At 50.8% G+C, this 59,978-nt stretch overlaps 4 protein-coding genes across 17 annotated transcripts; 2 read left to right on the top strand and 2 right to left on the bottom strand.

Moving 5' to 3' along the window:
* The first annotated feature begins 1,912 nt into the window (after positions 1–1,912).
* LOC119710210 (thyrotropin-releasing hormone receptor-like) lies at positions 1,913–6,252 on the top strand. The gene is made up of 2 exons (XM_038158969.1): positions 1,913–2,674; positions 5,754–6,252. Exons 1-2 carry the CDS (start codon positions 1,913–1,915, stop codon positions 6,132–6,134), a joined length of 1,143 nt encoding a protein of 380 aa, XP_038014897.1. The 3' UTR covers positions 6,135–6,252.
* A 6,413-nt stretch (positions 6,253–12,665) lies between these two features.
* On the bottom strand, positions 12,666–44,265 carry JPH2 (junctophilin 2). The gene is made up of 6 exons (XM_038159155.1): positions 43,470–44,265; positions 35,598–36,381; positions 21,439–21,557; positions 17,295–18,085; positions 16,100–16,197; positions 12,666–15,189 (listed from the first exon to the last, which is right to left on the bottom strand). The coding sequence occupies exons 1-5, from the start codon at positions 43,846–43,848 to the stop codon at positions 16,117–16,119; spliced, it is 2,154 nt and encodes a 717-aa protein (XP_038015083.1). The 5' UTR covers positions 43,849–44,265; the 3' UTR covers positions 12,666–15,189; positions 16,100–16,116.
* A 3,222-nt stretch (positions 44,266–47,487) lies between these two features.
* LOC119710304 (oxidative stress-responsive serine-rich protein 1-like) lies at positions 47,488–53,401 on the bottom strand. 9 transcript variants are annotated; one of them, XM_038159221.1, is made up of 4 exons: positions 53,336–53,401; positions 50,953–51,069; positions 49,031–49,144; positions 47,488–48,297 (listed from the first exon to the last, which is right to left on the bottom strand). In XM_038159221.1, the coding sequence occupies exons 2-4, from the start codon at positions 51,030–51,032 to the stop codon at positions 47,610–47,612; spliced, it is 882 nt and encodes a 293-aa protein (XP_038015149.1). In that variant the 5' UTR covers positions 51,033–51,069; positions 53,336–53,401; the 3' UTR covers positions 47,488–47,609. The 9 variants fall into 9 exon arrangements, with proteins under 9 accessions (XP_038015149.1, XP_038015151.1, XP_038015157.1 ...); XM_038159223.1 differs by having other exon boundaries at positions 50,953–51,066; positions 53,336–53,383; XM_038159229.1 differs by lacking the exons at positions 49,031–49,144; positions 53,336–53,401 and adding exons at positions 52,353–52,453; positions 52,832–53,326.
* On the top strand, positions 53,392–58,489 carry LOC119710305 (oxidative stress-responsive serine-rich protein 1-like). 6 transcript variants are annotated; one of them, XM_038159231.1, is made up of 4 exons: positions 53,392–53,519; positions 54,405–54,522; positions 56,139–56,249; positions 56,869–58,489. In XM_038159231.1, the coding sequence occupies exons 2-4, from the start codon at positions 54,446–54,448 to the stop codon at positions 57,542–57,544; spliced, it is 864 nt and encodes a 287-aa protein (XP_038015159.1). In that variant the 5' UTR covers positions 53,392–53,519; positions 54,405–54,445; the 3' UTR covers positions 57,545–58,489. The 6 variants fall into 6 exon arrangements, with proteins under 6 accessions (XP_038015159.1, XP_038015164.1, XP_038015160.1 ...); XM_038159232.1 differs by having other exon boundaries at positions 53,432–53,502; XM_038159233.1 differs by lacking the exon at positions 53,392–53,519 and adding an exon at positions 53,653–54,278.
* Positions 58,490–59,978: the final 1,489 nt, after the last annotated feature.

Below are 59,978 nucleotides of genomic sequence, written 5' to 3'. Positions count from 1 at the left end.
ACAAAGCTTTTTCCAGTGTTTGTAAGAGTCTGTCTTGATTTTGTTTCCTGATCACACAAAGCCAATTTCTGGAATGGGTTTGAGGAAGCAAATGAACCCCAACCCCCCTCTCAGGACACGTGCGCCAGATTTGTCCCTTCTCCTCTCCCACACACAGTTCTATGACACAGTCCCCATCCTGAGGACTTGCAGCATCACTGTGAGGCAGCAGCAGTGGGATGAAGTGCTGCAATTGTGTCTGTGTAAGAGTCACTCCAGAGCACCAAAATACACAACCCCTTGGCTTATGTGAGCAAACACAATGCCCACACTGCCAGTCCTTCCCCCAGGAGTGCAGTCAGGGACAGGAGCTGCCATGCCTCCCACCCTGGGGCCCTAGAGGGTGTGAGAGGTGTGAGGCTGCCTGGGACACAGGGGACCTGGTACACGCTGCCAGTGGAGCCCTAAGGAAACCAAATGGAAAGAGAAGAAAAGAACAATTCTCCTTTAAAACTAACCCAAAGGTGAATGAAATATCATGGGAAGTAGTGAAAAACTATATGGATTGTTGTCTGCCAAAGAGCAGCATAAGGTTTCCCAGAGCAAAGGGGAAAATGCTATTTGCCACAGCAAGTCAAAGCCTGGGGACAGAGTGCTGCTTCTTGGGCTGAGGCAAAAGGCATTTTATCCACCCAGGTTTGTGCAGCCCAGGTTTAAAAATTTGCCTGTGAAATGCTGGACTTGAATCCCTCAGCATCAGAATGATCCTTCACACTTTGGTTATGCACCTCAGTGTCTGGGATTAACAGCACACCTCTGCCTTTAATTGAAATCTAATCTAATAAAAAAAGAGAGTTCTTCCCTTGTTCTTTCCTCCACTCCAAAAGTTAGGGGGCCCTTAGCACAATTGCTCTTTCAATCTGAAAATGCATTTTCTGACAGATTGCAGAGATGTCAGGAGCAAGCATGGACCTGGCAGCAAATTGAGTCTCCTGCTGACCATCAGGGAGACACCGGATCTCCCAGCCTGACCACCAGGGTGATAGCAGATACCCCAGCCTCATTGCTGGAAAGATTTGGAATCTCCCAGTGCAGGACTGGTTAAGCCTTCACCCTCAAAGTGGCACTGTGCTTGTTTGGGACAGGGATGGCTACAGGAAAGACAGCACGAGGAGGTCACTGCCCCATGTTCAGGGCTGCCATTCCTCTGCCCCAGTCCAAGGCAAACGGGAAAGGCTGTGCATCTCACTGGCATCGCTCTGCTCCCACCCTCCTGAGGATGAGGATTAAGGACTCCTCACCCCCAGCTCCCCTCGCCCTGGGGGAACAGTGAAGCCTCGGCTGGGGACAAAGGCACCCACAGTCTGGGGTCCCACTCGCTGCTGGCCTGCTTTCAGCCTCGGCGCCTCCCCACCCTGGGATCTCTCACCTGCACCCTCCTCCTCCTCCTCCTCCTCCTCCTCCTCCTCCTCCTCCTCCTCCTCCTCCTCCTCCTCCTCCCGGCGCGGCTCCGCGGTGCGCTAGGACCCGGCAGGCGCAGGCGGGGGATGCCGGCGGGAGGCGATGCGGGGTCCCGGGCACCGAGGTACCCCTGGGGGAGGCTTGGTGCTTCCCGGGGGTCCCGGCGGCTAAGGGGGGTGCTGGACACCCCCGGGAGCCTGGGCGGTCCGGACAGTCCCGGCTGGTTCACGGGAGCTCCTGGAGGGTCCCGGGGACTGGGGGGATCCCGGCGCTCGCTGCCCCTCCAGGAGGAGAGTTTGCAGGGGAGGGGGATGCAAGGAGCAGGGCGGCTGCAAGACCGGGGGTGAATCGTGGGAAAAAAGGGGAGGGAGGAGCCGGGGAGGGCGGGAAGGCGGGAGGGGGCTCGGGGGCAGCCCCGGCTCCCCGCTGCCGCCGCAGGGTGCGCGGGGCTCCGCCGGTGGCTGCGGGCACGATGGAGAACGGCTCGGCCAGCGGCAACCAGAGCCTGGGCAGGATGCCCCGGCAGCCCCTGGAGCTGCAGGTGGTCACCATCCTGCTGGTGCTGCTCATCTGCGGCGTGGGCATCGCGGGCAACGCCATGGTGGTGCTGGTGGTGCTGCGCACCAAGCACATGGTGACCCCCACCAACTGCTACCTGGTGAGCCTGGCCGTGGCCGACCTCATCGTGCTGCTGGCGGCCGGGCTGCCCAACATCTCCGAAGTGGTGGCTTCTTGGGTGTACGGCTACGCCGGCTGCCTCTGCATCACCTACTTGCAGTACCTGGGCATCAACATCTCCGCCTGGTCCATCGCCGCCTTCACGGTGGAGCGGTACATCGCCATCTGCCACGCCATCAAGGCGCAGCTCCTGTGCACCGTGTCCCGCGCCAGGCGCATCATCGCCTCGCTGTGGCTCTTCACCTCCCTCTATTGCCTCATGTGGTTCTTCCTGGTGGACACCACCCAGGTCACCTTCTCGGATGGGGCGCAGGTCATCTGTGGCTACCGGGTCTCCAGAAGCCTTTACATGCCCATTTACTTCTTGGATTTTGCCGTCTTCTATGTCATCCCGCTGGGGCTGGCAGCTGTCCTCTACGGCCTCATTGCCCGCATCCTGTTCGTGAGCCCGCTGCCCGGCAGCCCGCAGCATCCCTTCCTGGGCTCCGTGCAGCAGGGCAGCTCCCTCCGGCTGTCCTGCCGGGGCAGCAGGGCCGCCCTGAGCTCCCGCAAGCAGGTAGGGGCTGTCCTCGGTCTGGGCGTGCCGGGCTGCAGGCAGCTCTGCGGGGCTCAGGGCTTTGAGGGGCGTTCTGGCAGGGGGCGAGGTGCTGCAGCACTTTGTTTGCCTTGGTGGAGGGAGTGGGGAGTGTTGGTTTGCTGCAAAGGAGCCCCTCAAACCCAGCCGGGGTCCGGCAGCACAGGTGGGCTCCCCCTGCTTTGGTTGGGCTTGGTAGAGCAGGACAGGGCTTCAGCTGGGGAGGGGCAGGAGTGCAGGCATTTCTGCTGGCTACTGACTGCCTCCCCGAGGAGGAGAGGGCCGGGTCACCTCTCAGACAGTGTCCTGTGCACCTGAACTCAGTTTTAAAGGAGCAAAGAGAATGGAGAACTGTCTTCCCTTGGAGCCCAGCCCTGGCTGCAGCCTCCCAGCTGGGTGAGTCACCGCGGTGTCACAGCGGTGTGTTTGCATTTTGGTGATTCCTGTGTCTCTCAGCTGCCTGCTGTCTCCCCACATCCTTCTCCTCCCACCTCCTTCTGTCCTCGTTGCTCTGTTCACACGGACAATCTCTGCCTCGTGTCCCATCCCTTTGGACAGGCCAGTACCTAGACAAGGGACAGTCCCATTTTGAATAGGCAGGGCCCATTCAGATTTCCTTCTAAAGGAAAGGGTTGAATCTGGGAGTTTGCCTTGAGTCCTTGAAATCACTAGTTCTGTTGTGATTTCCAGATAGCCCAACGTAGGCTTCAGCCTGCCCTAAAGTCCTCCTGTTTCCAGCTCAGTAGCTTGTTGCCTGCCTTGCACAGGAACCTCCATCCCCCAGGAGAAACGAGTCAGGGTAACAGAGGGGAAGCAGACAGCTCAGAGGACGTGTGTTTCTTCATGAACTTCTAAATCTTTCCAGTCCAGCTTTTCCTTCCTTTTTTTTTTTTTTTTTTTTTTTCTTCTGAAAGACTTAAAGCAAGTGCTGACTTCTTCAGAAGTATTTGCCTGCTCTCCCACGGCCACTGGCTGCTGCAGGAGCCTCAGGCAGGGTGTTTGGCAGCGAGGATTTCTCTCTGGATTTCTCCTTCCAGAGCAGCTGCTGGAGGGGCTGTGCTGCTCCCCCTGCAGTGCTGTGCCGTGGAGTGGCACAGCATGCTCCAGCACCATTAGGACAAGTGGCTGCTGAGGCATTCCAGCTCCTGGAAACATCTTGTGCTCTCTTCACTGTTACACCAGGAGTTTACTGGAAATTATCATTACCTCCCAAAATATCCTTGCGTGCAAAGACTTCCCCTGAACAGCCTGACATCACAGTGCTGCCATCATAAGGAATAAAGATGGCACTAAGTTTTTAAACTGTGAAACAGTTTTCCAGGGCTTCCAGTTGGTGTGTGTGTAACTCTGGAGGTGCCTCTGAACAGAGGACAGGCACTCACATCAGCATTCCTGCTCTGGCCTCTCTTTACAGGGGAACTGGCTCTTCCAGGCCCCATGCCCAGAGCTCCCTGGGAAAGGTCCTAAAGGGGCTCTCTCAGAGGTGCCCATTTTCTCCCCTGCCTGGATGGCTGAGGGAGATTTTCAGTGGCTGTGCTCCTACACAGCCCCAGAACTGCTCTGCTTTTGGGGCATGAAGATGCTGCTGTTCTCTCACTGGGGCTTCAAAAGCACCAAAATCCTGAGCAGGACAACACAAGGCATGAGCTTTGCTGTATTTATCACTTCTATGAACACCTCCAAGTCTGTATTTCCCCTACCGGAGAGGAACCACTAGAGGGAGTGGGATTCCTTAAAAAAGGATGTACAGCTCAGAATGATGGAGCAGGAGCAAGGAGGGAGGATACTGGCTGGGGAGAAGCATCTGTGGCTTCCTGGACAGGGGCAGAGGCTGGACAGAGCTTTGTGAGACACCACTTGTACATTCTCTCATATCTTTCCCAAAAGGCAACAAACTGTGGCAGCAAACAAGCTTCAGTCTTAGCAACAGCCACTCACTGTATCACTGTGAGATCTTATTTTTGGAAGTGTCCTCACATTTCCATTAAACCACACACAGCAAACCCTTCTATTTCAGCCACAGCTTGGTAGTAGCTCCTTTCTTCTAGGAAAAGTTTTGTTGCCACAAGCAATGACTCCCAGTTTCTACTCATGGCATAACAGAAAGGCATAGTTTTTTTGATGAAGTAAAAATGCACTCCAAGAAAAGCTGAGAAACTCTAAATGTGATCCCAGGGCTTATGTCCGTACTAAGAACCGGATTATTGCACAACTCCCCTTCTGATGTTTGAAACACCACTGCCTAGATATGCATGTGGCATCAGTGTTTAGTCATACTTTCCTCTTTGGGAATGTGTGTATTTTGTTAGTAATTTGTTTGAGGAAGATTGTCACTTACCAGAAATAGCTGTTAAAATTATTAGGATGATTGGTGTTTCAGTGCAAAACCCCAACATCCTAAACAAGCTTATGCTGAGCTGCAGGCAATTACTGCTCACTTCTGAGTTCTCAGTTTCTTTTTGTTCCCAATACGATTATGTAGTACTCCCCTAGTGTGCTGAAAATTAAAGCAAACCATGGTAAGTAGCTAAGTAAGCCCTATATTAGCACAAGTAACACATTCCTTACAGTCTCCTCTGCTTCCAGGGTTGCTCTGTACCAGCAGCCTATTCCTGGGAACAAGATAGGTGGTGTAGGAAACCAGGAAACCCTAGGGAAGGAGATGAAGTGTATCCCAGGACACCTCTAAAATCGAGGTCCCCACCTTTAGACAAATATTTTCCCCATTCATTTACTGTTATGTATAATTTTCAAATTTGCTTTCTTGTACAGACATTCCCATGGTTATCCCAGCCCATTTCCAAGATGGTGAATAATATTTTTAGAGAGATTTAGAGGCTCTTCAATGGTAGATGAAAACCTATCATTCCTCATTTTATTTATGCAAGATTATTCCCTGATTAAAATGGTTCCAGCAAGAAGCAGCCCCATGGCTTGGGTGTTTCATTTAAATGCTTAGAGAGAGAAACTAGCCCTCTGCACCAGTGCTCCAGGCGGGAAAGCTCTGCTGGAGGTTTAGCCCCATCAGGCTGTTTCTCTTTTTGCCTCTCCCCCCACCAAGGTGACCAAGATGCTGGCTGTGGTGGTGGCCCTCTTCGCCGTGCTGTGGCTGCCTTACCGCACGCTGGTGGTGGTGAACTCCTTCGTGGACCCCCCGTACCTGAACACCTGGTTCCTGCTCTTCTGCCGCCTGTGCATCTACCTGAACAGCGCCATCAACCCCATCATCTACAACCTCATGTCACAGAAGTTCAGGGCTGCCTTTAGGAAGTTGTACAAGTGCCAGGAGAAGAGCGCAGAGCCCCCTGCCCCATCCAGCACCCCGGTGTACTACAGCGCTGGGAGGGATTGTTCTCACGACAGCTCTGACCGCAACCTCACCGAGCACGAGGATCTGAGCAGGCTCCCTGCACCTGCAAAGAAGAATAAACAAATCCTGTGAGCCTGAAACAATGCAGGCAGTGGGAGCTGTGTGGCTGTACGCACTGTGCTGGGAGAGTGCCAAGAGGAATTGTTTTGGCATTGCAGTAAGCTTCGTTCAATACTTCTTCAGGGCATTAAACAAAACATATTGTTAGCAAATTAATTCGCTTTTCCTTAGTGCTGATTTATTCTTGTTTGGTGAAGTGTTAGGCACGTGTCAAGATTTAGCATCTCTAAAGCATCTGTTGTTAAATAAGCAGTGCCACCCCATTTTGTGTTAGGTGCAAGTGCTGAGCTGGGCCAAAGCATTGAAAGGAATCCCAGGAACAGAAGGGCATTCAAGGAAAAAATACACCTCTTTTTAGAGTGAGTCTCTCCTACCCAAACTGACATGCCTGTAACACAGACACCCCATGGAAGCTGCTGCTCTGGAGTCCTTCTGAAGTTAATGGGAACAATTAGGCACTTTCATGTGCCTCCTCTCATCTCAACACTCTCCTGTGAGGAATACACATCCCTACAGAGGAGATAAATGCCTCCAAGATATGAGGCTATTGGCTGTGAAGGGACTCTCAGAGGGAGACTCCTGCATTAGGAATAACCGAAGTTGAGTGTCATGAGCCTCGTGTCATGTTTCTGGAAACACTGCAGTGCTGGTAGCACAGAAACCCAAGGCCCAGAGCAGATGGATTTGCTACAATGAACAAACTAATAATGAACAAACTAATAATGAGCGTTCCCCAGTGTAACAGAAGTACTTCCAATGTTGTGGACCGAGTTTCTTTTGGATAACTTTACCTTTCCTGTCCAAATTCCTCTGGTTGTTTCAGCTGGAAACTGTCCTCTTGTCCTGGAAGCCCCAGCGTGGTGTAGTCATCACCAAGAGCAGTGTTCTCTCTGCTCCAGCTGCAGGTGCATTTCAATAGCAGGTGGAAAAATTCTCTTATTTCCTGGGAATAACTTGTGAAGTCCATTAAGTGTTTTGTGATTAGTGACACAAATACTTACTGCTGCTGTCGTCTTGTGAGCAAAGTAGATATTCATACCCTGCAGCATCCAGGAGCCCAGTCCATCCAGACTTGCAAGAGACTATCTGGACTATGAGTAAAATCAAAAAGATTGCACATGAGCCAAACATTTGGCTCTTGCCAAATAAAACAAGTGTCTGCCACCAGTAAACCTCAAGTGACTGTGAAGTACCACTATAACAGCCAATGCAGCCTCATAGTCAACACTGGCTTTCACCAAACTATAGTGTTAAAAGAGCCTAAAATTTACATTCACTCGGGAAAATTAGTGTATGATATTTTCAAGGGCTCAAGATGTTAATTAACCAATCTGCATCTACAGGAAATCACTGGGTGAGTCAGGACAAGACCTCAAGTCTCCTCAGTGTGTTGGAACTGTCCAGGACCTATTTTTTTGTGTGTAGGGAGGTTTTGCATGCATGATTATTATACTGCATGTTATTAAACTATGTTGCCCCTATTTATTTAGATATAGATATTTATATATAGAATATAGATATTAGATTTAGAATATAGATATTTATTTTGCCCCTATCTATTTAGATATAGGATGAGGGAAGAGAATGTTGGCTTTTTGCAATGATTTTAAACATAATGCATTTGGAATTTAAGGACTCATGCTATTTTTGCACTGTTTTGTGTATATTGTATAATGTGAATTTAGGAACAGAGTTCCTATTTATTGTTGTTAAGAAAATTTTGCACAGAGATTTGGGATTTACTTCTTGAAGAAAATGGAGGAGTTTTTGCTAACGTGTGAGGATTGGCTTGTAACAATCTTTTTTATAGTACAGACCATTTTTCCCTCCTTAGAAGAGATTTTTCCTTGGCATCTCAGAAGAAGCCATTGACAAAAGCATGTGCAGACAAACCAGAGCAGTAAGGAGCAGGGTAAGGTGGAGCAGGGGGAAGGGGAGCCCTGGGTGACTGCTGGTGCCTCCCTGGGTCCTTGAGCACAGGCAGCAACTTCTCAGGGATGTCCTGTGTCCTCCAGCCCTCCACCCCGAAGCTGCCAGTGCAGAGAGCTGGATGTGGGAAGAGGATTTACTGCCAGAGCTTGGAAACCCACCTGCATCCTGAGCTAAGGCATTTCTCAGGCATGGGCTTGCAGTTTGACAGACAGCCTTGATCTCTGCAAACACAAGGAGCAGCTGAATTCTGAAGTATCCCCAGCAGGATGTTTTCCACCTCCTCATCACATTTCCTATCTTCACTCTCCCACTTTCTGCATCTCCCCCCCGATGGAGACACCCTAAAAGCATTATTTTCTTAATTCAATTTCAGCCTCAGGCCAACAGCTAATTGAAAGTTCTGAAATATTTGTTCAGCATACTTGAGATTCAATTAAAACGTGGTTCTCTACTCCCTTCTCTGCTCTTAGCTGCCAAGTACTGCATGACCCTTCGCTATTTTTTGAGAAGTAATTGGCAGATAAATTCTCCTGGAACCACGAGATCTCCAACAAGTGCACCAGAGCGTTAAACTCTGTAGATGAGGAATGAACTCCTGGTCCTTCCCCCTGCATGTATTCTAACACTTTAGGAGGAGCTGAGAGACTTTTGGGTGGAATTGGAGGCAGAAGGTCACCACTCATCTTGCTAAGGAGATGCTGCTTGAGAGATGCATGCTGCTGGGAAATAAATCACTAGCAGAAAGGAATTAAAATAAATAACTCATCACAGTTAACTTCCTTTGGATATTCAGGGTCTGAATAAAAACCTTAATTCCTCATAAGAAATCAGAGAGCTCCCTTGAAGCTGCAGCCTGCATTACCTTGTACCTTGCAACATCTCACCCTGCTCATAAAGTCTCAAGCTGTATTTTACCCTCAGCATTTATTTGTCTCAACAGCATGACTGTGGGCTGTGAGTTTATAAACATGCCAGCAAATAAAGAATCTATTGCTCCTAAGTAATTTATCGCATTGAAGCGCAACTCAACATGATCTAACCTGTTACTCTCCTAATAAAGCTCATTATTTCTAACCCCTGCCCTTTCAGGGCTTGTTAACCTGGTAAAACACCATCTGGTTTCTTCAATTACAAACAAATAAATCCCTGGCAGGAGAGGAGGGATCTGGCAGTGCTGCAGAGCCCTGGGGTGAGGGGAAGAATTTGTGAACAGTGCAGAGAGGGGGTGGAGGAGACAGAGGCTTGAGGAAGAGCTGATGGCAGAGTGGTGAGAGAGGTTTCTGTGCCTGAAGAACCACAGGTTGGCTGGAGCTCCTGGTATTCATCAGGGAGTTTCAGTTTAGGAGACACCACATCCAGCACATTTACTTGAATTTGGCTGGTGCCAGTGATAGAGGCCACACAGTGATTGCCTGTATGCAGGGCATGGGTGGGACCTCAGCAAGGGGAATTTACCCTGGCAAAACACACAAGTTTAAGTAATTTACCAAAATCTGTAGTTCAAGCTCCTATCAGGTCGTCTTCTTACTTTGTCTCTAGATTTGGGTGGTAGGAAATTGGGGAAATAGGGCATCTATCCGGGTGGATTTTTGGGAGAGCCTCTCACCTATGATGCTGACCAGCACTCTGAAAGCCAGCCTGCTCCAGGGCAAAATTACAGAGTAACCAACAAAATATCAGCAGTCCCCTAAAAAAGGGATGTAAAGACCGTGAGGGCATCCAGCACCTCCCTGCAACCAGAACAGGCTTCCACTCTGTGGTACCCAACCATGTTTCTAAGATAAAATAGTGGTACCTTTAAATGAATAATGCTCAGATCACCAAAAAGGATGCTGGGCAATTGCTTACATTTTTAAGAGTCACAAGAAAGGGTGCACCACACATTAGGGAAAGATTGGGATGCAGCCCTTTTTCAATCAGGCCTGGCCCCAGCTGCTTCTTTGAACTAATTAGTTCAAGCAGATCACAATTAAAGAGCTGCTAATAAAACCTGGGGATAGTCCTACAGCAATATTAATGTAATCACTCACAGTTACATGTTTATTTTGCAACTCCTGTTTCCCAAGGCTTCTGGAGAGCTCTTGGGCCAGTGCTGTCTCCAGACTTGCACTCACTCAGGGCTTGCTCCTCGGGACTCTTCAAACCAACCAGAACTGCCCTGGGACACGCAGCAGATCAAAGCTTGCCAGTCCTGTGGGACTGACTTTCATTTACTAAAACACCCTCAGTTTAGCTGTTAGCCAGCCCTACACATTTCTGTCCTGCCAGGGTCTCAATGAAGACTTCAGGGGGAGGGCATTGCCCGTGCCCCAAATCCGGGCTGCTTTCCCAGGTACTGCCTGAGGGAGGGAACACGATGGCAACACCACAGGTCCCTGTGCCATGGGTGATGGGCAGAAGTAATAAGGACAATTTGTGCTTTATAATTGATGAATTTTCTTTAATAACTACCCTATGAATTGGGCTCTGAGTGTGCTGTTTCTATAGAGACGGGATGCTGTGAGTGCACCACAGGCTGCTCTGCCAACAGGGGATTAATGCCTGAAAACACAAGCTGTGAAGCCTATAAAAACTTTACCCTTTCAAGGAGAAGGCCCTGGGGTGGTCCTGGTACTAACATGGTTTTGAGGTCCTCAGCAAGGGCCCACTGGGCTCCCAAGCTTGGCCGATCCTGTCCTTGCAGGCACAGTGTGGGTGGTTGCTCAGAAGTAGTAAATTAAAAGCAACTTTTTCCAGTAGTGCAGTGCCAGCATTTCGGAGAGGAGAGGAGAGGAGAGGAGAGGAGAGGAGAGGAGAGGAGAGGAGAGGAGAGGAGAGGAGAGGAGAGGAGAGGAGAGGAGAGGAGAGGAGAGGAGAGAGAGGAGAGGAGAGGAGAGGAGAGGAGAGGAGAGGAGAGGAGAGGAGAGGAGAGGAGAGGAGAGGAGAGGAGAGGAGAGGAGAGGGTTCCACAGGCCCCTCGCTGCCAGCCCCAAGCTGGGCATGGGATGCCCTTGCTGGTGGTGCCTGCTGCTGGTTCCCTGATGTATTAGTGCTGCAGGGGCTCAAGCTAGCTTCCTCCAGGAAGGGTCCTGAAACAAAGGCAGTGGTGTGGAGCCAGACCCATTCCTGGCTCCTGGGCCAGAGAGGACCACAGGAACCCTTCTGCACATTTCAGCACCTTCTCAGGGCCAGGATCACCTTCACCCCAGCTCTGACCCTTCCTCTTGTGCAAAGATGAAGACCAAAAGAGAGGGGGGCTCCTGAGAGCCCCCACGTCCCACACGGATGGTGGAGTACAGCATGGCTGTCCCCAGGATGCCTGGGCAGGTCACTGTCAGAGGACACTGAGGCTCAGATTGCACCTTCCCTCCCACCAGTGGAGGGTAAGGCTCCTGCCCTTCGACACAAGATCAGGCCAGTGCCTTTAGCCTGCTTCTCACATGTCAGACACCTCCCTGCCTGCCCTTGGGGACACTTGGCTGGACACTGTGGGGACATTATCCCTGAAACCAGCAGCTATTGAGGCAGAGAGCCCAGCACTGTCCCCCATACCCTGGGGAAGCTGCAGACTTTTTGTTCTGCCTTTGTGAATACCTTAAAAGCAATGCGTCATTGCTTTAGCAGCAGACCCACCTCCCTCCCTACTGCCTCAGTAACACATGAGCCAAGGACCTGCTCCATTCATCAGCCTGAGATTTATGAGGTGCACAAGGCTCCAGTTACCCTGCTGCCCCTGACTGATGAATGATGTGTAGCTGGTTCCTTCCATACCAGAAGCAAAGCAAGCCCAGAGGAGAGGAAAGCCATCATTTCATCAAACTCAGCTCCTTCAGTCTCTACCAGGGCATGAAATCTTCTGCCATGAGACCCCTCACACCCACAGATCCAGGGGCAGCACTCCAGCCCACAAAGGCTGAGCCTGTGTCCCCCCAGCCTCTCTGCACAGCCCAGCTTTGCTCATGTGAGATGCTCCAGAAATAGAAAAAGGATTGGAGGTTTTGGCTACTCTGGATTCCTCAGGCCCCAGGGCCCTGCTGCCCCAGGCTGGTGCTGGGCTCTGCTCATCCATCCTCCACCATAAATCACCCAGCTGCCATTTCCCTCCACCTCGTGCCTGGCTTTCCTCTCAGCCGGGTGTCTCCAGAGGATGAGTGAGAGGATGGGGCACAGGCAGCGGAGAATCACGAATCACTCCTCCCCAAACCCAGGAGGAGCAGCCAGTGTTGCACAGCTCAGAATGAGCCTGGCAGCAGCCCTGGGGTCAGGAGGCAGCAAAGGGACCTGTCAGCAGCCATCTGCATGGCCTGGGCAGGCTCTGGGCCAGCAAGCTGCCTTTCCTCCTGGCCCTGTGCAAGCCCTGCCAGAGGCCAGCACGATGGGAGCACATGGAGTGTGCTCAGAGTTGCAGGCTGCTTAAAGGCTGCCTAAAAGCATTTAGTGAAAACAACTCTCTTTGCAAAGTACCCCCATCAATTAAAAACTGCAAATTTTTGAAACAGATAATTAAGAAAAAGCTAAAAAGCATCCAGATGCCACCAGTGAAATTCTGCATTACTCTCTGCTTTAAAACTGGAGTGAAATGTGTCACCACGGAAAGAAACCTGGAGATTCCCCTGCAAAAATCCACATGGATAGAGTGAGCAGATAACTGTTTATTATTGCACATAATCCAGCAGAACAACCGACAGAAAACTCTGGACAGCAGTACACAGATTGTAGTAAACAGCTAGCAAAATCTGTGATGAAGGTATTTTTGTGTGAAGAGTGAAAGGTATCTGCATCTTTGTAAGACCTGAAAAGTATAACACAAAATCCTAGTCAGTTTTGAAAGCATGCAGTTTGAGGTAAATCTGGTATTTTGCATCTAAGAAAATGAAATCCCTAAGGGGCTCTCTCTCTATGTATGTATATCCATAGCTCAGTGCAATATGGATAGTTACACATCACATAAAAGCAAATCTACTAACTTTTCTCAGAAGGTTACTAGGAGGAAAGCACATTACTGAGTGCATATCACATGCATAAAAAATAGGGGGGGAAAGGAATTACCTCAGCACTGTTGAAAAAGATCCATTTTTGTGCTTAGTGATAAATAAAAGCCCCTCAGGTCTCTCAATGGAAGTTGTCTTGGTGGTGAATAAAAGCAGTTGGGATATTGAAACTGCAGAGTTGGCAAGTGAATGCCAACAAATGGAGACAAAACGTTGAAGGCAGCAGAGCCTGGGGTTTGCAATACACTTATATTTAAGGAAAGAAAAAAAAACAAAACAAAATAAGCAAACTGCTACTAAACTATGCTCTGTGGAAGTGTAGATGATGCTGCACAGCTTTCTCAGGACTGGTACAGCCACATGGCTTTTAGGAAAGGATCACATCCACTTCTCCCACACTTAATACCACATATTTGCTACTGTGGCAATGTTCCTGAGCTCAAGAAGGTTAAAAAATAGACTTGGTTCACTAAGAAAAGTACTGAATTATTCTCACTCTCTTATGCCATAACTAGAGTAGATAAATTAGGTAGGTTTTGCCCCATGTCTCCAGTGAGTGTAAATCCCTGTGTGTCTGCCACTCCATCTCTGAAATCCTTTCAGATTGACCTTTGAAGCAGACCGGGCATCTCTTTTATTCCTTAACTATCATTTCCCCATTCTTTCCAGTCCAACAAAGTTTTCCCACCCAGTCCTGTGCTGTGGGACTTCAGGATACACAGAGGTGCACAACCAACTATAAATAACATCTCTGATTATCTTAAAAAGGGATAGAAAATGCACATTGCTCTTAAAAGAAGGAAGAAACATGTCCAAGCACTCAGCCTCACACTAAAACTGTAACTTCATCTGTGCCGACTTTCTAAGCTCGCACTGCTAAGGATCAGAGCAGATCATGGTGGAAAAATCTCCTTCCAAAGGTCACTCCCTGTCACAGCTTTGGGAAAATGGGTGCAAATCGCCCAGGCCTCTCAGCCTCGCACACACGAGCAACAGCTACACTGCCCCACTGCACTCTGCCACTGCTGACAGCCTGGCTGCTGCAGATTTCTGAGCCCAACACCCAAACACCCTTCAGTCACTCACATCTCTGCACCTTTTTTCTTTCAGGAATAAGGTAACCTCTCCCACGATAGCCACCCTGCATCCTCTGCTGGAAAGTCTGTTTGTTGGGTGCAATGAGAGGCCAGGACCCCCCCTGCAGCCCGGCACACCAAGGGGAGGAACCTGCAGGTGTACAGAGGCATTTTCAGCAAGACCCTCATTTTCACTGTAACTCACAACATTTTCATAGAAAAAACGGGTGAAGGCACAAATTCAGCACACCTACTGCTTTTCCCGTTCCAGTGGGAAGCCACCCATTGCAAGCTGCTTCTTTGCAGAGCATTGCTGGTGGCAGAAGAGTGCTTGGATGGTGCCTGGTCCCAAAAGAGGCCCCATCTCCACCCAGAGCACCCCCACAGGCACCGACAGCCTTGGATCCACCAGTCCCTCACAGCCCACCCTGCGGCCCCGTCCGTGGTGCATCGGCCGCCATGGGCAGGACTCGGGTCACACTTCAACAAGCCCAATTTCAACTTGCTCCCCCTCTCAGTCCTCCATACGTGGAAAATGATGCCAGGTGACAGGGGAAAGGAAAGACTTTTTGTTCATCCCTTTGGATGACTTCCAAGCACGGAGAGCAGCGCCGTCCACCCCGAGCCACGGCGCGGCTCCCATGAGTCATTCTGGTTGCTGTATTGCTTCATCTCCGTGCCACGGATGACAATCTCTGGAAAATCTCTGACACTGAGTCAACCAAGGGAGTTACAAAACGCACCAGTGTGCACATATCAGACCTTCTCACTCATTTTCCTACAGCTACAGATAAATCCCTCATCCCTGGCATGGCAGGACAGTTGATGGCTTTGGTGAGAATAATTAAGGCAACTGCTATTTTATACAAAGAAGAGGAGACCACAGTGCAGAAAGCCTGGCTTTTCCTTGGTAGATTGCAGAGGCCAGCCACAGCCTGGGAGCAGGAAACTGAATTGATCTTCAGACATTCTCATGTAAGGTTGATGTTTGCAGCGCAACCTCGGGATCTCAAGTTCTCCTCTTAGGTGTTTCCAGGTGGCTGAGCTTTAATCCCCGCCAAGGTCTGAGGTCTCCACCAGCAGCAACGCCTGTCCCGGACACAGATAAATGGGAAAGTCAAGGGAGAGCAAAACACATGACCAACACATTGTCACAGCTGTCTGCAAGGCTCTCACCTGTGCAGGCTGGGTGAGACTAAAAACATGACAGAAAGCAGCGCTCAGCAGAGCAGGTTTGTCCCCCAGGAGGTCCTGGGAATGCAGCCCAATATCCTCACAGAGGCTTAGAGGTGTCTCTTGTGTTACATTCACATGAGGCTCAAGGGCCAGGTTCAGCCTTCATGGCAGATTTTGTCTGAAATATTTGAGCCCAAGACAAGTCTTGTGCAAGCTTAGGACATTTTTCTGTCTGTAGGAGTACCACAGGCATGAGAAACCTCACAAGATTTTATTGCCACCAAATCCAAATGTAAACCCTAATCCCAATTCAAGTGGAAGACCTGAGCAAGCTCCAGTCTTACAGACATCTTGATTCATATTTATCTTTAGTAAAACAATTAAGTAACAACCACTGCAGAACTGGTATTGGTGCAATTAGAGATGCAGTTTTCACAGTTTCACATTTTTTATGTGTTCTTGCATATGGCTGCTCTGAGCACCAAGAAATACTGTAATGCACAAGTTACCTGGGAGCAGCCACGTTGAAACAGCAAATTTAAAGTTTCTAGAAGCATTTGCAGCATTTGCAGAAATTTAAAACCTAACATCACACTCTCTTGCAATGGAATTCTCACTCCATGAAACATGCCCATGGTACTGGGAAGGCAAAACTAGATGGTGGGACTGTATCCCATCCACACAGTTCTTAATTTTGAGAAAATCTATGAAATTATTAGATAATTTCATGCAATAATTTTATCACATTTTTGAAAAGTGAGTCAACCTTAAAACATCCAGTGACATCTACAAATTGAGGATAAAATCTCGTTCTGCTTCTTACCTTGTTCAAGAGGCTCATCATGTCAAAAAATGTACAAATAGGATGGCCAGACCAATGTTCAGTAAGATGACCATGCAGATCACAATTGTGTTAGGTCCCTGAAGGAAAAACCCAAAACAGAGCATTACACACCACAGATCCATATAGACATAGCTTGATTCTGCTGCTCAAAAATACCACCATCACCCCCTCCCAATGCACTGAAATCTGGCACTTAACAACCAGCCTGGATTTCAAACTAGTGGAATGTTTGTCCTATCCTATTCCTACTTCTTCCCTGCAAATTCATTTCAAGGAGGTTAAGTCAGGCTTCTTTTGCAGCTAAATTAGATTAAAGGAGACCCTGACCACAGGAACATGAACTCCTAATCCCCTGTCAGGCTGCTCCTTTCAACTCCCTTCTGCATCCACATTGCCTGTGTTTGTAAACTTGCCATTTTTAATATCATAGAATGCTTTGGTTTGGAAGGGGACCTTGAAGATCATCTATTTCCAAACCCCAACAAATGAAACCATGTGACATTACTGTAATTTCAGACCAAAGTATTTCCAAGCTGTGCTTTTCTAAAGTCACATCGGAATCATTCATGTCCAAAGGGCTGCAAGATGGGACTCAGAGGCCTAATAAAATGTCTGGGTTTCCAGCTGTATTTGCTAAGAGCAAAATTAAGTTTCAGTGACTATATTTTAAACCTGGGAAATTGGCTGGTGATTCAACACCACAGTTCAGCTCATGAGGTACCCCTACAGAAAAAAAAGTAATGGGTAAAAGAGAAACACACTTGAGCTCTTCCAGGCTTTTTCCCCCCAACTTTCACAAGTTGGTTGGTAATGGGGTGGGAAAAGAAGGTGAGAGAAGTGGATAAAATAATTTGGAAGGTGCCTGGTTTTGCATAAATTTCGAAAAACATCGTGTCTGAAAGCATCTCTGCCCAGGTAAAGAGAGGAGGTCGAAACAGGAGGGTTATGAATGTCAGGGGAAGAATCCAGGCAGGGCAGGCTGGGAAGGCGGCAGGAGAGGGGGATGCCAACACTCCTCCAGTGGGCTCTAGGATCCCCAAAAGAGTCTCCGGGCACCACTTGGCACCCACTGCAGCCCCAGGGCCTGGGGGTCTGCATCCCTCTGGTCCTGCCAGACCTCATGGGGAACAGCAAAGGAAAGGCAAAGGTGGCTCCCAGGGATGCCCCACGTCACCTCTTCACACTCCTCCGCCTTCTGCGCTGCCACCACTGCCGCCGCCGGGGCCGGGCCGCGCTTGGCCCCCGCCTTGGGCTCCACCCGGCCCGCTGCCCTGGCCTCAGTCTTCCTGTCGGCCGCGGGCTCAGCGCGGCCCGGGGCCCTGCGCTCAGGGCTGGGGCGCTGCTGCGGCTCCTTGGGGCGAGGCGGCTCCGCCTTGGCCTCCGCCGCAGCCGATGGCTTCTCCTCGCGGCCCTGCGGCGGGCCAGGGGTGCCCCCCCGGCGCTGGGGCTCCCCCCGGGGCTCCGGGGAGGGCGGCTCGTTCTCGGGGAACTGCTCCTCCTCATAGTCCGTGGCGGGGGTGACCGGCGACGTCCGCACGGCGTAGCTGTGGTAGCCCTTGAAGAGCTCGACGTCGGGCTCGCGCGCCATGCGCTGCAGCGGCCCGATCTCCATCTGCTCGGCGCCGCGGCCGCGGCCCCGCGACGCCGGGCGCCCCTCGCCCTCGGAGGGTGCCGGGCTCCCGTCGCCCGCCCGCCCGCCCGCCTCGGCCCAGCTGCCCGGGCGGAGGGCCTTGTCCTGCCGGGGGGCCGCCTTGGCCCGCTTGGCCTCGGGAGGGGTGGCGGCGGGGCTGGGGGCCGGGCTGGCGCGGGGCCGCGGCTCCTCCTGCTCGTGGAGCTGCGGGCTCTCGGGCGGCGTGGGGGGCGGCGGGGCGGCCTCGGGCCGCGGCGCCTCCTCCTCCATGTTGACCGCGTGCTCCGCGTTCTCGATGATCTCCTGCAGCAGCTTCCGCTTCTGGTACTCGGGGCCTGCGGAGAGAAGGGCTGGTGTGAGGAGTCACTCTGGGACGGGGGACAGCGGGGTACTCCAGTGCCGTGGCACCATCGCGGCTTCGGCAGCTGTGCCCCCCGCAGCAGTGGGTTTGGGGACCGTGGTGCAAGGGTCCAGGCTGGAGTCTGGGAGAGGAGGAACTCCCAGATCAGACCCTGCTGCCAGGAGGAATTTCCTCCAGGAACTCCCGAAGGCTCCAAGCCTTATTGCGGGCTGTCCTGTTGGGAAGAGCTGAAGGAGCAGGCAGGAGCTGCAGGTAAATTAAATAAAACAATGAAAAAATGCAGGCCAGCTTCTTATAGTCATACAGATGGGTCATGCTGGGGTTCAGGAGGATACAGCTCCAAATAAACATTGTTTATTTTGTTATTTAATGTCTCGGAAACTATTCCATGTGGCTTCCTTGGTGTCAAATAGCATGGTAACTTCACAGTATATGCAGGATGACCAGTGTCATCAGGAAAGGCAGGGTCTCCAAATTATCTATGTGCCATCCATCATGATAGGAAAAACATGTTTCTTATATATGGAACAGGGTTGGAAGTTATACAGCCCTCTTGTCTGCCCTGAGCTCCACAACAGCAGCAAAATTACCTGGCACCATCACGAAAGGTGACTCAGAGCTTCAGATTTCATTTTGGCCTCATCTCACACACTGACTTGTGAGATCCTAGCAACATTGCCTCACTTCAATTTTTCACCTATCATTAAATCTTTACTTCTTATTAACCCTACTGCAAATTGCAGCCCAGCCTGGGCCAGGGGAATTCAGACAGAGCCTGACACTGAAGATATCCACCAAATTGCATCACTAAAGAACTGGGAATATTTTGTGGAATAACAACCCTCCACAGTGCTCCACATGCTGAGATGTGCTGGGAGAAGGGTCCCCACGCTGTGATGCTCGCAGCAAGTGAGAACAAGAAGAGCATCATGCTCCTCCTGTGCAGTGTGAGGTTGCAGAGCAGCTTCTTTGAAAGCAAAGCACCTGCTCTGGCCTCATTCTGCTGATCCCAAGTGGTGCTGACAAAGGTTTGCTCTGTGCTCCTGAATGACACAGATCCTGGAGCCACACTGCCTCTGGATGCCCTAAGGTCCCTCCCCTCATCTCCTCCATCTCAAGGACTGATGCAGACCTGAGTCTGGTTGGGAAATTTGGCTTGGTGCTCCTTTTGCTCTCGTAAGTCAGTGGTATGATTTGCACACTGCTCCCTCCTGTCCATTCAGGCAATGCCTCCGCTCAGAGGAGCAGTGGGGAAAAGGAGGGCACTGATTTCAGCTGCTCTGCTCTGCCTGCACACTCCTGTCAATCAGCAGATGACCCATTCAGGGCCATTTATTTCTGGCTGCAACTGAGTTATTTGGAAGTCATTTCAACAGTTGTTCAGACTCCTCAAAATAGGCTGCCTGCAGCTCCAGGCTCCTTGCTCTCTCCTGCTGCTTTCTTCTCTTCCTGAATAATTTACAACACAAAAACCCCCAACTGCCTGGAGGGCACACACTCGGCTCCCCACCTTCATCTTCCAGCACATTTCAGCAAGGGTTTTGGCTTACATCCTTCTCTAAGTTACCAGGGATGATACCCTGAAATTCAGGGCTCAACGGTAATTTAGGGATATGGGGCTTGCTGAGCAGCATTGCCTGTGCCAGACACAGCATGGTCAACCTGCCAGGATAGCAGGGAGAAATACAGCTACCAAACACAGCTGGGCTCTCCTGGCTGTGTCAGCAGCAGCTCTCAGTCCTAGCAGAATCCAAGGCTGGACTGCTGTCTGTTTGTTCCTGGATGGTGCAACTGTGCGAGAAGAGATATATCCTTGTGCACCTTGGGAATTTAGAGGTTTAATAGAATCACAGAAGGATAACATATATCAGGAGCTTGAGAGAGGCCAGGACCCAAGTGAGGCCCTACGTAACAGCAGCAAGAGGATCCAGCACCTGAGGAGCCAGGAGTGGAGGTCAGGCTGCCCCAAGTGTTTTACAGAGACTGTTTCAATTGTCTCATTCAATCGCCACGGGTGGAAGGAATAATCTAGCTCGATGTCCAAAACCTCCCCACAGGGATTCCAGTTTCCTTTGTTTCTGTTCTATAAATACCCCAGTGTGCAAAGGGTGAATGTAGAGCTGTGAGTGGCAGCTGGGGGGCTTATGTGAGGATCAAGCAACATTTTACCATTGTTAAATGAAGTGCCATGGGCTGGCTCATGCCCATGCCCGGGTGCTCTGGTGTTTCCCCCCTCAAAGCCAGCTCCAACAGGCCTTGCTGGGTGCTGGGGAGGAAGAGGCAGCTCTCCAGCATGGTGTTTCCCCAGCATAGGTGCAGGACAAGGCAAGAGTACAGGGAATTTAGGAAAATCTGTCAGCATGACTCGCCCCAACCAGGCACCAGCTCTGATCTGCTCCCATTTCCCACTGTGTGCCCTGTGCTGGGAGTGGTACAGGAGATGCAGAGACACCGAAATCAGAGCAGGGGCAGGTGTCAGGTTTTGCTGAGCACAAGTCAACCTTTGGCTTCTACCCCCAGTTTTACCCCTGTGATAGTCCCTTGTGATCCTGCCTCAGTAACCATGGGACACTCACTCCAGGCAATAAATCCAGATAATAAGAAAGACAGGATGAAAATTTAGGCACTTGGAATTTTATTTTCTGCTCTGTTATTACCTTTCCTTTCTGTAAAGGAAAGCTTTCCAGGAAGAACATATCTCTAGCTAACTCAGTCCAGGGAAAAGTAATGTAATGACATTCACAATGCTGATTCTAATATTACACTTCTCATCTACTAATCCTCAGTGCTTGGTCTCACAGGAGGAACCTCCCAAGTGTTTACCCAGCCAAATAATTAGCAGTGATACTAAAAAATTAATAGAGAATCAGGAAAATAGTATTTTGTATTAGCTGCTTTCTTATAGGATATTACAGCCCGTAATTAGCAGAGTGATTGTTCTGAAGCCCCACAGGATATGGGTTTGTGAGTCTATGTGCAACACTGTTCCAAGAAAAAGCCACAAGGGATGTATCTACAGGAGAGCTGCAGATAGCCCCGAGCTTGCTGCCTGCCCTGCCTGGTGTTCTGAGGGCTTCAGTGCGTGAAAAAACATGAGAAGCTCAGAAACTGTGGGGTTTTCCTCCGGGCTGTGGTAACACAGTGAGTAAAACAGCAGTGTCAGGAGGACAGCAAATAAGCCAGGACAAGGGGCTGGCTGCAATTGAGCAAAAGAGGATTTAGGATAGACAGGAGAGCATTTTGTGGAGTTATTAAGTGGGTGAAGCACTTGAACAGATTCCTCGTGGAAATTACAAGACCCCTCTTGGAAGATGCCTCTGGTCCTACCTGGCTGGTAGAAGTCTGGGGAGAGCTCCCTGGCCATCATTCTGGCTATGCCTGATTCGTTGTTGGCTGCCTGAGCTGCCTGCTCAGACCCTTCAGCCTTGGCTTTGGCGTGAGCCGTCCTGCAGAGAGAAGAGGGGAGAGCAGTGAGCACCCTCTGAGCCAAGGTCATCCCACTCACACAGCAAACCCTGGCTGCCACCAACACCGAATCAGCCCAGCTGGCATCACAGCACTCGGAATTTGCCCACATGACCCAAAACTCTACACTCAGGCAGAGAAGAGCAGATTTTCAACATGGAAGGGGCCCAGATTCTCAAGGGTAAGTGGAAAGGCTGCGTGTAGGGAACAGGGCAGGTGTATTTGCAAACGTAGCATGTTCACATGTTGCAGTGAGGCAGCAGGCACTGCAGCATGGGCTCAGTGCTGTGCTGCTCAGAGGAAGGGCCAAGGCATCACACAGGCATCGTTGGTGGCTGAACTCTGTGTGTCACCAGCCCTGAGCTGCTGCACCTTGCCAGAGGCAGTGTGCCCCTGCTCAGCACACAGGATGGGTTTTTCCAGAAACTTCTCTCTTGTAGCTCTCCAGCAAACAACATGCCTTGTCTAGGGCTCCTGTACTCGCTGCAGCCTGACAGGCTGATCTCACCAGAGCTATTGTCTCCCTCTCAGCTTGGCTCTCTGAGTCCTTTCCACTCCTTCCCAGCACATCTCCTCCTTGCTCCACAGGGCTGCAGGCTATGGGAGTTATTTTACTGGCCGGCTGTCATATACCTCACATGCCTCATGCTTGGAGCCCTGTGATCTTCTTGCTAAAAGCAGGGATGGCTTTACAGGCCAGCTGCTCACAGTCTGGGAAGGAGCTGACTTCAAACAGCAACGTTGCACCTTAAAAATAAGGGCGGGTGAAGAGCAGTATATTCAGCTGCTTTGTTGCACTTGGGTCTTACTGAGAGCTGCCTTCCCCGTGCTCTCACTGTCAGATTTTCCAAGGCTCCCCATATTCCCTGTTTCATGTACAAATCCACATATTTTTGTGTGATAAGCAGTTAGCATTCCTCAGACTCCAATTCACCCTAATTACAACCTTTAATGTGGTCTTAGGGTATCTGATGAGCCCTTTTCAGATGCAGGTTGGTATCTGGTCATGTTTTAGGACAAAAAAGGAGGAAAGATGCAGTTCTCATTCCTGCAGTGAAAACACTCCAGAGGAATTTTTGGGCTGCTAGTCATGAAATGAGGATTGATTCCTTGCCATTAAACTGAGATGCAGTAGGCAGACAAGACAAGCTGAAGTCTGAACACTCAACAGGTGCAATGAATAGATGATAGAAATGCTGTTTTGAGACCCTTTCAAGGGAGAAGATACACACATATGCCATTCTGAGTAGCTGCAGGGAAAGAACTGAAAGTAGGGCATCAATCCCAACTGATACAGGCAATAGTGTGACTTGACCAGGGGCCAAAACCACTACTCAGGGCCCTGTGATAGAGAAGAGGGTGCAGAGCTCCTGTGGCTCAGCCTGTCCCTCTCTGGGATGGCATCCCATGCTGCTGGAGCCATGATTCACCTCCCTGCGCACACTCACACGCTATCTCCCTGCTTTCTCTGCAGGTTGAGCTGCCTGGGATTGCAGTCATTCTTGGTCTTTTTATCCAAAATTATTACAGCTCCTGAAAAACCCAGAGACATGATGAGGCAGAAACCAGCATTTTTAGGCTGCTTCTTGCAAGCAGGGGGTCTGAGCCAGTTCTGAACAGAGAAAGCACCTCCTTTTTTGGTAGCATATAATCAGCGTGATTAATTCCACTATAATCTGGCAGGGGCCAAGGGGAATGTGTCTGTGCTCTCCATGCCTGGGGGATCAGAGTGGGCTGGGTGTGCTGTGCCTGGGGCACACAGCCTGCCTGGCACCGGCCCCAGGGAAGAGGCTTTCCAAGGGAGGATCCAGCTCTTGATCCTGGCAGGACGTGCTCCAGGCCCTGCCTTTGTCCTGCTGCTCCTGGAGGATGAGATTCACCATCAAGAGATAAAATTCTCCCTTTCAGTTGCTCTCTGAGCCAGGCAGATGCTATCCTGACCAATTCCCAGTCAGACAACCCCACAGCTGGCCCCAGCTGGGGGAGCAGCAGCCAGCTCCTGGCAAGTGCTTTCCTCAAAGTAGCTCCCAAAGAAGTAATCTGGAAGTGCACTAGATGTGGGGTTTGCTGTCACTAGTAAGGACAGAGCTGGACATGTCACCAAGTGGGTGCAGATGGCTCCTGCATGCTCAGCTCTCTCCCAGCACCTGGGGACAACACAAGAGAACAGGGCTCTCTTGTGGAGGGCTGCAAGCAGCACTGCATCCCTTGGTGCCTGGGGATGCTGGAGGTTGAGGTAGCTCCCGGTTATGCTCTTCTTCTGCAGGAGTTTTGCTTTCCTCCAGAGAAGCTGCTGGATGCTATTTGACTGCAACTCCTGCAGAAGGAGAGGTGGCAAGACTAAGAAGATCCAGCCTGGGCTGCAGAGGCTGCAGTGAGGATGCTGTGGGTGGTGGGGAGCTGAGCCATTGCTGTGAGACACCACAGCCCCAAGGGTAGCAGGGCTCTAGAATGAGGGGTGTGAGGGCAGGGACACTCTGGGGCAGCTCCCAGGATGCACACATGGAGCAGTGACAAGAAGCTGAGCAGCACAGCTTTGGCATCCTGCACTGCCCCACGACAGCTCTCACTCTGTGGGACACAGCTGATCTCTGCTCCTGTCCCCCTGCTTGCAAAGTCATCCAGAGGTGTTTGATTTGGCGGGATTATTGTCAACACCGCTGCCCTCTCAAATCTGGCAGCTCCAGCAGAGCACACATCGGCCCAGTTGGCATCCCAGGAGAGCACTGCTCTGCCAGCCAGCCTGGCCCCAGCAGGGATGCTGATGCCCTGTGCTGGGTCCCTCTGTTGCTGAGATCATTTATCTGGCAGTAGCCAGGTGAGGAACGTTTGGCTTTCAGAGACATGGCATGGTGTCTGAAGTTCATCTTCCCTGGCTGAGCTGCCCATGCCCAGGGCACCAAGGGATGCAGTGCTGCTCGCAGCCCTCCAAAAAACCCACACTGAGGGTGTAGTAGCACTGTGACAAAGCCCAGCCTAGAGGAAAAGGTCCAGCCATAACACTAACATCTAGCTGGCCTCGAGTATCCCTGAATTTATTATTTATCTGTGTGGCTGGCAGAGCCTGCGAGCTCAGCACAGAAGAAAACTTGGCTCTGGCAGGAAAGCAGGAGACAAACACCAGTCACCCTGGGAGAGCCCAGTGCATGCAGCACAACAGCCTGTCCCATCCCACAGCCTGGGGTCTGCCAGGAGCGGGAGCTGAGGAAAGAAAAAGCCCAGGGCGGTTTGAGGGTGTCAGGAAGGTGATTTTCAAACCCCAGAAGTGAAATGTGCAAGAAGAAAAATTTCTTCCAAGGTTAAGATCTCAAAAAGCAAAATGAGCTTTCGCAAAAAGGAAATACCAGCCTTGATAAATTTGATGCTATTCAGGCACACTTTGATCAGGGCCACACTTTTTTATTTATTGCTGTTATGTTGTCAGATCCCAGTAACTCTGCAGTAAACGGCCCCTGCAAAAACAAGGTTTGGAGATAGTCTGGAGATAGAGGAGCTCAGCAGGAACTGAAACACAGACCCAGGGGCTTTAGAGCAGCCAGCAGCAGAATCCAAAAGACCCTTTTCAAGGCAGCACTGGAAAATGAGCCACAAACAATAAACATCCAGCTGGAGGAAATAAACACAAAGAGGGACCTTTACAAACCCACACCGGTGCTCCCTGTCCCAAAAGGCAGCGCTGCCAGGATGAGTGCTTCCCAACTGCTCCCTGAGCCATCTCCCTGGGCAGTGCTGTTAAAAATAGCTCCAGTGAATTCTTTGCAAGGAGGAGCAGCAGCTCGGAGCCGAGCTGAGGGGAGGCATGTGGGCAATGTCTGCAGCCCCTGTCCCAGCCCTGCTGCCACTGCCTCCCGGCTGGACCACAGCAGCTGCCGGGCTTCACACCCCAGCAGGACGGGAGGGTTAAATGCATCTGCTGCTTTATTTGCTCCTCTGGCATGGCTCTAATGCTCTAATCGTTTTTGTACTAGTGCAGGACAGAGCACCACTCCTGTCCTTCCTGGCCATCTCCCAGAAACGCTGCCTGAATCATTCCTCCAACTGCTGCTAAAATCCCCCAGGGACACACGAGCCGCAGCTGAGCACCGCGCTAACAGGTGAGGCCCAGCCCCAGCCAGCACCCCGTCTCTTTGGACAGTTTATGTGGTTTTGCACATCCACACCGGATTAGACTGCAAATGAAATTGGAATTAGCAGGGAATACTGCAAATACCAGACAGGGCTGGGGTGCCTGAAGATGCAGCAATGACCTTGCAGCTAGAAACAGGGGAAGAGTTCAGCTCTCTGCCCTCACATTTGCTTATTGGGGGAATGTCAGACCTGTCCAGTGCTGTCCTTCCTTCTCCAGGGTCCCCCTTCTCCCATTGATTCAGCAAACCCTGAGCAAGGACCAACTGAACACCCCTCCAGCCCAACCCATTCTATGATTCTATGATTCTAAGATTCTTACCATTCTTGATATCAGGAGCTGTCTAGAAGACCATTAAACAAAAGTAATTCATCAGCCCGTTCCAGGAAGAGTCTTCTGCTGAACTCCCCTCTCCTGGAAACTGGCTTTTCCACTCCCAGCCAAATCCCTGCTCCAGCATCCAGCAGGAATCATTTTGTCCCTCTGAAGAAACTTAAAATAATTGTTTGTCTTGGCAGGAATGTTTGCAGCACTCAGAAGGGATCAAGGGAAAGCTCAAGAGTGTTTTTTTAAATGGCAACATGGTCCCTTCTGTGCTCACATCATGAAGGGCAAGGGGACACAGACCTGACCAGCACACACCTGGGCTGGGCTTTGGACTGGGACTGGATGACATTTAAAGGCCCCTTCCAGAATTCTATGATTCTACATCCTGACTAGGACAGAACTTTTTGGCTTCTCCATTTGACCCACCGTCTTCATATTTGTGTCACCTCTCTAGCTGGAGCATCCCTTTCTTTCTGCTCAGTCCCAATCCACCCCCTTTGTGTCTCTCCCTCTGCCTCCACATGCACACAGATATCAGCAAAACTCTGCTACCCTCATGTGCCTGTAACCAGCCCACTGAACATCCCTCCTCAGTCCACCTCTCATGCCACTTTCCCTGCCCTCAGTCAAACCCATCCATCCCATCCCACGGCTGTCCTGCCCTGACAGACAGCTGTACCATTCATGTTCCTTTTGCTCTTTTTGCTTCATCACTACATCACACGGAGTACATGTACCCACTCCACTTCCACTCTGACACCCCTGGGGTGCATGAGCCTTTGCTGCTTTATACTATGGGCTCTGCACCTTCAAGGTGTGATCTAAATTGTGAAATAACCATAAATCAGCACAATTTGCATCCTAAAGGAAACACCTCCACACTACTGAAGCAGAAAGCCAAAAAGAGAAACCATCCTGAGTTTGCAGAGCAGCTCAAGAGATGCCCCAGGCTTTTCCCTCTCAATACCAGCACTTAACACAGAAGTGGTAGCACTTTGTACATGCCCAGGATACTTGGCTGGATAAATCAGACCTTTTCTCCTTCCTTCCACAGAAAGGGCATGACCAGGCCATGCAGCCCAGAGAAAAGCATCCTTTTCTGTGCAGTGCTTTAGGAGCACAGGCCTGGCAGAACTCCCTGCCACCTAACAAGCTCAGCCTTTATGATTACTTGGTGAATTTTTAAAATACCGAAATGTTATCCTTAGCTCTAAATAGCTCTGAGCCACTTGCATCTTTCACTGAGGGATACTTCCCTTTGGAACAGTTAAAGTGATATTAATCTTTCAGCAGACAGATCTGCAGCTGTCTTCAGTAAGAGGACAGCCTACTCACCCCAGCCCCACGGACAGGAGGATCTGCCCCATCAGTCTCTGCCAGCCCTGGGAGCCACGCGGGACTGAGTGACCAGCGGTCAGCAGGGCCTGGCTGTGCCACCTGCACAGGAGCCCATGGGCTGTGAGGAGCCCTTGGGGCTGGCACAGCCCACAGCTGCTCTCTGTTTCCCCCACAGCCCCAGGATGCAGCCAGCAGCTGCCCAGAGCTGGCTACAAAGGGAGCAGAGCAAGCCAGAGGCTGCCAGCTCAAAGAGCTGCTGGCACCGGGATGACACCGTGACCCAGGGACAGCGCAGCACGGGCAGGACAGGCAGCTCCTGACTCTGCTGGAGCCTGTCCTGACAGCGCAGCCAGGCTAGGAGCAGCTTGTCAGAGCATCCACAGAGATATTTTTAGGAAAAGGGGGATTTGCAGCTGCCAGCTGGACCCTCTCCTTCTCCCCCGGGTTTTCAGGGCCACTCTGCCGCTCTGGGTGCAGATTGAGTGGAGCCCTGAGGAGCAGGAGCAGGGCCCTCAGAGCAGCTCAGCCTTGGGGCTATGCCCTAATGCCAGTGATTTATTCCAGCTTCCAGGACACCATTACCAAAGGGGCTCAGCAAATGCCCTGGGGACCCTCATTTAATTAGGTACTACTGCAAGATGAAAGCAGCTGGGTTATCCCACTGACTAGTGCATCAAAACATCTTTACAGCACATATGCAGTCAGGGTGCTTCAGCCTTTCCATCCATAAAAAGAATGTGCTTTCCCAGATTGCTGGATCCACCAGCATTAAAATGGGTGAAAAAGTCTGTGTTTTTACTCTAAGAATGTTGGTTTTTTTAACCAAAAGTTTTAGCACCTTCTAAATCAAATGTTTTTCAGATTTCAGTAATCCAAACCAAAAGAGTGAGGAACTGCTGTATCTGTTTTGTGGGGTCTTTTTCCCAGTCAAAAAAAGAAAAGCAGTTTTGTTTTTGTTTTTGTTTTTTTTTAGGAAATTAGGGCATATTTCTTTAAATATTGCATTTGCCCAAAGCCCCAATTACTTATCAAAATCTGAAGTAGGAGCCTTTTTCTCCAAGTCCTGTAGGTCTCTTGAGTTGATGTTAACAGATCTGAGGTCCAGGAAAAAGAGCTGGAGCTGGGAGCTGGGAGGGCACCAGCCCACGTCCCAGTGCCTGCAGCTCCCATGCACCTGTACCCAAGGCTGCTGAGAGCCCAGGCAGATGGGACACCAGGTCCCTGCCAGCCCTCAGTGAAGAATCATCAGGCTTTGCAGGAGAAAAATGAAAAAAACTTGGACTGAGAGAGCCAAAGGGCACAGGCTCAGCACCAGGATAAGCTGAAAAAGATGCCCCTCCTCCAGAAGGGAGGGTTTCTGCAACGCAGGCTTTCTATTTAAATTGGACGTTTTACTTAAATATTATTTCTTTTTCAAGATAAGCCTATTTCACATTCCACTGAAATGAGAATAATCTCTGAGCAAAGGATGGTTGAACTCAATGATTTCAAAGCCCAGCTCCCTGCTGGCTGATTGCAAGCATTTGGATGGGAGTCAGAGCCCTCTCGTTCCACGCAGCAGCAGATCAATTGAACGAGATGCTATCATTTCCCACAGTCATTTTTGCAGATTAAAGTCACACTTCATTTTTCCCTTCATTTTCCCTTTCTGTGTTTGTAAGCTGTTGAGATAAGGAATTCCCACAAGGTCAGAATGAACAGCCCATTAATTCCACTTTCCCTGCCTGGCTGGCTATCTGAATTGTACCCATCCCTAGGGCTGACACCCTGCCATCCCATCTCTGCTGCTCTTGAGGGGATCCCTGCACAACAGAGCCTCACTTGCCTCAACCCTGATAACCCAGGAAGCCCTGGAGAAAGCTGTGTGCTGTCCAGCAGATGCCTCCTCCTTGGGGGAGCTACTGAAAATGCATGTTCCCTCTTACCCTAATAAGGCATGAAAGTGCCTGAGGAAATTCATGTGAGGTGGGTGGAAAGCAGATAAAGCCGTGCAGCCTCCTCTGGAGTCAGAGCACATCCCGTGTAAGGAGCACCGCGGGCCAAAAATGTGTCAGTGCTGGAGCTGCAGCCAGCCTGGATGAGGCTGTTCTGGGAGGGGGCAGGAAGGGGGTGAGGGCATCACACCATCACTCACCCACTGAATCCCTCCAGCCCACAAAGCCTCACACACAGCCCCCCTTTGTGGGGGGACACACTGTGGGTGTCCTGCAGCTGGGGTGGGTGTCCGATCCTGGCTCTGCACCCCAGCACTGGGGCTTGCTGTCCCCATGACAGCAAGCATCACTCACCCACTGAATCCCTCCAGCCCACAAAGCCTCACACACAGCCCCCCTTTGTGGGGGGACACACTGTGGGTGTCCTGCAGCTGGGGTGGGTGTCCGATCCTGGCTCTGCACCCCAGCACTGGGGCTTGCTGTCCCCATGGCCACACCAGATCAGGAGCAGAGAAGAGCTCAGCCAAACCCTAGAGCCTGCACTGCTCCAGTGGATGGCTGGAATGAGGATTAGGCAGAGGTTTGAAAGCAGCAATATTTCTGCAGAGCTGGAGACTGCTGTGCCACCCAGAAAGTGGGAGAGCCCCAGCCCTGGGCTTCAGCTGGTGCAGAAATAGATGCCAGGACAGCAACTGGGTTTCTATTAAGCAAGGGTGATGAAACAGGATTATCCTCTTTATAAACACACCGAGCTCTGTGAAAAACATCTTTACTGGGACAGCAGGACTGAGGAGCATCCCCTCAATGCTGTGTCCTGGCACCCAGCTATAGCAGGGAGCCACGTGGCTGCCCTTGTTTCTCCCTGTCCACTGACTCTCTGAACCCTGTCCACGGAAGTTCCAAGCTGCAGATTCCCATTATGTGGGCTGTGAGCAGCCAGAATGCCCAGCACCAAGGAGCTGTGCTCAGCTCAGGCCACTCCACTGCCTTCAGGTGTGGCTGTACCCTGCTAGAAGTGACCCTTCCACTGCCCCCCATGGGGACATGAGGGGTAGTCCTTGGTCCCCCTGCACCTCCATGCACTTGTCATTTAAGCCCCAGGAGAGCTCAGGCTGTGACATCTGTCATCTTTGGTGTCTGCAGAAATGCTGCTCATAACTCTTGTGTCCCTCCCTGGCAAACAGCAGCCAGTAACCCACCCAGGGCTGGCAAAAGCTCTGCCCGTCTCCTGCCTGCTTCTGCTTCCTAATTACACACCCGTCCCTCACACTCTCACAGGGTGGCCATGAGCATCCTGCCTTCCTCTGGCTTTAGACCTAAAGGTCTGGGAATGTGCTGAACTCCTGCAGTGTCTAATGCCTGTGCCTCTAGCTAAAAGCACATTTTAAAAAAATCCTTTTGCTTCTTTAGAGCAAACCCCAAGTCTGATTCAACAAACCTAAAATCCCAGGTCTGAAATCTGGCCTTGGGGGAAGCTGAGCTGTGCTGTCAGCCCCAGGAGCGCCAAGGCCACCATGGCCACCAGCCCAGCACTGCACTGGACACAAACCATACCTCACCAAAGAGGTGCCTCAGGAAGATACCCCTTTGGCTGCCCACTCTCCCCACCAGCAGCCTAAACCCCCAAGAGCAGTGGGGACGAGGGCAGAGCTGTGCCAAATAAAGCACCTTCCCAGCGGGAGCGCGCAGCCCAGCCCTAGCGGCGTGGGCTGCCCCAGCCCCGGCTCCCAGCTGTCACACTCAGGCCACGCTGATAAAGCCCTGCTCTGCCTGCCCTTATTTAGTCAGGAGCCTCTGCTGACTGCAGCGATTTTGGGACGTCATTTGCACCACGGAGCCGCGTTCCCCAAGGAGACGCTCGCTGCTGCCCGGCCACGCAGCCTGGAAATGCTGAGCGCAGGGAGACAGCGGCGACGCTGCTGGGCACGCAGCCAGCCACAAGAGCCTTGGAAAGTGATACAGGAGCTGCCAAGTGCTCTTGTTATTTGAAGGGAGAGCGAAGATGTGCCCCAAAGTCACGGGTATGGATGGAAAACCAACTTAGGCTCCAAAACCAGGCCACGGCTCACACTGAACAATACCCATGTGTTGGTGGCAGGGAAGCCACATCAATTTAATGCCTGACACTGGAGCTCTGCTGTGCTTCTACACAGCCCGGGCTCACCCTAATGAGCAAACCCCACTGAATCAGGAATTGATGCCCCACACTTCAGAACAGAATACAGAAATTCCTACAGATATCTACTGATATTACATTAAAACAAAAATAAACCCAAAATGTATTCACTCATAGTTGTACTCTCCAGGTATAAACCACACAGGGGCTACAGGGCCAGCCCACGAGTACAAACTGGTGAAGCACAGCAGCCATTATAGCCTCAAATATCTAGCTTTCCTACTGGTCCCATGACATCCAGCAGATGTATCTGAGGTGTTCCTGCCAGGGCATGCACCCTTCAAAGGATCTCAGAGCTTGGCCAGACCCGTGCCTTGCAGGACACATGGCCAAGTCCCTCCATTGATTTTGGTCCAAGTCACTGGGAAGCACAAGCATGTGCAGAAGCAGACCACGTCAGATACTGCTGCAACGGCACAGAGGTGGGATTTGCAGTACTTACACTCATTTTGTCCTTAAAAAGCACCAGAGAGAAGGAAAACCCCTGTAAAAGCTGCCCAGCTACTGAGCACACGGGTTTCAAAAAATCAAAGGTTCCCCCTGCAGACAGTCCTGCCCTTCCTCTTACTTTATTTTATTTAGTTTTATTTTCATCTGTTCTGAAGAGATGAAAGCTGACCATTTTCACACTTCTTCTCCCTGTATTCTGTGGAACCATCCTCCCCACTTGACAGGCAAACACACGCTGCTCCCCAGGCACAAGGAGCATCAAGTACCCGGGGTACTGAGCAGCCTATTCCGTACCAGCCCATGTGCCCAGAAAGCTGCAGGGCAGCTGTGTCACACCTCAGCACAGCTTTGAACCAGCTCACTCATGGCCTGGTGGCAGCTGTCCCCTCCTCACAGTCCTCCAGCTTACTTCAGCTCTGGGAGGTGAAGCCCCAGCTGTGATCCCAGGCTCTCCCCGTGCTTCCCATCCACCCCAACTTTTTTCCAAAGGAGTCCCCAGTCAGGATGGAGGGCAGGAAAGGGGAGGGTGGAGGGACACAGCAGGTGCCTTCACCTGGCGCTGCAGGAACAGCCAGGTCCCAGCTCTGACAGGAATCCCTTGGGATCACTGCAGGACAGGTCCTGGAGCACCAGCAGTACAGGGCAGGGCTGATGAACACCTCATGGTGTGTGTTAAGTGTGTTAACCCCACATCCACCCGTGGCTACCCCTGGGCAGGAGTACAGCTGTGTCTGCCAGCTGCCACAGAGGCTGCATTCCAAGATGACTTTTCTCCTGAGTGAGAGCAGCCTGGGTGAGGAATCACACTCCAGCTTCCATCAACTCCATCCCTCCAGCTGATCCCCAGAGCTGCTGAGGGACGTGCCCAGGGTTTTTTACCCAACATCTGAGCAGCACCAAAGGGCTTTGCATGGGGTGCAGCTGGCTGACCTGGACGGGCTGCTACAGAGAGCATGGCCCCATGCCAAATGATTTCCACTGAAATAATGAAAAACAGAGCTGTTCTCTCAGCTGACAGTGAGATGATGTCCTCAGCTTCTTGCACAACTGGGAAAGCAGCTGGATTGCCAGCCCAGGAGGATTCAGAAGGGAGCTGAGGAGGCCAGGGCAGTGCTGAGGGGGCAGCAGAGGCAGCAGGACAGGCAGTAGCTGGCACTGCCCACAGCTCTGGCTGGAACACCCAAAGTGAAACAGCACTGTTTCACTGGGACAGGAGCTGTGAAGCAGCCTGGTGCCTCAGACACCCTTAGAGAAGAGCATGGGGCAGGGGAGCTTTGGTGACTGCACTGACCATTGTCCCTGGCTGTCACTGCTCTGCTGCCCACAGCTCCCAGGCAGGGCACCCGTCAGTGCTGCTGCCAGCCCCCAGCCGTGCACCCCAGGGCTCGGCACGTGCCTGGGATTCCTGCGGTGCAACTGGCCCGGGCAGCTTCCAGTGCTTGGGCTCGTTTTCCTCGGAATTTCTATCCCTAAAGAGCCTTTTATGGTGCAAAAGGGAGAAATCTGGCCTTCTCCTGGCATTTCACCTCCAGACAGCAGGAGGCTGGATGCTACAGCAGTTTAGTTCTGCAAGGGGCTCCCCCGAGTCCCACAAGCAAATGAAACTCAAACATCCATGTACAACAGCACAGGTGTGCAGAGGAAGCTGGGAATTCGCACAGCCCACCTGCTGTGTCCTGATAATTAGTGCCTAGTAATAATTTTACATACAGAAATATCGTATCTTCCCCAGGAAATGATGGGTGTAGCCTCAAAGACATTTTTTGGGGGTAAGGGACACACTGCCATCTGAGGAGAAATGTAAATGCTCCATCTAGAAAGCTCCACCTCACAGTTATGAGCTCAGGCAATGCTAATGATAGTGCAGACCTTCTATAAACTGTAATAATCCATTTTCACAATCTGTCTGCAATTCTCTGCCCTGGGTGAGGAAATTGAGGCAAGGTTCAAGGCCAAAGCAAAAGCTGTGGCAGAGCTGGGGTTTAAACTAAGGACCTTCTTCAGGAAAAATGATGTAGATTTACTCTCTACCCCAAATCTGACGTGAAAGGAGAAGGGAGGAGAGCACAAGCCAGATTTACAGAAGGCATCAGGTAGAGAGAGCAGCTCTGCCCTGAGCAAGACACACCAGGAATAAACACTGGTGGCAACGCTGAGTTACTGTTTACAGCCTGAATTCCCCTCTCCCAGCGGGTCCAGCTCAGCTGGAAGCTGTGCTGCAGGAACAGGACGGGGGTTCCACACTGCCAGCGAGCACAGCCATCCCCTCCCTGCCCAGCAGCCACACCACTGCAGGGTCTGCTGGCTGAGGGCTCCCTGGAGGAAACCAGCTTCCACATCTTATTTCCTCCAGCTCCAAGGTTTCCTTAATAGGAAATTATTCCCTGGCTGCACTGGGGAGGGATGCAGTCCCCCGCCAGGGCAGCGGGCGCATTCCAGCCCCTGACTGAAAACACTGCAGAGCCGCTTTTGATCCAAAGTGTAAATAGTGTATAATAAAAAGAGGTTTGTGTAAACCAGCCAAGCTCTTGGGGAGCAGTGTTTGCAGCTCCAGCCTCCTTATTCACGCCGTAACCACACGCTCTTCCCAGGCACGGCAAAGCTGGTGTTGGGCTGAGCCTGCCCTGCCAGAAGGATCCAGGGCCCCACGCCACCCCAGCCTGTTATTTTTATCCTAGCTGGCCCTGCATGGAGCTTCACTTGCAATCCTGCTGGGTTTTCTCCACCAGTCCCTGAAGCAACTGGGTTTTGATTAAAAAAAAAAAAAAATCAATCGTGCTCCCCACAAAAGTTTGGAGAAGAAATGTCTGCCAGGAGAGTAAAGTGGGGGTTTCTCCAAGCAGTGGAATGGGCTTTGGGAATATGTGTCCTCCTTGCTTATTTCCCTCCTCTAGTTGATAATGAAGTAACTGATAATTAAACAGGAATGAAAGGAGTGAGACAGGACAGCCATGGAGTCACAGCCACTGCCCAGCAGCTGAGCAAAGCCTGTGCAGGGTGAGGTTTTCTTGGTGAGGTCAGGTGAAACATCAAGGACTGTTACGACCACATTTCCCCAAGGAAGAGGAGTGAAGGCTCCCAGATCTCTGTTCTCTGCCAGGTCAGCTCTGAGACTGGCAGGAATGCTGCAGGAGGAGTGTGCTGCCAACACAGCTCGGACGCAGGCAGGGATGTGAGCTGGAGGAGGAGAATTTCCCATGCCCTTTCCAGGCAGACCCTGAAGCCACTCTTATTTCCTCTCTCCTCCATCCCAGGAGGGACAGTGGAGCAATTACACTCAGCTGCTAAAATTGACAACCCTAACGCATCCCACAGACTTCCCCCAGAGCCACACTGGGGGCTCCAGGGCCAAACTGTGTTCTGCTGCAGCCCCAGTTTGTCTGGGACACGTCTGGCTGCTCATGAGCCCGTTGGAGTTATCACCACCAAGCCCTCTGTTTCTCAGGCTGCCCCATCAGTGCCCAGCAGCTCTGACAGCCTGGCACAGCACCAGGATGCTCCCCATCCTGCTGAGAGCCAGGGCTGGTAACAATTCCCGCTGTTCAGCACCTCCCCTCTGGACCAGGGCTGCAGGGGGACAGGAGAGGGGACGAGAAAAAGGACAGCTCCCGAACACATGGGAGGGCACCATCCCCACGGGAACCTGCGCGCTGGAGCTCCAAGCACCCACCTGGATGCCGCAATCTCCGACTTCTGCCGGGCAATGGCCGCGGCCCTCTGAGCCCCCTCCACGCTCCTGTCCACCTTCTGCCGGATCTTGGCGCTCTTGAGCGGTATCACCCGCTTCTTCATGCCCTTGACCAGGACATTGTGGCGGTACTTGCCCTCCTCCTTCTTGCCGTCGGGCAGCGTGGTGCAGCCGTAGCCGTGCCGCAGGTTGTCCAGCCACTCTCCCTCGTACTTGAGCCCGCTGGAGCGCTCGCTGACGCCGAAGCCGGCGCGTTTGTCGTTCTTCCACTCGCCCATGTAGGTCTCCGTGGTGGTGGCGTCGATGTCGGACTCGAAGGGGGTGTACTCCTCGCCCTCGGCGCCCTCGCCCAGGCTGACGGTGGAGGTGGCGTCGCTGGCGGCCGAGCTGATCCCGCTCTCGCTCTTGAGGAAGCTGACGCGGCTCTTCTGGCTGGCCAGGGATGACTTGGACTCGGACTTCTTCAGCTTGCCCAGCAAGGAGCCCCTGCGGAAGAGCCCCCCTTTCTTGGCCTTGCCGGCCTCCGCGTCGGCGTAGAGGCTGAGCGCGAAGCCGCCGCGGGTGATGGTGGGCGAGAGGGGCAGGCTCTCGGCGTTGGCGGCGGGCGAGTCCTGCTGCGGCAGGGTGCCGTTGCTGTGCTCGCTGCGCAGGGAGGACAGCGAGGTGCGCAGCGGGGAGCGCACCACGGAGGCCATGCCGTAGGGCACGCTCTGGCGCACGCCGTAGCCGTGCCGCATGCCGTTGGTGAACTGGCCCTGGTACGTGCCTGCGGAGACAAGACGGGCGCCGTGAGAAAGCGGCTGGCTCCTGGCGCGGCGAAGGGAGCCGAGCTGAGGGGCTGCTCACCCGCGGGCAAAAGCATCGGTGCCCAGGGAGCCGGGGACGCCAGCCCAAGAGCCGCTGCTGGCGGGTGACAGCCGGTTGAAAAGGGACTGAGGCACCGGGGGACACTTTGCAGACCCAAAGCCACCTACTGTACGGGATCTGGATTTTCATCCAGAGAAGGGAGCGAAGGCAGCCCCCAGGGCTGGAGTTGGGGCTGTGCAGAGGGTGGCAGCAGCCCCAGCGGGCAGGTGAGCTGCAGGGGCACATCTGCCCTTGGCTTGGTGGCAGTCCATTTCAGCCTGTTCTGCAGTCTGTCCCTTGCAGGCTGCCAGGACCACCTCTAGACCCCTGAGTCAGGATCCCACATGTCCATGAACTGCCCTGGTGCCTGAAGCCCCATCTCCTTGGCGCTGACTTACGGCTTCTCCGAGTTCCCAAGATCAAGGCCTGTGCCACACTGCACAAAGCAAGAGATGGGCAAAAAAGGGAGGAGAGAAGCAGCTCTGTGTGGGGTTCCTTCAGCTCTGCCCCAGAAAGCAGCACCCCACCCCACGCCTCCAGACCCAGCTCGAGTGGGCAGATGGTGTCATATGATGGGAGACACAGAAAGGATCGTGTTCACCATGGCCAGGGCTGCTCCTTGGGTACAGGACCCTGCTAAGAACCAGCAGGACTGGGGCACTTCTCCTTTCCACATCCCCTGATCCCAAAGGTGAGCACATTTGCAGGTCCAGCAGAGTGGAGACCCGCATTCTGACTTTTCTCACCAGGATGTCAAAAGACTTAAATTAGCTGCATCAGAGGCCTCACAAAAAGAGCTCCTAGGAAGGGCAGGAGACTGGTGGGGCAGCAGGCAGCCTTCACCCACAGCTCCCGCCATGCCAGCACAGGGAAGGTCAGAGCATCCCTGAGCCCTGTGGATTGGGATGGGATGGGATGAGCCTGTGATGGGCCATCTTCCCAGCCTGGCTCTCATCAGTCTATAGATGCAGTTGCCTCAGAAACCAGCAAACCACCCAAAACAAAGGCAGCATTCCGCTCTGCTCCTGGCATTACAGGACCTGGAGTGGGCCACCCCAGAGCAGCACCCTGTGGAGCAGAGGCTGCCAGCAGCTCCCTCAGCCTGGGGCACAGGCAGAGGGTGATGGGGGAGCACAAATGCCTTTGGAAAGGCCCCTCTATTCCTTTACTCTCCCAGGTGCTGCTTCATGTAAGCAAAGGGTCAGCTGTGCTGGGGGCATTTTCACAAACATCTGTCCTAAACCTGGTTTGCAAAAAGCAGTGACCCACCAGAAGACACATGATTTTGGGAGAACAGGCACTCCCAGGGTCCTGGGGAGGCTCAGCCAGGCCTGGGCTGAGATGGAAGGGGGTGACCCATCTTCAAGGCATTAATCTCCCCCCCAGACACTATTACTGAGCCCAGGGATGACCCCGCTCCCCAAGGAGCAAATCCAGTTCCTTCTTTGGCGATCGTGGGAGTGCATATTTTACAGTCTCCCAGGCCACTTCTGCAGCATAATCTCTCCTCCCAAGCTTCAGGTTTCGTTGAAATCCTCTTTGGACCTGCCTGTGGAGTGTTAACTTACAGTGCTGAGGGCCAGGAAAGACAAGAAGTGCCCGAGTGAGCAGCAGCTGCTGCCCTGGGTGAGCTGCTCCCAGCCAGCCCCTGCCCACCCTGTGACACAGGGGATTATGGGGTCCTTGTAAACAGTTGGTCTCCCCTACAGAAATGTAGGGGTTCAGGTAGTACATGGCATCTGCAGACTGCAGCCAGCCATGGGGAGCCATCTGCCAGAGCAAGGGGCCATTTTCCATTTTCTTGGATGAGTTTGAAGCTCTTCTAGGGAAAAATAAGGAAAAATAAGTCTGGAGTCAAGGACCAACACTGAAGATGCCAGGAATCTGGGCACATTCCTCACCATGCTCCCAAATCCCTCTCCATAAAGGGGTGATGAGTCTTTCTAGTGCAAACTGAAGTTATAGAGACCCCTCAGTGCCCCCATGTCCCTCCCTGGTGAGGTCAGTGCTCCATCCCAGCCGCCCAGCCAGCGAGCAGGGCTGACACATGATCAGGGTGACACTGGAGACCTTCTCCTAGGATGGGAACAACTTCACACGTATCAGGCTGCAGCTGGTAATGCCGCCATGTTAATTCCCTGGAAAAGGAACTCTGGAAAATCTTGCAGGTTAAGGGGGTTCGCTCACCCCTCAGGGGTCGGCTCAGAGCAGCTGCTGCACTCCAGCACATCCCCCTCTGTCCCCCTCGACTGCACCAGAGCCAGCTGGGTGGGAAAGCCACGGGGCGCAATGGGTCTCCAGGGAGCAGGGATGGAGTGCCACCCTCCACGCAGGGTTCAGCTCTGCAGGCTGCTCTCTGCTCCCCGATTTCAGCCCGGACCACGCCAACATCTCCCCTGTGACCAGAGCTGCCAGCCCTGCCTGGATGAGCGCAGGGCACCGACACAGCGCTGCCCACGGCTGCCCAGCCAAGGCAGGGTGAGCAGGCACTGCCGTGTCCCTGTCATGCTGCCATTCCCTGCCCAGCTGAGGCTCTGTGCCAGGGCAGGGCCATAAACCAGCCCTGGAGCAGAGCCAGAGGCTGCAGGGAGCGGCTGGAGGCGCCGGCGGCCGTGCGTCAGGGCACGCAGGGGTTGAGCAGAGCCAAGCCCTGCCTCACCAACACGGCCCAGTGCGGGCACTTCACAGAACGTGGGGCTCTGCAAAATCCCTCTGCAGCAGGGCTGCACGTCCCCAGGCCACCACCACACCCCAGATCCAACACAGCCTGGGCAAGGGGGCACAGGCAGCACGCAGAGCCGGCAGCCAGGCTGCCACAGGCTCACACATGTCTGAGGGTCTGTAAAAATAATTAAAAAGCAATGGATGTGGAACAAATAAATCTCTAGTTCGGATAGGGAGCCCACTTCCCTGCCTCCCCCAGCCCTGGTGATTCATCAGGGCAGTGGGACAGAGACACCTCATCTCATCAGGGTGTGATTCGTGGGGACAGAGCCCCAATAACCCTTTGTTGGCTGCATTTTTACTTGTCCTAATACAAAAGGCTGGCTCCTCTGCAATATACAATACCACTGGCTCCTCTGCAACCCTCAGGAATACAATTCACCACCTCTGCACAGCCCCAGCCAGAAGCAGGTGATGCTGCCTGGGTAACTTCATAGGATGGGAGGGATTAAATTGTGGGATCAGTGGAAATTACATCCCTGCAGCCTTCACCTCCAAACACTTCCAGGGGTGGGAGCACCCTCTGCTTCACCCCAGCAGCAGGATGGGATGGTGCATGGCTGCATCCAGTGCAAAAGCTTCAGCTCCCAGTGCCCTCCAGCCCAGCAGCAAGATGCAATCACCAGCAGTGACACACTTCCCCTTCCCAGCCTGTCTCAAGGCTCCCATGTAATTAGTGATGAATGTAAATAATACAACCAACCACGTAAATAATGCAAACAGCTCAAATCTCTTCCCTGCCCTACACTCCCCTGCTGTCACCCAGATACTGCGGTGACAGGCAGGGCAGAGCTCAGTGAGAGTGGCCAGGGACATTTAAATGATGCACAGCACCATGTGCAGGACAGGCCAGCAAAAACAGAGCGCTGCCTTTTGCTGCCAGCAGTAGTGTCTGATGGGTTCTGCTGGAAAAGAAAACCACACAGAGGGGTAAAAAAGTTCACTATATTAATTCATGGGTCACACTCTGCCAGGCAGAAGCTTTGCTACAGAGGCGGCAGACAAAAGCCAGCACCATAGTGGCTCTCCCAGGCCCCTTTCCTCCTTTCCCAGCCACAATCCCATGGATGTTCCTTCTGTCCTGGTCCAGGCCCCTTTCCACCGCGCTTGCCCTGCCACAGGGAAGAGTTGTGCTGCTCCTTGTCACCCATTTCATCTCCCCAGTAAAGCACTTCTGCATTTCTTTTCCCTCTTTCGTGGTCTTGTGATCACTGACTGGTCTAATTGTTTCCTCGTGGTTAATTGACACCACTGTTTTCCTTAGCACCCTAGAGAACAAACTGCAGTATCAAAAATAAGTTGGTTTTGGGCTGCGCTGATTGCAAGTGATGTTTTTTCCCCTCCCTACATATAAGCAGTTACTTATGCAGCAAAGACAGGCTTTGGGGTGGACCACGGGTATGCAGCATGATGCAGTGAGCATTTTTTCTGCAGTAAGACTTGACTCAGGGTTTTGACTCACAGTCAAATGCACAAAAGCATCCAAAAAATGAGGCCTTCCTTACAGCATGGACAAAACTCACCGGGCAAAGCCAAATAACTACATGTTTACTCATAGCTTATGTTGGCAGAACAGTGAGTTCCTGCATGCTATGCCTTCCACAACCCCACTCACTGCTTCAGCCAGAGCATTCTGCCCCTCTAAAGGGCTCTGAGCTCTCCCCTGGTGACAGCAGCACACACATCCAGCTTGGGTACACAGAGACTTATCAGAATGTCACTGTATCTGCACAGCCACACCAGGAGCTCTGAACCCCTTGGCTGATTTAAATCTCCTTAAAGCCATCAGTCTCCCATAGCTTTCACAAAAATGGGCTTTTGGTAGTGGGGAGAAAAGCAAATAATTCACACAGTGCCTGGGCTAAACTGTACCATGACCCTGGTTCTTACTGGAAACCAAAAATCTATTTGGGATTTCAGAAAGCTTCACTCCAGATTTGGGCTTTTTTAAAATCTTGGCCAGACACAAGATTCAAACACAGACAGCCCTATAAGTATATTTTAAGTGTATTTTGAAATGTAAATTTTTATGTATGTCTATATATATGTATATATAAAAAGTTAAAGTCTATTTTAAAGCATCAGACTCAGCTACATTTCCCTGAAATCTGCAAACAGTCCAACCATGACCTAAAGTTTCTGATGACCTGGCAAGGGCTGCACATTCCCAGAGCCCTTTTCCTCGTGTGGCTGGCTTCCAAGGGGCTTGGGAATCGTGTCCCCTACTCAAGGGACAGCAGATAACCAAAGCCTTTCCAGATGTTTATCTTGGCAACCTCAAATTCAAACATTAACAGGTCCCATTAGCAGCCTGGCCACATCTGGATCTTGCAGGTGGTTGCTGTGTGCAGGTGAGGAGACAAAACAGGAAAAGGTCTTGCAGGTCAGTGGGACCATTCCACCCCTGTCCTTCACATGTGATGCTGCATGGTGATCCCTGGCTTTGACTGCAGTTTTATCCATGTTCCTGTGCCATCAGAGAAGCTCTTGTGTTGAATGAAGAGCTCAGATCAGCCAGGGTGTGATGAGCCAGCACATGGAGCAGCCACTGGGCACCCCAGCACAGCCCTCGCGGGGCTGAGCTCAGTGTTTTGGCAGGGCACATCTTCACGGATCAGGGCTGAACTGCCAGCCTCCAGTGGCACCAGGGATCAAGCAGCTGGCACGTTCTTGGGCGAGGGACAACACCCCAGGGAGCACTGTGCTGACAGAAGCAGGAAATTCTATATCCCTGAGGAGAGAGCAGTGGCTCATCTCTCCCACTCCTCTGTCCCGTATCCCATCAAACCCCTATGTCAAATCTTACCACTCCAAATTCTCCCCCAGAATATTAACTGGAATTCCAGAAGCCCTTCACGCTTAGAAGGATTTGCATTTTAGGAAGCAGCAAGGAAGCAAATTCAAAGGAGACATTGACATCTCCAGAATGAAATTCCCAATGGCAGCCGCTGCTGACAGTTACCTGATTGCTGCTCTTTACTCATCAGAGCACACCTTCCATGTCACCCACTCCTCTTATGGCCTCACATGAAGGTTCTGTGCACACAACCTGCACCCATTAAACCATCCCATGGCCACAGGACAGAAGGGGGAAAAAATTTAAGGAGCTGGAGGGCTGGGTCAGTTTGTGTCTGTACCTACAACATCCAAGGGCACAAGGAAAATGAGTCAACTTCAAGACTGTATTCTCAGTCTTAAAATTAGCCACAAACCCACACAACTCATTGAGAAATATTTATGAAAAACATAGCCCCGAAAGCCAGTCTTGAATTAGTCAATTTTTCTAATATCAATAAATGTGATGCTTTTCATTCTGAGGATTTATATTAATTTTGCTTTATAAACAAACTCCAATGCCTGTCCTAGATAAATATAGATGCAATTTTGATCCATATTTTGAAGGGTATTTCTTTCAAATCACCCTCTCTATTTAGCTATCCTAAATGTGGCAGCCCAGAACATTACAGTGCTGAAGAGCTACTAAATTACTTGCACAGAAATTCTTGCAATGTTTCTAACCCCAGAATTGCCACTAATGCAAGAACACAATTAGACTGAGCATTTACAGAGCACAACAAATATCTGACTACATGGTGCAGTTGTATAGTAGCAGAGGTTGAAACCTTCCAAATAAATAACCAAAGGGATTTATTTTGGGGAATATCTGTGGCTACATATTCTAAACAGCTCAGACAGACTCAATCAAAACTCTTTGGCAAAGCAGATGTTCAGGCAGCCCGTCAGCGGCGTGCAGGCAGTGTTTGATGCGCAGGGGAAGCGTGCTGGGATGCTGTGGGTGGCTCATATCCGACACGAGAGCATTCACAACTCGCTGCCCGGTGAGCGAGCGCACGGCTCGCTGCGGTGGTGCACCAGCTGGGAATTTCTGGGTTGGTTCAGCCAGAAGCTGCAATAACCAGTCCCTGTGGAACCAGGAGTCAAAGACTACGCAAAATCAAGTATTTTGGTGTCAACTGCCAAAACAGACACTTAAGGGCAGCTTGGGGCAATGCTCCTGCTGCTCCTCCCTCATGCCCGCTGACAGTGAGCTGCGCATTCTGCGCCCAACAGGGAAAATCAGGGCACACACACATGGATGAGATGGCTGCAGCCCAAGCTCCCCTTGACTGAAGCACCCCAATGGCTCATTGTAGAACACTGTGCCTGTCTAGTGGGAACAGCACCAGGTCAGCCCTTTGGCAGAGACAACATGCAACCTCTGTTGTCACAGGCTGGGTGTGACACTGTTCATCCCCCTCCCATTTCCTCTGGAGCCACCCTTACCTCCATCAGCGTAGGTCTCGGTGCCGTAGCCATCCTGCAGGCCATTGTTCCATGTCCCCTCATACTTGGCTCCGCTGCTCATGCTCTGCCTCGCGCCGTACCGTCCCTTAAAGCCATGGGTCCACTCGCCTCTGTAAACCCACCGTCCTTTGGTCTCGATTCCCAGCCCGTGCCTCTTGCCTTGGGACCAGTAGCCTTCGTAGGTGTTGCCACTGGGCCACGTGTATATGCCCACCACCTCGAAGCCGTAGTTCCAGGAGCCCGAGTACTCGCCCTGGCCCTTGGGGCCGGTGCAGATGCCGTGCCCGTGGGCTTTGCCCCCCTCCCAGCCCCCGCAGTAGGCGCCTCCATCATCGAAATCAAACCTGCCGCCGCTCATGGTGCCCTCCGGTGCCCCTCAGCCGGGCAGCGTTCCCAGGGGCAGCGCTCCGGGGCTCCCGCATCCCCGGAGGGAACGGGCTGGGCGCCGAGAGCGGCCGCTCCTGCCTCGCCTGGCCCGGCCGAGGGGCTGGGGCACGGGAGGAGAGAGAAATTGGACGAGAGGGAGGGGAGAAGGGCGGGCCGAGCTCCAGCCCCCCCGGAGGGGCAGCCGCTCCGCGCCGGTACCTGCCCCGCGGGCACGGGCATGGGCCGCCCGGGGAGCCGCCCCGCGGCACAGGGAGGGAGGGGGGTCCCGATCCCCGCGGCGGAGAAGGGATGGGGGTCCCGATCCCCGCGGCAGAGAGAGGGATGGGGGTCCCGAGCCGGCCGCTCTCCCCCGCCCGGCCGCCGCCGCCCGCCCCGTCCCGTCCCGCTCTCCTCCCCCGCCGGGAGAAAGGTCAGCGCTGCCCTAACAAGGCCATCGGATCCCAGGAGCTGCTCCCAAAAATAACCCCCCTGGAGCCCGGCCCCCGCCTCGGGGCCCTTTTATGAAGGAGGGGAGAGACACATCCCACCCCCCCGCCGTCCCCCGCCCCGGGCAGGGATCCAGGCGGAGAAGAGGCTGGGAAAGTAAATGTCTGCTTAAAATAGAGCCTGGGAAGGGGCCGCCGCTCCCCCGGGCCGGCAGCCGCTGTCCCGCTCCAACGGAGCCCCGCGGGATGCGGGGACGGAGCGCCCGGGGCCAGGTCACTCACACCGTGTGTGACCGGGCAGAGGCAGAACAGGGAGCGAGAGCACAGCCGCCACCCGAGTGCAGCGCACAGCTCACTCAGCCCCTCTGCTACTCCCCAAAGTGACCTTCCCGAGCTGGCAATGGATGAAGTTCGGTAGTAGTCATTTACCCCTCTCTCCCAAACAACAAACTTCCCAAATTTCCTTCGGTTTAACAGCCAGCAGCATAATTCAGTCTGTGTGTGGGAAAGATGGCAGACGGTTGCAGACACACGGAGTAGGGACAGGACACCTCGTGTGTAATAATGCCATCACCTCGTGTGTAATAATGCCATCAAATACAGACGGCAGAGGACAAGGACTGAAAGACCAGCTAGCAGGCTAATCCAAGCCTTCTCTTCTTCCAGCACACCCATCCCACTGCTAAAAAGACATTGTCCCAGAAAGACCTCGGGGAAATGACCCTCCCTCACTGACCACCACGCTGAGAAGCTGCAGGAGCTGTGGGGTGTTACCAGCCCTTCCAGGGGAGATCCCAAAACCCCACCAAGCTCTGGGACAAAGCTGCCACAGACAGTGGTGGGTTCAGACTCAGTTTTTCAACTTTCAACCTCCACCCTGGCATTTCTAGGAAGAAAAGGAACAGAGGAAGCACACAATATATAACTGCAAGAATGCTCTGTGTATGGACAGCACATAAACACAGAACACCTGCAGGCACAGGTGAGAAGGACCAAGTTAGAAAGTTAATGACAAAGGGCTTCACTTTTATTCAGCCACAGGAAGGAATGAGCTCTTTGGTAACAGACTCCAACATGACTCAAAAGTGCCGCTTGGCAGAACCAGCCCTTTAAAGCCTTCTTTAAAAAAAGTCAGATTTTGAAATTGGCTCAAGTTTAATTTTTTTGTTGTTGTAAACGAAGTTTTTAGACGACTTAGGCAAGTTTTCAAGGTTCTTGCTGCATGATTAAGGGCCATAAATCCACATGTTCTCAAAGCAAAACCAGAAGGTTTTGCTTTATGGTTTCTGTGAAGACCAAAACATCTGAAAACAACTTGTGGTAACAGAAGAGAAAGCGTTAAGGCAGCGGTTGCAGCAACTCATGGTCTTCTATTCCACGGTGTTCCAGCACTTACAAACCCAAAGATGTCGTAACTGTCCCAAGAGGATGCCAAGTTCAGGACTATGTAATTATTTACTTAGCAACTTTTCCTAATTACACAGCACAGTTGTGAACTGATTGCACACTTTGTCTAAACATTAATAACTTATGCAGATTTTGGCATTTAAAGAGCTTTTGTTGACCACCAACAAGCCCACACAAACTTCAGAAAGCACTGACAGTCTGTGTGCACAAAGGCACCGCACAGAAATAAGAGGCACCAAAGAAATAAGAGCTGCTTTTATTTCTTCGTTTTGGCAGAAAAATTCCCATTTTCCCTGAAGACTGAGCCTGCTGCAGCAGCCAGCCCCAGCCTGGGGCTGACCTCTAGTGGCACTGCTCATCCCTTCCCAGTCAGCACCAGCTCACATTTTCCTACTATTTTTACATCTCCTGCATTTCAATCCACTTTAACACAGTACTGAGCAGTGGACAGTGCAGTCCTAAACCCTGCAGTACAGGTCTGTGGTCACTAATGAATGAAGTGCTAAAAGCAGCGCAGTCCTGAAAGGCACTTTCAGCCCCACGATGGTGCTGTGGTTGGAATTTGCATTTGAGAAGAGTTAAGAATAATTATTTGAGAAATAAAGTCATTCTGCACTTTGTAGCCCAGTTTTGTATACGACAGTCACCACAAAACTGCCTTGACTTCAGAACACAGGTGGCAGAAATGCAGCTATTGCAGAGCACAGAAAGAAATGTGGGACACAGGTATGAACTTACACAGCCACTTGTTCTGAAACACCAGGTGCTGCCACAGAAACTGCAAAAACCCCCAAGAGAAACACCAAATGATTTTGCAGGAAAATGTTTGTCTCCATTCCTTCTCTACATTTTGCACCTCGGAAAGTTGAGGTACCACGAATAGTAAAGACAAACCAAACACAACTTTTCTCACCCTCAACAAATTATATTGTTTGATGGGATGCTCCTTTGCTGGACACTTATAAAAGAGACACTGTGCTGATGCACACTGTGTATGGAGAGCTGCTTGTTTCTGAAGCAGTAAATCCCAGGAGAATGTAAAGCTGGACAGGGCAGCTAAAGTGGTGATGGTTTAGTGAGACTGGAGTGGAGACAGTATTTAAGATTCCCCTAAAACTGACAACTCCAGTTCACTCCAGTCTATGGGTTTTAATGGCTGAAGGAAGGGTAATGCTTGGTCCAACAGAGTAGGCTAAAAAAGAAGCTAAAAAAACCCCAAAACTGACAGAGTGTATGAACTAAGACCACTGAAATGAGCAAATTCTGGTTCGGTCACCATAACAAATACAGTGAGCAGAGCCCTTGCCCTCACTTTTCCTTTGGTTAACCACAGCAGCAACTTCCCGAAGAATGCAGGGTGTTTCTCTTGCACACAAGTCTCTAAGGCCTGTTGGAAATTCAGTGAAAGGTTTGCTTTCCACTTTTCCAGTAATAGTACCTAGGGGAGGGTAGGAGATGGTCACACTCCTTTATGAAATAAAATCAGAGGCACAAGCATCCAAAACCACAAGGCTGAGCCTTACAACCTGAGGTCAAAGTGATTTCAAAGGAGCTGAATGACACCAGGTGTCTCACAAGAAGAGCTCTAATCACCGAGCAATTTAGGGACTGCTCTCCAACAAAGCAAAAAGGATTTTGGAAACAAAGTAGAATTAATTGTTGGTTCTCTTAAGTACAGGCAGGTACACTCTAGGTTCATTTACCACATTATCTATTCCAAGCTTAAATTATAATGCTGAAACTAAACTGTTTGTCCAGCTTAAATAATCAACATCAGCTGAGATGCAAAGAAGTGTTTTTATTGCAAGCACAGTGAGCAGGGAGTGGGTTGCATATTCACATGATGTGCCTGAGGGCAGATTTAAACCAGCCACCCTTCTGGTTCTAGTGCTCCTTGCTGTCAGGTGTACATCATTTCTGCCATGTGAGACATTTTCTTTGGAATATACAAGAAATACTCCATGTACCCCGAAAGATCTTCAATTGTCACATCATCCACAAAGGCCCTGGCTTGCTCAGAGCAAGAGCGTGGAGAACTTGAGGGAGTTCTTGATGGCAAAGGCTGGGAGTGATCCTCAGCAACCGTTCTATCAGGTGCCAGCGGGAGGGTGTTCTGCAAGCCAGAGAATTTGTACACTTCCATATCTTGCCACAGTTTGCACTGACAGGCTTTGTCTGCACATGCACACGGCTCACTCGTGTTCAGCTTGCACATAGACTGGAAGTCAGAAAGCTCTGTAGTCTTTAGGCTTGTTTTGGATGCTGGAGAAGCTGCAGCTGGAGAGGTCTCCTGTGTGTTCTCTGATGTTAACTGTGCAACAGAAACTCCCAAAGACTCATCAGCTCCCTTGTGGCCATCGTCCGGAGTGACGCTGCAGCGCTCATGTGCGCAAGCTTCCTTTGGGACTGACATCCCAAACCCACTGCTGTCCTCCTGGGCATCGGCCTGGCTCTTCTGCACCAGCTGGCTGCATGTGGAATGTGATTTTGTGCTGCAGTGGATAAACTTTGGAGGGTGAAGAATTGGAGACTTGGAACGCCTGCGACGCTGGGTTCTCACAACTCCTCTCGAGGGCTTCTTCACAGACCTGCCAGACACAAAGGGAATGAAGAGTCACCAAAATATTATTGCTGGGTTATAAGGAACACTGGGCAAAATCTCTCCTGCATTTATATTGCATGCAGAAGCTTTAGGTTTGGAGTATTTGCTCAGAGTAGTCAGCTGTCTTGGAATTTGACTTAGTTCTAGACAAGCAGATGTATACAATATAAAAGGAACAACACGGAAATGCATCTCAGAGAGTGGGCTTTAAAGGTGAGAAACTGAGTAAAGCATGTGAGACGTGACAAAATAATCGCTACAAGAAGGACAAAGCACAAGAAAAGAGCACAAAACTAATGAATCAAGGGCAAAGGATGGTTTTGTTTCAGATGAGCATGAAGTTCTGCAGAGATACTCTAGAAACCAATTCTTTATTTTAATCTAGTTCCCAAGGCACAATGACAGCTTCTGCAGTGTCAAACAAGGATTGAAAGAGATGCATTCATGATTGTCTGATTCAAAACCAGCAGCTCACATTTGCATTGAGAAATGTCTACAACGTTTAGCCTCCTACCAGATTTTCTTTCACTTCACATAACTGTAAAGAACAGCAGTCATATGTGAAGAGAAAAAGCTGCTGTGAGTATTTTATAAAGTTCTCTGGTAAAGACAATTCAGGTCTCTTGTTTAGAGGGGCACCAACTAGTAACTGTCTACTTAATATGCCTTTTCAATGCAGTATCATTTCAAATAGTCTGATAATCCCAAGCTTCTCTTACCCATGCCAGGTTTCCTTAGAAGCACACACATTCTTAGGTTTGGTTTCATCTGCCACTGTTCTAACTATTGCTCTGGGACTTGTCCCATCACCCACAGAGAGAGAAGTGGTACATCTGTGAGAGACAGAATGAAGAGTTAACAGCCTGCGCTGGTTAGCGTTACGATTATGAAAATAAACCCTTGTGCATCTTTTCTCCCAGAAAATACTGCTCCAAATCATTTAGAATACATCTTCAAAGACCTGCCCACAAAGACCCAAATCAGAAGGATGAGCGCTGACACGCTCCTGTCTCCAAGGTTTGTGTAGCAGACCCTTTGACCGAGAGATGCCGTTCACAGCTCCGCTGCAGAGCAGCCCCACGTGTCAGTGACAAACACACACAATGGCCAAATTTCAGCTTCCCAGGAGAGGGGAAGGCAGAAACACCACCACTGAAGAAACACGTCTCTTTTTCCAGAGACAAATAAGCCATTCTTTCCTAAAAATAAATGTTCTTTGGACATAAATAGACTTTGTTTAGCTGAAGAACACTTAAGCCTCTGTCTAACATAGCCTGTCAACATAAGCTAAAACTCTTCATACTCCTGCAAGTTGAATCATTTGAGCCACAGAGTTGTGTCAGACCTTTAGCTTCTATTCAAGGCAGGGGCCTTAGTAGATTTACTAAATTTTCTGTTGTTATGAATTCATTCCTCACTCCCATTTTGAAGGACTCGCAATAACCCAAGAACAATTCTTTCAAGTTGTGACTTCACATATTACACTGGGAGTCCGAAGAAAATTATTTTCAAATCCTATGCTAAATCAGTTTGTAAACAGGACAGATTCCCTGAAAAGTGAAAATGAGTCCCCACACACCGATCTAAGATGGGGTTAAGAGAATGCAAACTATTAATCAAACTAATTTCCATTGAAAGGACAATGAATACACAACACAAGATCAAAAGGCACCAGTAAAAACTCCAAAGTAATCAAATATGCCCAGCTGGAGGATGGTACTAGAGACACTGAAGAAATGAGAAGCAACTCATTACTAATGAGTTTAATTACTTAAACAAAAGATAATTTTAGAAGCCCATCTACTCACAATCTCAGCTCTGTGCTAATTCTAGTTACCATGTTGATGCTGCCTTAGCTGCCCTTTCATTTCAGTGACAGTGTAATTGCATCACTGACAACAGCTTATGGGATCCCAGATTCTACAGGTAATATGCAATGGTGAACATTTGTCAGCAGAAAAAAAAACATTATATGGAAGCCTTCCTTTATTTAATTTCAGGTAAAAAATATCATTAGCAACAGAAGACATGTGGTGCTTGTGTTCTGCCACCTGGGACAGTGAAGGTAAGTGCCATGTGTCAGATCTCCACAAACCAAGACAACACAAAAAGCATTCTTTCCCATTTAGTGATTCTGGTTATTAATAGAAATTTTGTGACAGCAATGAAAATAGTTTGTGTGGGAATCATGCACTGAATCTATCGCTGTCCCTTACTGACATGGAAAGAAAGTTTCTCTCCTGGGAAAAGATGTGACTTTATTCTCATGACAGGCCTTCAGAACCATGGCAATATGCTAACTCCAACAGCAGAGTTCTAGTCCTATGGACTCCAGTACTGGTAACCTCTGGCAGCCAGATTCATGCCAAAATACATTTCAAGCACTTTGTGAGCTGATCATGATTGTGAGTTTTCTTTCAAACCTGCTGCAAGCTGACAGCAATCGAACAATTTACAATTCCTTAAGAAGTGCAGTCTGCAGGTAGTGAGTTTATTTATTTCAGTCTGTTTAACTACAATGAAAGCTTTCTGTGCCTAACCTTTTGCAATTACCTCATTCCCTCAAATTTCACAGCAAGGGTGTTCCCTTTGAGTCCATTTGTAAGCTGTTATGTCTGTCCCTTCCTGTGTTGTTACTCACCCAGCTGTGTCAACTCTCAGCTTTTTGAATGCTGTCTGCAGGCTTTCCTCTTCTCCATCCTTAGCTTCTGATTTCATCATTGGGATGGCCAGGAGGTGATGGAATTACCATGTACTGCTACGATCAGAAAAAAGACACATGAAAATAAGGGCCAAATCCTTGCTAAAAACATTAGTTGCCCAGCAGCACCATAATACATGAAAATAAACTCAGAATAGCACACTGAGCACACAAAGCTGAGGTCATCCTAGTAGGACATTTTTGAAAGCTGACTCAGAACAAGCTTTATGATACCCAAGAACGAAACGAGCCGTCTCTTGTACAACTGCAGGTGAATTAAATTCAAAGTCAAATTTAATGTCAACAGCATCTTGCACATACATTACAGCCCAGCCACACTATTCCACTTGTCTTACAGTGCTGCCAGAATAACTGCAGAAGAGGTGAACGTGAGAAGGAACAACACTATTAGAAACAGTCAACCTTCTACAACTCTTCTTTCCAAATTTGGGGCTCAGTGTTACACATACACTTTAAAAAAACCCAAAACAAGAGATTTTTTTTAAACAAGATAAAAGTTTTAAGCCAAACAAAACTTTTTGACCTTATGTCTACGTGCCAGCAACAGTTACACAGTCCTATCAGAACACAGTATTATGGTTACAAATCGTTGTTAAAATTTACCAGTATCAGCTTGTGAACAAGTACAAATGCAAACAAATACAAAAAGCAATTTGAAAGCCTTGCTTTAAATGAAAAAAAAAATAAAATTGGCCGATGTATTTTTCTTTAATCTACCCTGGCCATCATTTAGTCTAGCTACAAAGGACCTCAAATCTTTCTAAATTTGATGCTCTTCGGGTTGGCTGGAGGTCAGGCCCCAGTGGTGTACCCCAGGGTCAGGACTGTGCAGTCCTGTTTGACATCCTCGTCAATGACCTGGGTGATGTGGCAGGGTACCCTCACCACGTCTGCTGATGCCACCAAACTGGGATGAATGGCTGAAACACCAGTGGGACCTCAACAGGAACCTCGTGAACTTCAGCAAAAGGAAGGGGAAAGCCCTGCACAAGGGTTTTTGTAGCAAGGAAAAGAACTCTCTCTTCACTAAGGCCCTTTTTGCCAGAAGCTCTGCAGCTCAGTTACTCATGCAGAGGGACGGGGGAAATCTCTGCCCCTGTCATTGCAGTTGGAGGCAGCAGCTCTCCCTCCCCACTGCTGCTCTGGCTGCTCACTGCTGTGATTTCACCTGGATTGCACACAGCTATTATGACACACACAGCACGACAATGCAGCATAACAATTTCAAGGCACGTGGTGTCCAATGAGTCAGACGGGGAGTAAACAGGAGAGGAAGAAGCTTAAACACTGACAACATGATGCTCATCTGAACAAGTTACTATTTCATATTTTCTCCGAGCCAAATTTTACTGCTATGGTGAAACAGATGGTTCTTCACTTCATTTTTATTCCTTGGCCCCCAAGTCATCCTCAGATGATTCTTTGAAATGAAAAAAAAAATCAGGCTATATAAGTTGGGGGGGGGGAGGGTTTAACAGCAAACCCCTGTATTACATAGCCTTAGCAAGAAGATGAAAGTAAAAAGTTTTTAAATCACTGTACGTTTCTCAAAAGACTAAATATTTTATCGTGCTGCCCTTCATCACCAACACTGCAAACTCTCAAAACAATGCGGGGTTGATTTAAATAAAAGTCTCACTGGGTGACAACAAAGTATAAGCTTAAGCATTTTAAACGCACGAGCCAACGAGCACACACATTAAAAAAAAAATCAATTACTGTGAAAACCAGTCAAAGTTTACCGTGTCAAAAAAGCACACTGAAACTTACGTATTTTACCTCCCAGGCAAACACGCACCTTTCTTTTCCCATTTATTTTCGGCTGTTTCCCAGTCCCACCGCCCTGCAATGCCCCCGGGTGCGGTGCGAGGGGCCGAGGCACGGGCACCTCCATCCCCCGCGGGCTAACCACGGCCCCGGGCAGGGATGGCCACGGCCCCGGGGGCAGCACACGGGCCGCGGGACGGGAACTCGTCCACGTTTCATTTCTAGTCTGTATTTTTTCATTCTGTATTTTGAACCGCTCGGAGCTCCCTCCCCAGCCCTTCCCGCCCGCAGCCCCGGGAGCCCCCGGGGCTGGGCAGTGACTCAGCACCGCCCCGCGCCCGGCCAGGCTCCCCCGGCGCCCTCCGCCCTCACGAGGGAACCGGCGGCGGGAACCGCGCGGGAAGGTCTCGCCGCGGGGACGCGACGGCGCTCACCGGCCCCCGGGGGGAGCAAGGGGGACCCGCGCAGGGGACGGGGATGAGGACGCGGAGGGGATGAGGACGAGCACGGCCGCAGGGCCGAGAGCGGCACTCACCGCGCTGCGCGGGCCCGGCCCGCCGCCGCCGCCGCCGCCTCCCGCCGCCCCGGAACCGCCGCCGCTCGCGCACGCGCACCCGGCGGGGCGGGCGGGGCCGGGGCGCGCCCCCGCGGGCGGTGACGTCACGTCCTGTTGTGGAGCGCGCCCCGGGCCGGCGGCGGTGGGTGAGTGGCGGCGGCGGGTGAGTGGCGGCCCCGCGGCTCCCGCGGCTGCCGGGGCGGCGGGGGGACCGCGGAGCGGAGGGGCGGCCGCGGGTCTTCCCGGCGGGGCGGCGAGGGGAGGCCCCGGGGCAGGCGGCGGAGCGGGGCCGGCGCTGGGCGGCCGCGGCTGGGGGCGGGCGCGGGCAGCGCGGGCCTGGCTCGGGCCTGGCGCCGGTCCCGGCCCTGCGGCCGCGCCGACGGGGCTGTCACCCCGGGCAGTGCCCGGCCGCCCCCGCGCTGCTGGCGGTGAGAACAGGCTCGGCGGCGATCTCAGCAGGGTGTGAAGAGCCTGAAGGGTGGGCACAGAGGGGAGAGCCAGGCTTTGCTCGCTGGTGCCTGGGGGCCGGAGCGGGGGCCGTGGGCACACACTGAAACGCTGTCTGAGCGAAAGGAAACGCTTTTCTCTGAGGGTGGCTGAGCACACGCGGTCCAGGGAGGCTCTGGAGTCTTCCTCCTTGGGGTTATTCAAAGGCTACCTGCATATGGTCCTGGGAAACCAGTGTGGGGTGGCCCTGCCTGAGCAAGAGAGTGGGACCTCCAGGGATCCCGGCCCACCTAAACCATCCGGTGACTCCTGAAATCTTTCTGAAGCTTTGCTGCAGGTGCCATGCTCATAACTCTGTTACACAGGTTGCCAGGATCTGTATTCGCCTATTGATAAAAAGACACTGATGTTTTTGACACAGGCTGTGCTTGTTCTTAAAAATTCAGACTTTGGAGTTCACAGTGGAAAGCCCAGGGTGGGTCTGGTCAGAAGGCAGTGACACTGCCCACAGAAGAGTGAGCACCCATCACAGTGTCAGTCAGTTTTGTACAGAGCATCTGTGTTGAGACCCCAGCATCAAATCCCGATGTCTGTGTTTCAGTTTCTGTATGGCACGGTTGGTTACCCACTGAGAACACATCCATGGACTTGGAAGCTAAAGATGAAGAGGAGGAGAGTCTACAAACAGCATTCAAAAAGCTGAGAGTGGATGCAGCAGGGTAAGTGAGCAACAAAAAAGGCAATGTAATTTGTCAGGGTTTTATTACATATTTGTATTTTTTTTCTATTATTTTACATTTCAAAAAGAAAAAGTAATTTGGTGAAAGGTTCTTTGCTCTCTCTGAACTGCATCACTTCAGATGAAATGCAGTCATTATAACTGTCTAATATGCAAAGCAGTTCTTTATTACAGAGTGATTTTCACTAATATCCAACTGAAATCACACAGTGACTGCAGGGAAACATGAAAAGACTTACCTAAAGCAGTGAACCCACTTGTCACCTGGTGTGACACAGAATTTGTCTGTCCCTGTAAACACTGGTGTCTGCAGCCACATTATAAGCCTTTATTTAGTGCACAAAATTTTGCTTAGAAGGCGTCTGGACAGTGGCACCAACGCCTCGGAGTGTGCTGGGGAGCCCAGCCTCACTGGGAAGGGTCAGGCTAAATGTGAGCTCTGAGCATTTCTGATTTCAGGGGATTTTGTGGAGTCTGCAAACATTCTTACAATACAAACTTGCTCAGTAAGACACTGGGTGTGCTGATAATGTGTAGTGTAAGAGCTGATAAAATTATGCAGTCTAACACTCTGAGACAGTTCACTTGAAGGCTTTTGGGAATTTACAAACACAAGAGGAAGTTTTGCGTTGACAGTGTTACCTTGTGAATTCATCCCCACGGCCTTCAACACAGTGAATTCAGGACTTCCTCTGCATGTGGAAATATACTTTGCTTTGCTACTCGTTCCCTCTGCTTCAGGATGTCTTCTGAGCAACGTGGAAAAAAATAGCTGTTCTCTGTCAAGGAACTGTGGTTATTAATCATAACACTTTCGATGTAGTACCACTGGCAGACTGTGTGGGCTTCTGGTTGATTCCTGATGACATCTTAGGCATAAAAAGATCTTGTTTTGCAGGCATGTGTTGTGAACAGCTCAAATCTTGTGACTAATCTGTTAAGATCAACTTTGGGCAGAGTATTTGGGCTTTTTGCTAGAGTTTCAGCCTCATTTCTTATGGTTTTCTGCGTTCCAAATCACACCTGCAGCCATCATAACTATAAATACAGATTCATGTGCTGAGGCATTTATGTTTCTCATCCACACCTCCAGGATCAGATGCTTTTTTCATTCCATGCTTATCTCAAAAATGTAATGAGAACTAAATAAATCAGTAATCTGTCCTTGCCTGTTGTACCTCCACCACTTCTCCACCGACTCCCCCTCAGCCTGCTGCTCCAGGTGCCTGGCTTTGCATTTCAGAGGAGCAGGAGACTGTCTTTAATGACTGTTGTCTGACAAGAACGTTTGGAACCTGAGTTTACATTCCTTTAATGCGTCATTTTAGTACAAATAGGGCATGACATCAACCTCTGGGCATTTTGGCTGCCTTTCATTTCATCCCACCTATCTTTAGCCACTTGACAAGGCCAGTATAGTAAGAGGGGTTGTATAAATCTCTCTAAGGCCCTGTTTCTACCCACTGACTACAGAGGGAGTCAATGCAGCGAATTTGATGGGCTTGGCTGAGCATCCAAAGCACAGAGGCTGGATGTGGGCCTTTGGAGCCTTATGTTCAGGCATTTCTGTGATGTGCCATTTCCCTTTTTACCCAGATGTATTGCAGCTCTGTCCGTGGGTGACGGGACGATTCTCAGAACAACGGCAAGAGCAGCCATGGATGGAGCCAAGCAGCAGCCTGTCAGCTCCAAGGAAGCGTGGCATGGGTAAAACATGACACATTGAACACTTGCAGGCTGCTTTTACTGCCACTTGTTGTTAATTAGTTGCTGCAGGATATCTTTCCTTTCTATCACAAAATGTTTCCATAACTGATATGTCGTTCTTCGATTTCATCAAAGTCTTTAAAAACAATATTGCATCTTCTCTTAGAGAGGGCTCCCAAAACTTTCTTTTCTGTTGATATCATCAGTAGTACTTTTCTGCAAGTCTTAAACCTTTGCAACCCCCTCTCACCTCACTCTTGGGTTCTTTTATTGCTTTTGAAGTACCTGGATATTCAGTGTGACTCTGCCAGCAGCTCCAACTGACCCAGGTTCTGCACTACAGTTCAGTTTGGGATGACAGAGTATCACTGGCTTAAGGCAGAAGACTTGGGGGGAAGCACCTTGAGTAAGGGTTCCTTGTATGTATCTTTCCTCTGGGGGAACTCGAATTTCTTCAGAGTCCTCCACGGTTTGTGCAAGAGATTGTAAGTGTCCAGTCATCTGGTATTTCTGAGCAGAAAAATAATCTTGCCAAATGTTTTCAATCACATTTTAGAGCTTACTGAGCTGTAGTGTAGATTCTGGAGTTACCCACGTGCTCGCCTGTTGAACCCTGCAGGTGTGTGAGAAAGCCCTCCCGAGGATCGGCAAGGGTCCCGCGGCGCCGGCGCTCCAAGTCTCCGGTCCTGCACCCGCCCAAGTTCACCTATTGCAACATGAAAGCCAACAGCCAGCTGAAACACAAAGCCCAGGCAGACGCTTCCAAGGGTGTCATCAGCTCGGATGTTTTTGTCCCAGCAGAGCATGGTACGAAGGACGGGCAGGATTCTCACCTTGAGGCCAGTAACGACAGAACTGAACCGTTGGGAGCTTTCACCGCCGAAGAGCCTTTGCAGCATCTGGGGGAGAATTGCCCTGCTCTCTCCTCATCCTTTGAGAACAGCTTGCAAACCTCAGATTTCCAGTCCTTATCCATGCTCGGCAGCGGCAGGCAGTGCCCTTGTACGGACAGGAAGTGCCAGTGCCAGCAGTGGCGCGCCATGGAGGTGTACTCCTTCTCCGGCCTGCGGAGCGTCCTGTCCGAGTGCGAGAAGGCTGTCCTGGGAGTCCATGCCCACTCCCTCCAGAACAGAGCTCCCTCTGGGACAGCCTCAGCGAGCTCTCCCAGGTCTTGTTCTGAGCAAGCTCGAGCCTTTGTGGATGACGTGACTATTGAAGATCTTTCGGGATACATGGAATACTACTTATATATTCCCAAGAAAATGTCTCACATGGCAGAGATGATGTATACTTGACTGTAAGGAATAGAGAATCCTGAAGCAGAGTTTGATACAATGGTTGGGCTAATTGCCTTGTCAGTGCCATGTTTTCACTGTTGTGTGTTTGATTAAATGTTTCTTTGCCTCATACAGTTTAGTTTTCTAATAAAATGAAAAATTAAATATAGTTTCTGAGCTTAGTTCTAAAAAGAACGCACTAAAGTCTCTGAATACCTTAACAAAAGCACTCTAGATCAAATGAGCTCTGTTTGGTTTTTGGTTTGTGCTGTGGATATTGAAGCTCTGTATGCTGTTTTCACTATGTTTTGGAAAAAACCAAACAAAACCAAAAAAACTTCTATTTTTTTTTTCTGATATTTTGACGTGTTTGGAATGTTCATTCTTAATGTATCTCCATACTTGGAGAAAAGTTTCACAGCTACAGCTCCATCCTCTTTATCCTGCTCTAGAGAAAAGGATGAGAAGGCATTCAGCATTTTGGATAGGATTAATCTCCTTTCCTTGAACACTGGCTGGCTCCTTTTTTAGTTGGATCAAGTTGTGAATGCTTCTTCCTTACAATTTTTTTGGGAGGTCCAGAACGTGCTGGTGTGTACTTGGACCCTTCCTTAATCTAGCTTGCTCACTCTTAAGCAGTTCTATTTTTCTGCAGATAAGTGAAGCTCTTAGAAGTAAAAATATATTTTGTTATTTGTGCTTTACAGATGGGATAATGTAGGGGGGAGTGGAGCAGGTTTTTGGGCTGTGCAGTCTCAGAAGTGGAGAGGGTGGAACCATCTATACAGGATGTTTCTGAGCACATCTGATACACAAAGTGGTGTGGAAAGGGGGTGAAGGAGATGTGTGTGTCATCCTGGCTTTGTGCTGTAGAGCTATGACATTCCTGCTGGTTGAAAATACTGCAATAAAACATTCTGTTGCCGAGACTTGCATTAATAAATGTTTGTCAAAACCCAGCAACCCAAAGTCTGAATAATTTGGCACATATCTTCCCTCAAGACCTTTTTGGTTAAAAAAAACCTGACAAAACTCTGGTATCAGTGTCAGCTGTACATGCTCAACAACCATGTCTGAGTAAAGTACTGTAATTTTTACTTACATGCTGAAAAATGAGTGGTCAGCAAGCCAAGGAGTCACAAGCAGTTGTGTAAAAATAGATGAAAAGCAGATGTGGCCAGTTGGCCTTGTATTCTGTGCTGGAGAAGGCTCAGACATTCTAGATGATAATCACTGTAGATTTTCTTCTCACCATCCCAAAAATTTACAAGTCCAGGAAACTGAGATTTAAAATCCAAATAAATAAAAAACATAAGAATACAACTAAAACTCATTTTGCTCTTAAGTTTCATGCATATATTTAGCATGCAGTATTTGCTCTTACTCAAATTAAATGTAACTGATTTCTACATTTCCTCGTGTCGCCTCCCTGTTCCAGCTCTATCCTGCAATACCCACACACACTTCGGGTTTTCTCCCCTTTCCCTTCTTCTCCCTACAGAAAATCTGGTATCATATGTACTTTGTAAACATAAATATTTAGTACCAGCTATCTTTGCTGCTGCTATTTTTCGGAGGGTGTTTCTGCTCCAGCAGAGGGTATCTGCTCCTATTTTTATTCATGTTTTGGTTCTGTGCCCTCTTTAACACCATGGGAATTGTTGCTAGACAGAGGGCTGTTTCCCTGCCTCTTGGTGAGCGCTGATCCATGTGTGTGAGGCTGAGGCACAGCTCTTCCACGGGCACAAAAATGGTTATTTAAGCCTGGTATTGGTTGTCCCCACTCCTCTCTGCATCTGGAGCCTAATGAAGGGGCACAGCAAGGCCCTTCTGGAGAAATGTGGAGTGGCAGTCTGGTCAAGGTCACCTTGGGGCAGTTTCTGCTGTGCTGCTCTTGAATAAAGTGTGCAGAACCCCGGGAAATGTCTGGGCTGGTGTTACGTAAAGCCAGCACGGATGGACAGCGTTGGAAGGGCACGTTTTCAGTTGTGGAGCAGGACAATGTGCCACACACCTGCTGTGTCCAGGGAGAGAGGAGAAATTGGGGAAATCATGGAGGTTAAACTAGTCCAAGATATACCCTGAAATGGAGGGGTGAGAAACGAATTTAGGTTGCCAGAACACCAGGTGGGAGGGAAAAGCCTGAGAGCAGGTTCTGAGGGCACACTTCCATAGTGTCCCGTGGAGGACTGGAGGAACTGCTACTGAAGGAGGAAGGAAAAGGGGAAAAAAGTAACTCAGCCATTTTGTTTCCTTCCTGAACCCCTGTTTTTGCTAGTGTTTAAGCACATCTAGTCCTGCCTGTGGCAGAGCAAGGGCAGATGTTTTGGTTCTTGACTGCAATTGTGAGGTTTGCAGCAAATGTACTGGAACATTGCTGGTGACATTTGCACAGCACAGACCAACCCGTGGGGGTGCATGATGAGAGGCCCAAGAGGCCCATAAGAGAGGC

Source organism: Motacilla alba, chromosome 20 (genome assembly GCF_015832195.1).
Source record: "Motacilla alba alba isolate MOTALB_02 chromosome 20, Motacilla_alba_V1.0_pri, whole genome shotgun sequence".
Classification (NCBI taxonomy): Eukaryota; Metazoa; Chordata; class Aves; order Passeriformes; family Motacillidae; genus Motacilla; species Motacilla alba.
This window is presented reverse-complemented; position numbering and strand designations above follow the sequence as displayed.

Excerpts from the sequence above, each read along its gene's own strand:
- LOC119710210 (XM_038158969.1), top strand. The coding sequence starts at position 1,913 with ATGGAGAACGGCTCGGCCAGCGGCAACCAGAGCCTGGGCAGGATGCCC. Across the intron at positions 2,675-5,753 it reads CCCTGAGCTCCCGCAAGCAG|GTGACCAAGATGCTGGCTGT; the intron begins GTAGGGGCTGTC and ends CCCCCCACCAAG.
- JPH2 (XM_038159155.1), bottom strand. The coding sequence starts at position 43,848 with ATGAGCGGCGGCAGGTTTGATTTCGATGATGGAGGCGCCTACTGCGGG. Across the intron at positions 36,382-43,469 it reads CGAGACCTACGCTGATGGAG|GCACGTACCAGGGCCAGTTC; the intron begins GTAAGGGTGGCT and ends TTGTCTCCGCAG. Across the intron at positions 16,198-17,294 it reads AGGCGGAGGAGTGTGAAGAG|GGACCTAACACAATTGTGAT; the intron begins GTGACGTGGGGC and ends TTTTTCCTTCAG.
- LOC119710304 (XM_038159221.1), bottom strand. The coding sequence starts at position 51,032 with ATGATGAAATCAGAAGCTAAGGATGGAGAAGAGGAAAGCCTGCAGACA. Across the intron at positions 49,145-50,952 it reads CTGAGAGTTGACACAGCTGG|ATGTACCACTTCTCTCTCTG; the intron begins GTGAGTAACAAC and ends TGTCTCTCACAG. Across the intron at positions 48,298-49,030 it reads TCTAAGGAAACCTGGCATGG|GTCTGTGAAGAAGCCCTCGA; the intron begins GTAAGAGAAGCT and ends TGTGTCTGGCAG.
- LOC119710305 (XM_038159231.1), top strand. The coding sequence starts at position 54,446 with ATGGACTTGGAAGCTAAAGATGAAGAGGAGGAGAGTCTACAAACAGCA. Across the intron at positions 54,523-56,138 it reads CTGAGAGTGGATGCAGCAGG|ATGTATTGCAGCTCTGTCCG; the intron begins GTAAGTGAGCAA and ends CTTTTTACCCAG. Across the intron at positions 56,250-56,868 it reads TCCAAGGAAGCGTGGCATGG|GTGTGTGAGAAAGCCCTCCC; the intron begins GTAAAACATGAC and ends TGAACCCTGCAG.